This window comes from Eleutherodactylus coqui, chromosome 10 (assembly GCF_035609145.1).
Source record: "Eleutherodactylus coqui strain aEleCoq1 chromosome 10, aEleCoq1.hap1, whole genome shotgun sequence".
NCBI lineage: Eukaryota > Metazoa > Chordata > Amphibia > Anura > Eleutherodactylidae > Eleutherodactylus > Eleutherodactylus coqui.
The window spans coordinates 94,002,016-94,074,104 of record NC_089846.1 but is presented as its reverse complement, the minus strand read 5'-3'; the positions used below and the strand labels follow the sequence as shown (position 1 = coordinate 94,074,104).

The 72,089-nt window shown below is 47.5% G+C and overlaps 3 protein-coding genes across 3 annotated transcripts in view; 1 reads left to right on the top strand and 2 right to left on the bottom strand.

Annotated features, from left to right (window-relative positions):
• LOC136581106 (mucin-2-like) overlaps nt 1-729 on the top strand; it is a 5,763-nt gene extending 5,034 nt beyond the window's left edge. Inside the window, exon 2 of the mRNA XM_066582093.1 lies at nt 1-729. This exon is cut by the window's left edge and continues 2,650 nt beyond it. Coding sequence (XP_066438190.1) covers nt 1-729 — 729 coding nt within the window.
• A 2,317-nt stretch (nt 730-3,046) lies between these two features.
• Nucleotides 3,047-4,881, bottom strand: LOC136579778 (syntaxin-3-like). The gene has a single exon (XM_066579843.1). It carries the CDS (start codon nt 4,801-4,803, stop codon nt 3,913-3,915), a length of 891 nt encoding a protein of 296 aa, XP_066435940.1. The 5' UTR covers nt 4,804-4,881; the 3' UTR covers nt 3,047-3,912.
• Nucleotides 4,882-16,778: 11,897 nt separating this feature from the next.
• BRWD3 (bromodomain and WD repeat domain containing 3) lies at nt 16,779-57,733 on the bottom strand. The gene is made up of 40 exons (XM_066581477.1): nt 57,618-57,733; nt 57,478-57,536; nt 56,921-56,950; nt 56,781-56,840; nt 54,288-54,438; nt 54,052-54,150; nt 52,565-52,725; nt 52,265-52,486; nt 51,439-51,539; nt 47,544-47,614; nt 47,336-47,436; nt 46,905-46,945; nt 45,314-45,418; nt 45,077-45,230; nt 43,369-43,503; nt 42,960-43,088; nt 42,646-42,871; nt 40,741-40,902; nt 39,919-40,099; nt 38,904-38,997; nt 38,679-38,825; nt 34,813-34,889; nt 32,409-32,586; nt 32,011-32,127; nt 31,780-31,887; nt 28,604-28,728; nt 27,893-27,975; nt 27,695-27,806; nt 27,471-27,586; nt 27,183-27,338; nt 26,975-27,095; nt 26,101-26,226; nt 25,938-26,019; nt 25,792-25,863; nt 25,565-25,705; nt 25,179-25,331; nt 20,279-20,451; nt 20,076-20,197; nt 18,255-18,407; nt 16,779-18,056 (listed from the first exon to the last, which is right to left on the bottom strand). Exons 1-40 carry the CDS (start codon nt 57,625-57,627, stop codon nt 17,278-17,280), a joined length of 5,433 nt encoding a protein of 1,810 aa, XP_066437574.1. The 5' UTR covers nt 57,628-57,733; the 3' UTR covers nt 16,779-17,277.
• Between the last annotated feature and the right edge of the window lie 14,356 nt (nt 57,734-72,089).

The window sequence follows — 72,089 nt, the reverse complement described above, 5'->3', positions numbered from 1 at the left end:
ACTACATCTACCACCAGTACCACTGTCCTCACTACTACTACCACGGCTACTAAAATCAGTTCTACTACTACCTCCACCACCAGTGCCAATATCACCATTACCTCCACGACCAGTCTCAACATCGCCATTACCTCCACCATCGGTGCCAACATTATTATCACCCTTAATACCACCACAACTACTATAATCACCTCTACTACTACCTACACCAACAGTGCCAACATCACCACAATTACTACCAGCACAACTACTACATCTACCACCAGTACCACTGTCATCACCACTACTACCACAGCTACTAAAATCAGTTTCTCTACTACCTCCACTACCAGTGCCAACATCACCCTTACTATCACCACAACTACTATAATCACCTCCACTACTACCTACACCAACTGTGCCAACATCACCACAACTACTATCACCACAACTACTACATCTACCACCACTACCACTGTCATCACCACTACTGCCACAGATACTAAAATCAGTTCCTCGGCTACCTCCACCACCAGTGCCAACATCAGCCTTACTACCAAAACAACTACTATAATCACCTCCACTACGTTACTACCTACACCAACATTTCCACCACCACCACCACAACTACTACATCTATCATCAGTTCCACTGTCAAAACCACTACTGCCACAGCTACTAAAATCAGTTCCAGTACTACCTCCACCCCCGATGCCAACATCACCATTACTACCACCACAACTACTATAATCACCTCCACTACTACCTACACCAACATTTCCACCACCACCACAACTGCTACCAGCAGCTCCACTACTACCTCCACAACCAATGCCAACATCACTCTTACTTCCAACACAACTACTATAATCACCTCCACTACTACCTATGCCAACATTTCCACCACCACCACAACTACTACATCTACCACCAGTGCCACTGTCATCACCACTACTATCATAACTAATAAAACCAGTTTCACTACTACCTCAACCCCCAGTGCCAACATAACCCCTAACTACCACCACAACTATTACATCTACCACCAGTACCACTGTTATCACCACTACTACCACAGCTACTAAAACAAGTTCCACTACTACCTTCGCCACCGATGCCAACATCAGCCTTACTACCAGCACAACTACTATAATCACCTCCACTACCTACACCAACATTTCCACCACCACCACAACTACTACATCTACCACCAGTACCACTGTCATCACCACTACCACTACAGCTACTAAAATCAGTTCCACTACTACTTTCACCACCAGTGCCAACATCACCATTACCATCACCACCACTACTACCTCCACCACCAGAGCCAACATCACCCTTACTACCACCACAACAACTATAATCACCTCCACTACTAACTACACCAACAGTGCCAACATCACCACAATTACTACCACCACTACCACTGTCATCACCACTAGTACCACAGCTACTAAAATCAGTTCCACTGCTACCTCCACCACCAGTGCCAACATCAACCTTACTACCACCAAACTACTATAATCACCTCCACTACTACCTACACCAACATTTCCACCACCACCACAACTACTATATCTACCAGCAGTACCACTGTCATCACCACTACTACCACAGCTACTAAAATCAGTTTCTCTACTAACTACACCAACTGTGCCAACATCACCACAACTTCTACCACCACAACTACTACATCTACCACCACTACCACTGTCATCACCACTACTGCCACAGATACTAAAATCAGTTCCACGGCTACCTCCACCACCAGTGCCAACATCAGCCTTACTACCAAAACAACTACTATAATCACCTCCACTACGTTACTACCTACACCAACATTTCCACCACACCACAACTACTACATCTACCATCAGTTCCACTGTCAAAACCACTACTGCCGCAGCTACTAAAATCAGTTCCAGTACTACCTCCACCACCGATGCCAACATCACCCTTACTACCACCACAACTACTATAATCACCTCCACTACTACCTACACCAACATTTCCACCACCACCACAACTATAATCACCTCCACTACTAACTACACCAACAGAGCCAACATCACCACAATTACTACCACCACTACCACTGTCATCACCACTACTACCACAGCTACTAAAAATCAGTTCCACTACTACTTCCACCACCAGTGCCAACATCACCATTACCTCCACCACCAGTGCCAACATCACCCTTACTACCACCACAACTACTATAATCACCTGCACTACTACCTACACCAACAGTCAGTGCCAACATCAGCACAACTGCTACCACCACAACTACTATATCTAGCACCAGTACCACTGTCATCACCACTACTACCACAGCTGCTAAAAATCAGTTCCACTACTACTTCCACCACCAGTGCCAACATCACCCTTACTACCACCACAACTACTATAATCATCTGCACTACTACCTACACCAACAGTGCCAACATCAGCACAACTGCTACCACCACAACTACTATATCTAGCACCAGTACCACTGTCATCACCACTACTACCACAGCTACTAAAACCAGTTCTACTGCTACCTCCACCACCGGTGCCAACATCACCATTATTACATCTGCCACCAGTACCAATGCCACCATAATTACTAAAACAAGTTCCACTGCCACCTCTATCCCTACCACCAGTACCAACTACACTTCAGCTACTAGCTCTGCCATCGCCACCACAACAAGTACAATCTATTCTGCTGCCACCACTATCCGTACCACCTCCACCAACACAGCTACTACAAGCACCATCATTACCACCCCACCACAACTACTACCACCACCTGCAAAGATGGGCCCTAGGACACTCGGGGCCCCCCATTCTGTATGTGACAGAGCAGAGAATGTTTGTAGAGTATGTGGCAGAGCAGACATGGAGGAGAGGAACCACGGCTGCCATCCAGCTCTATACACAGTAAGCAGGTCGGCAGTGAGAGGTCCAATATCTGCAGGTTCACCGCATAGGAGCTGCATACACCGCTGCGCTGCTCCGTATTCAGCCCCCCTAACGTGCGCCAGGCGTTCTGTGTGATGGAGAAACAACGCCATGGATCAGTACAATAAATTACATTTTTACTTTTGCAAAGTAACAGAATAAACTCAGAACATAAATATCACCGAAAAACACAGAGGACTACTTCACCATCATCCATCCACGCATGACAAATCCCGCAGTCTATGCTGTGCAGGCGAATACAGTCTATTGCTCCCTGTAATCAGTCATTTCAGGCTGGGAGGGATGAGGAATAAAAAGTGCAGAAACCTCCTGATGCCGATCCCTACTTTATGGTAGGTGATACAGCAGCGTATATCAGTCGCATTTTTGCATTTGTAATATAGTTATGTATCCTGAGCTGACCGGGGGGCCTTCTGACCCCAACTCCAAGCAACACAGATCCTTATGGATTCCTATGCACTGAGTTCTCGTCAGGAGACCCACTGGCAGGCTGGGATACACGTCCTTTTCATGGACACAAAAACACAACCGATATACTCTGATGTATCACCAGCCTATGTCATATCTGTGCAGTGCTGAGAACCTTCTATATGTGAATGATATCAGCTGCTCCTGTTATAACCTCCAGTGACATCATATATGTGACTGATATCAGCAGATCCTCTTGTAACACTCCAGTACTGATATATCTTCCAGAGACATCATATATGTGACTGATATCAGACGCTCCTCTTATAACACTCCAGTACTGATATATCTTCCAGAGACATCATATATGTGACTGATATCAGTCGCTCCTCTTATAACAATCCAGTACTGATATAACCTCCACAGACATTTATATCCATATGTGACTGCTATTATCACTCCTTATAGAACGCTCCCGGCGCTGTACCGTTCTTGGCCCTTTAAGTGAAAGGTATTATCCTCCTACGCAGGAATGATTTCGGCCCCAGGCTGTTATCGCACGGCCCCGAACATACAGGAGAGACAAGTACAACATGCACAGAGTCCTAGCACTGCAGATATGGCGGCAGCGACCCGCGACTGTCTCTGGTACTTTAGGGCCTTCTTCACTTGTTCGTTGGACTGTGATATATAGTCCATTGTGTTCAGCACGTTGTACTCTATATTATTAATCACATCTTCCTGCTCCGACACCAGCAGATCCAGCTGGATGAAGAGGGAGTGCAGCTCCGTTATCTGGACCTCCAGGTCCAGCAGCTGCTTGTGCCTCTCCTGGGCCATGGCCAAGTGTTGCTTCGCCTTAAGGATCTCCAGGTCATGGCCGACAATCTGGGGAGCCATCGGACTCCCAATGAGCTCGTTGATTTCCTCCTCTTGGAGGTCCAGGCCGGCCAGCTCCGCTTGCCTCATGATCTGCTCCTTCAGCTTCCCCACATATCGGGTCTCGTTGATGTAATGTTGCGTCATGACTTCCCGAAATCTGTTGGTCAATACGGTGAATTGGCTTTGTCTAATTCGGTGTTCTGCCATCCAGTTCTTGTCGTCTTGGGCCAAGCTGTTCTTCATGAGGCTGAGCTTGGCCTGCAGGGTTTTAGCATCGGAGGTGAGCAGGTTCTTCAGGATACTCAAATCCTTCTTCCCCTCGCCGATCTTGGCTTCGGTGGTGCTGCAGAGAACCTCGTCTTGTTTGCTCTCGATATTCTCGGCCAAGTCTTTCAGCTTCTTCAGGGACTGAGACAGGCTGGAGACCTCCTGGAAGAACACATCCATGTCATTGGTCTCAGCATCTTGGAAGACGGGGTTATCGAAGGCCAAGGGTTCATCGTAGTCCAGCAGGTCATCCTGGCTGGTTCTGTTCTTGAGCTCCTCCAGCCTGTCCTTCATGTTGAGGACAGGTGTCTCAGCAGCGGGAGCCGCACACTCAGCCTTTCCATCAGCTCCTCGTCTTCCTAAAAGCTTCCACCTCTGTTACGTCAAACTGAGCTGCAGGGAAGTTTTTCCTCCCAGACCTGACAAATATTGACTGAGAAGTCTTGGCAAGGGGATGATTTGCTCTGCTGGTCACGTGTGGTGCGTTTCAGGCTGGGTAGCGGTGGATGCCAGAAGTGGGTGGTACTCAGGTTGCTCCTCGGGTGAGAGGATGTGTTTTAGAGCAGGTGATTAGGAATAAAGCAGAGAGAATTAACTTGTGGATGTGGGACGCCTTAATCCAGCATATTGTGACAACTTTTCTTCCTTTGTCCCTCAGCAGCATCAAATCTCACCTGCAGCCTGAGCGCAGCTCTAGAGGTGCACAAGTGACAGTCCCACCCGATCCTGACCACCACAAAGCCCTGTCCATATGGATGCTCTAGAGAGCCATTAAAGAGAGACACTTTGCTATAGTGCCTCCTGCTCTAGCCGACCCGTCTATTCATATAAACGGTCATCAAGTGCTGCAACATTTCAGTAGAACTGTCCCTTGAAAGAAGGTCTACAGAAAGGTCCCCGTTCATCCATGTCGCACATAGAGCTCTGTACGGGTGCCTTTCTGCCATTAAGCTGGAGTTGATCCCATAGATCCAGTTCTGAGCCATGTCTGAGGAGGGAAGTGACAGCCAGCAGCACAAGGAACACCGGGCAGCCACCGTCACCCAGCAGTACAGCTTTATGACTCCATTCACCTTGCCACTCTTTGATGGTCAGTATATTGACTTATAAGGATTTTCCTCGTGATAGGTCATCAATATCAAATCAGTGGGGGGCAGCTTCTCAGGACCCCTGCTGATCAGCTGTTTGAAGAGGCCGCAGAACTCGAGTGAGCTCCATGGTCTCATCTCAGCCCTGTGATGTCATGTTCATTGGTCATATGGCCTGAAAACTGCTCAGTTCCACTGAAGTGAATAGGACTGAGCTGTACTACCAGGCATTACCACTATGATATGTATGGCACTGTTCCTCATATGAAATGAAGAGGCTACAGTGTTTACCCCAGCACGGTGGCCTCTTCAAGCAGGTACTGATGAGCGGCCTGGTCAGTGAACTCCCACCAATATGATATCCAAGTCCAGGAATACCCCATTAGAGTACGTTCACATATAGTGTATTTTGATGCGCATCTGCACTAAAATCTGGAGCATATTTTGCGCCGATTTTGGTGCAGATCCGCATCAAAATACACACCATTTGATGTAAATTTTGACATCTGACGCCGATTCGCAGAACATTTCACCCTTCTCCATCTATTGGAAGGCAGCATTCCTGCAAGTCAATATCAGACCTTTGAACAAGCTCTGTAACAAAGACTGGGAATACGAGCCACAGTCTCCTCCAGAAGGAAGAGGTAACGTGTACAGATGGAGAAGACTCTGGTTTTGGCTCGTATTCCCAGTCATTGTTACAAGGCTGGTTAAAAGGTCTGACAGACTTACAGGAATGCTGCCTTCCAATAGGTGGCGCTGTAGAGGCATTCTTCCCTCTTCCCATTTAAAGGGGTTGTCCCGCGGCAGCAAGTGGGTCTATACACTTCTGTATGGCCATATTAATGCACTTTGTAATGTACATTGTGCATTAATTATGAGCCATACAGAAGTTATAAGAAGTTTTTCACTTACCTGCTCCGTTGCTGGCGTCCTCGTTTCCATGGAGCCGACTAATTTTCGGCGTTCAATGGCCAAATTAGCCGCGCTTGCGCAGTCCGGGTCTTCTTCTTTTCTCAATGGGGCTCCGTGTAGCTCCGCCCCATCACGTGCCGATTCTAGCCAATCAGGAGGCTGGAATCGGCAATGGACCGCACAGAAGCCCTGCGGTCCACCGAGGGAGAAGAATCCGGCGGCCATCTTCAACCGGTAAGTAAGAAGTCACCGGAGCGCGGGGATTCAGGTAAGCGCTGTGCGGATTTTTCTTTAGGTCCCTGCATCGGGGTTGTCTCGCGCCGAACGGGGGGGGGGGTTTGAAAAAAAAAAAAAAAACCCGTTTCGGCGCGGGACAACCCCTTTAAGTATACAGGAAACCTGCTTTTTTTCTGCATATTTACACACTAAGGCCACTCTCACACATCTGCTTTTTACCGCGGTAATCGCGGTACAAGGGTCCTATTGATTTCAATGGGGCCCTCGCAGACCTGCTCGATTAGAGAACTTCACGATTTTTGAGCACCGCCTGCTCTATTTTACCACAAATAAAACGCACTTCATCACCCATTAGAATGATGGGGTGCTTTAAAACCAGCTGTCGGAGGCAGTAACCTGTGCCCTAAAATGCACTGCTAGATACAGCAGCTGGGCATACACGATCACACATGAGGACACATGTAGGCAGCACGCTGGCTCAGTGGTTAGCATTACTGCACGGAGGTCCTGGGTTCAAATCTCCCAAGACCAGATCTGCATGGAGTTTGTACGTTTTCTTTGCATTTCTGTGGGTTTTTCCAAGGGACTCCGATTTCTTTCTCCCACTCCGAAAACATACTTAGGACTCAATCACGCCAGCATATGATGCACGTATTTTTTACACGCGTGTTATGCAGTGCTGAAACCCCATTGATTTATATTGGGATATTCAGACTTTTCAACACACGTATTTGAACACGTGGAAAAAAAACCAAAAACACACCATGCCCTCTTTTGGTCCGGATTATGGATCTAAAAAGGCCATTGATGAAAACATGCATGATACATGCATATTCACTGAGAATTCGCGTGTGACATCGACGGGGGCTGCGATATTGCATTGTTTTTGCGCACGTTAATACACACACAATAACAATTGTAAATCAACAGCATGTCTATATACACTGCGGAGTCCAACCCTTGACATACAAGCACCAAGTTCCACGGTTGTTTCGTATGGAGCTGTGGGTTTGGCCACCAGAATGCCCCTAGTGATTTCTTGTGAGAAGGCAGCCCAGTAGGTGTCCCCAGATTGTGAGCCCCACACTACTGATGTACAGCGCTACGGAACCAGTAAGTGCTACATAGATGCACAGTATCTCACGATAGGATTAGATACAGTAGCAAAGTGATAGAACTAGGAAACGGCTGAATTACAGAAGGTCACCGGAAACTGAGGGATCATATTACTGGGGATTTAAGGGGAAACGCGCCCCAATAAACTTTGGAAAGGGCCCACAACTCTAGACTGGAGGATTGAGGGTCGCTGACAAGTGCATCCTCAGCTGCTGACACTGAAGAACCTTCTCTGAAATCATCAGCGTCCAGATTGTGATCTGCGCACCTGTACGAAGCAGATTGTCTTCAAGGTCCCTGGCAGGGCTGAGTGTGAGTCATCGGCCGCCGTGCGTCACTGCTGAGCAAACACCGAGACACGAGAGCCTCAGCCAGGGAAAGGTTGTAGAAGAAATGACTACTTCCTCATCATCCGCTGCAGGAAAATTCCTGGTGTTTAACCTGAATCTGACAACTCAGAGAAATGGCTTGAGCAGGGCAGCAGCCTGCAGGACCACAGAGGGGAGCAGTTTGTCATCCAGCCCGTAATTAGTTTTTAATGGCGAGTAAAAAAAATAATCGCCTGAAAATGGGCTGGGCAGCAACCCATCAAGCGTTCAACTCACTTGCCTCGTTACTCTTATCTGGTGGAGGCCAATGCTGTGATCAGAGTGTGACCCTGACCTCTACCCATCATCTGTGCTCCTGGACGCAGACAGCGGGCAGAGAGGTCAGGGGTCACGCTGTTCGTAGCAGTGGCCGTCACCAGATGAGAACAGGGCAAGCGAGTTGAATGCTTGTGGGTCACTGCCCGGCTGAAGGTAAACTACAGTAGACACCATTAATTCTGGGGCCACTTATACAGAGTTTAGTGGAAGGCATTTTTTCTCATTTTAGGGGAAGATAATTTCTTCCCAACTCCAATCTGGCACTCAGAATAATCCCCGATCACTGACCCTTCTAAGTAATCAGTGATAGAACATGTAATATTGTAACACTCAAGAAAGATATCCAGTCCCTCTTATACTCTTATCAAGTTCTCCATCACCACGTCCTCAGGCAGAGTGTTCCAGTCTCACTGCTCTTACAGTAAAGAACTAGATGATGAAAGAGATTTCTGTATCATCGCCTGATATAGTTATTAGAGCACCCCTTGTTACACTCTTAGGTAAAATAAATGGGAGAGATTTCTGTATTATCCCCTGATATATTATACATAGTTATTAGAGCGCCCCCTTGTTACAGTCCTGGGTATAATAGATGATGGGAGAGATCTCTGTATTATTCCCCGATATATTTATACAAAGTTATTGGGTCACCCCTCATCTGTTTTCTAAACTAAATAACACCAATCTTGATAACTCTCTGGGTATTGTAGTCCGCCCATTCCGTTTATTACTTTAGTTACTGCCTTTGTACCTGCTCAAGCTCCGATATGTCCTTCTTGAGCCCAAAACTGTCCACAATATTCCATGTGTGGTCTGACCAGTGACTTGTAAACAGGAAGTACAATGTCCTTGTCATGCGCCCCTAGACCTCCCCTTTAACAGTTAGTGACTAGCTCTATTTTGGTCATGAGAACAGGATTTTTCTGAGATCTCCACTTTTTTAAAAGCCAGTTTTCTCCATTGACCTGTCTGCATGAGGTTTTTTTTTTTTTGCTGTGTGGCGAGCTGTGGTTTTTAAAATTGGGTCCACATAATGTATAACTTTTATAAAAAATTTTGAAGAGCAGAGAAAAAAAATTAAATAAATCAATTCTACTAGTTTTTAACTTTTTTTTTTTAACAGCATTAATCCTGCTGGTTGGTCCAATTACAATAATAGCAAATTTATACATTTTTAAAAAGTTTTTTTCCACTTATGCACAATAAAAACCCTACTTTTGGGGGGGAAAAATATTTCTGCATCGCTGTGTTCCACAACTTTTTTTCATTTTTCCATTTGACCTCTGTGATGGCTCGTTTTTTTAGTGATTTGTTGTAGTTTAAACAGTAGCCTTTTGGGGTACATATGGGTTTTTTGATCATTTTTATTGCATACTTTTGGGAGACAAAACAAAATTAAATATGCAGGATAAAAAGTGTGTTCAGCCTATTGTGTGGCTTGTTATTCATGAGAAGATTCCAAGTGTGTTTATGGTTTTAAACTTTTTTTTTTTTAAACAGTATATTACATAAACTTAAAGGGGTTGTCCCGTGATAGCAAGTGGGGGTATACACTTCTGTATGGCCATATTAATGCACTTTGTAATGTACATCGTGCATTAAATATGAGCCATACAGAAGTTATTCACTTACCTGCTCCGTTGCTAGCGTCCCCGTCGCCATGGATCTGTCTAATTCTGATGTTTTCTTGCTTTTTTAGACGCGCTTTCGCTGTGCGGTCTTCTTCCTGGTGAATGGGGCCGCTCGTGCCGGAGAGCTGGTCATCGTAGCTCCGCCCCGTCACAAGTGCCGATTCCAGCCAATCAGGAGGCTGGAATCGGCAATGGACCGCACAGAGCCCACGGTGCACCATGGGAGAAGACCTGTGGTGCATCATGGGTGAAAATCCCGGCAGCCATCTTGGTGAAGGAAGAAGACGACGTCACAGAGCGGGGATTCGGGGGCCTATGGAAAAAAAAAAAACCCAGTTTCGGCGCGAGACAACCCCTTTAATTCCCTTAGAGCCCGGCGGTATATGCCATCGGGACCCGGTAATTTGTCTAATCTCTTTATGGAGACTCTGCCGAGAGTTTACTGTATCTCTATGCATTTCATCTGACAGTTCATTTTCCTTTGTAAATACACTGGAGGTAAAGCTAACAGTTTTGCTTCCTCCTCATCCGCTTCTACTATTTTTCCTGGGCCTAAACTTTTAGTATAAATTGTTTTACGATTTATATGGTTGAAGAACAGTTTAAGGTTAGTTTTACTCCCCTTGGCACTAAGTCTTTCTGTGTCCATCTTCGCTGCTACTTACATTATTTTTTCCTTTTAGGCATTTAGTGCTTCTTCGCTGCCTTCTAGTTTTAAAAGTTTATATGCTGTTTTGGTAGTTTACTGCCCTCTTTATATTTTTATTAAGCCACATTAGTTTTCTCCTATTCCTTGTATTCCTGTAATGTATGAACCGCTCACAGTGAGGTTTGATAAATGACCAACAAGCGTTTTATTATTTGATCGCGATTACACAGCATGCCTGACAAAGACCGCAGCAGCGGTTGAAACGTTGCCTGTCCACTGTGGACCCACTAAAGAAGATAGTTTTAGCTATGTGAAGTCCTTACATTTGTCTATATGTACCCCATATGCGGCTCATCATTTTGAAGACCCTATATGTATCACGTCACACTGCGGTATCCGTGCCACATCTATTCCCAGAGCATTCCATTAATCACACATCACTCTGCCTCCCTCACAGTTATCACACATCTTCTTGGCCCCCATTCTCAATTCCCCGGCATTTATCACACGTCACATTCTGATTTTCCCCTCTGTGCCCCCTATCACATTTTGGTTTTCCCTCCCCATGCCCCCCCCCCCCCCCCCCCCATATTTATCACACGTCACATTTTTGCTTTTGTTATTGAAATCTTTAATTTAAAAAACAAAAACAAATAAATAAATCAGAAGCGTAAAAAAACAAGACGAGGAAATAAAACCAAAGTTCACCGATTCAGCCGAAAACCGGCAAATTCATTCTGAGTGACTGCGATCTATTACATCATGAGGAGCGGACATAATACGAGAGACTCACTGATGGGGGAGGGGAGGCCAACAGGTCAGGTCAATTTAAAAAAATAATCATTCTAAATAGTTTGGCAGACTTTCAGACTTTTTCTCCCCCGGGGTTGAGGAGACCCCGCAGTGGATCTACAGACGGTGTGGACCGGCACCACAGCCCCCAACCTGATTACAAAATCGGCGTGGCGGAGTTTTTCCCTCCTTTCCAGTACGTTTCCCAGATGAGAAGGTTTTGGCGCCAGTAACGCCATTTCACGTATTATTCCTCCGCTGTTTCCCATCAGAAGTTGTGAACTGAGAAAAACTGATCTTTAATTTTAGGGGGGAAAAAAGGAGCAAACAAAAAAAAAAATATACAAAAAGCAGAACGTTCTAGAAAACGCAACTTTACAAATGTACAATAGTCTTTACAATACAAAACAACTACAGCTCATTGCATATAAATAGAACATTTGGTGCGGCCGACGCGGCCATAAAAAAAATCCCTGAAGTATTGATAAGAACCTGAGACAGCGAGACGTACGGCAGAGACCCCGCAGAACCGCTCGCCAAGAAGAGACGATGCAAAAGGTCCAACCCGAGCGATGAAGCCGCATGAACTAGACTGGTGTCTAGAGCGTACAGGGAACACAAGTTCACAAATACTGTGGTCAAAGCCCCCCCAAATCTAACCCCCCTCTTATGGCCCCTACATAAAACCCAAGATCCTCGCTCTACGGTAAAGTAATCAGACATAATGAGACGCCGTGTCGTAGCTGGAAGTGGCCCTCGCCGGGAATCTAAACCTGCAGCCACTTCAGAGAGACGGCGACAAAACAATGAAATCAGAAAGAAAACGGAACGCGAAGAAACTCCGACTACAGCGGTAGAGACACGGCGGGAGGTGAAGCAACACCCCCAACTTCTCTTCCCGGACCCTGCTTCCCTTGTTCCACAGCTGCAGCAGAGCAGAAGACATGAGTGCAGCACGAAGAGGCAGTCTGCTGTACAGCACAGGACACACGTCAGTGCAGCACGGGGGGGGCAGTCTGCTGTACAGCACAGGACACACGTCAGTGCAGCACGAAGAGGCAGTCTGCTGTACAGCGCAGGACACACGGCAGTGCTGCACGGAGAGGCAGTCTGCTGTGCAGCGCAGGACACACGGCAGTGCTGCACGGAGAGGCAGTCTGCTGTGCATCGCAGGACACACGGCAGTGCTGCACGGAGAGGCAGTCTGCTGTGCATCGCAGGACACACGGCAGTGCTGCACGGAGAGGCAGTCTGCTGTGCATCGCAGGACACACGGCAGTGCTGCACGGAGAGGCAGTCTGCTGTGCATCGCAGGACACACGGCAGTGCTGCACGGAGAGGCAGTCTGCTGTGCATCGCAGGACACACGGCAGTGCTGCACGGAGAGGCAGTCTGCTGTGCATCGCAGGACACACGGCAGTGCTGCACGGAGAGGCAGTCTGCTGTGCATCGCAGGACACACGGCAGTGCTGCACGGAGAGGCAGTCTGCTGTGCATCGCAGGACACACGGCAGTGCTGCACGGAGAGGCAGTCTGCTGTGCATCGCAGGACACACGGCAGTGCTGCACGGAGAGGCAGTCTGCTGTGCATCGCAGGACACACGGCAGTGCTGCACGGAGAGGCAGTCTGCTGTGCATCGCAGGACACATGTCAGTGCTGCACGGAGTGGTAGTCTGCTGTAGAGCGCAATGACACGTCAGGGCAGTCTGTTGTACTGCGCAGGACACACATCAGTGCAGCATGGGTGAGCAGTCTACTGCACAGTAGGTAATACATGCCAGTGCATGGGCAGTCTATTATACAGTGGAGAATAAATTTCAGTGCAGCATGGATGAGCAGTCTACTGTACAGCAATATGTCTGTAGCATGCTAAAGCAATCTACTGTATATCAGTGCAGTATCGAGGCAGTCTACTGTACAGTAGATAACATCTCTGCAGCATGCAGAAGCAGTTTACTGTACAGCGAGGAATGCATGCTAGTGAAGCATAGATGAGCAGTCTAGTGTACAGTTAATACATATCTGTGCTTTATGGAGAAGTGGTCTACTATACAGCAGAGAATACCTACATGCCTGTGCAGCATGGAGAGTTAGTCTGCATATATAACATATGTGCAGCTTACAGAGGCATTAAACTGTATAGCAAAAGACACACATCAATGCAGCGCGGAAAGGCAGTCTACTGTACAGTAGACAGAACCTCCTGTAACCATTTTAGTAGGTGCCGCAATACGACCTGTCAGGGTCCTTAAACGTCCCAATGATTATCTCCGCATACAGGAGTGATAATCGTTCAGTGAACAGAGCAGCAGATCTCTTCCAGCCGCCCGCCTCCATTCACTGCAAAGCGGCAGTGGTACATAGAGGACTGACTGCTCGTTCACAGACCGATTGTCGTTTGATTTTTATGCCTGACTAAACTGACCGACGAACGACAAGCGGAGGACATCCCGGTCGCCGGCGGCGTTCACACTGGAGCGATCATCGTTCTGTGTAGGAGGTCCCTTACTTGGCGCCCATTAATAATGGGGTCTTCTATAGTGGTGGGTCGCATGTTGCACATCTTGATCTTTGTCCCTTTCCCCGAGCAAAACTAGAACATAAATCTGTCACCACCGACGCAGATGTTACCGCCCGCTGCCCGCACCGCTGGAGAATGCTGCGGCTTCTGCCACTTATTGCTTATTCTTGAGAAACAAGGGAGATAAGGAAGAAGAAATCTGTGAGGATTCTGTGTAGATGATATGTGGTACCAGCACCGGGCTGCGGCTCTAGATGAGACGGGAGAATATGTGCCAGGATTGTGAATGCAGCTCTGGATGCGACTAGAGACACGACGCAGCTCAAGTAAAGCAAAGGATTTCTATACTTACAGGAAGTGCAGAATTACCCTGTAGGGGTGCCTACACATGCGGTGAAAATAGTGCGGATAGTCTGCAGCGGAAATTCCGTGGCAAAATACGCACCGTCGTGGCGGATTTTGACTCCGATTAAGCTGCGAATCCGCTGTCAATTTCAGCCTGCAAATACGGGTGCTTTTATATGTGACAGACTATCCTGCGACGACACCGCGATCTACGCCCTCCTGCAGAATATTCAGTACCAAGACCCCAACAGCTAACATGCAGATTTCGACACAGAATTAAATATGGCAGAATTCCAGAATTCTGACAGAAATTGTGCGTCAAAACCTGCAGTTAGTCGTGGGGATTTTAGGGTGGAATTCCGGGACAACATATTCCGTATCGGTGTTGGGGCATATTGCGCCCCGTGTGAAAGAACCCCAAGCGCTCCTCTCCCCTCCGAATATTGTGTCACTGCGAGCCCCAAGAGCGCCGCGCACCCCATCACCTGACAACCATCAGGTGATGCCACGGCGGCCGGGGCACGAGGTCCGTTGCGCTCTTGGGAGAGGTCAGTGGCGCAGTATTTGGAAGTGAGAGGAGCGCTATGAGCAGGCTGAAATCAGCTGAATACGCAGATGAAGCAGAGGAAGAATGATGCGGAAATGCTTGGATTTTGCTGCAGAATTTTCCACTGTGGAGAATCTGCAGCATTCCCGCCATGTGAACGCACCCTAAAACGATTACAAGTGGAACGGCGCCAAAAATATAAGACGGGGGAAAACGGAGGAGATCAGCAGGACCACTAATATCTGGGAGCAGAATTCATGTGGAATCATAAAAGCGAACAGGAATGATGCCAACTGGAGCGCCGCAATGAGGATTCACGGAAAACGACTAACGAGTCCATCTCCCAATGACGGCGGAAGCCCTTATGTGTCCGACAACGGGAGCAAAGACTCTTATTAAGCACCAAAAGAGTGTCAGCAGATGCCGCACAAAGAACAATCAGGAGTGTAAACCTGTCCAGGGCGCCCCACGGTGGTCGGAGGACGGGAGCAGACTTCAAACGCATCTGATTGTGAATACCATAAACGGAGCTCGAACTGAATGAGGAGGCTTATTGGTTGCTGAAGGGTGGGGGGCTGCAGGCGAGAATTCTCTGTGAGCGATCACATTAGGGGCTGACCACACCGGTTGGAAGTTTACCAAAAGCCTGGTAGTTCCCCAGCACTCGGTGCGCAGAGACAGGAATGTGCGGTAGGTCCGACCTGGTGGACAGCTCTGGTATGATTGACACACAGCTGTCGGGCCGCGGTGGCCTCATGGCTACCCAAACACACAGTCTTTGGGAAAGTGGCGGGCCGGCACCAAAAGGAGAAAAAAAAAAAAACAACAAAAAAACCCCCACAAATTTCTGTGCAAATACACATTTATGCAAAAATGTGCAACTTCATGCCAGAAACTGGTGTAAAACATTTCATAAGATGTGCCCCGCTATCTTTGCGCCGTCCGTTCTGGCCTGACCGTGGATCTGCGGACCTGAACTCGGATCATATGCGAGTCAGAGGTCAAGTCCGGAGACTTCTGGTTCAGGCAAGAGACGCCTCCAATGTCCGTACATAAAACGGACGGTACAAAAGACGATGCAGTCAGTCCCTTACTGGGACGTGTCCGCATGAATCCCTCAGATGCACCAACGGGGCAGCTGCTCAATGCAAAAATGGGGCTGCCTCCCGCACTCTGGTGCGATAATGGCACAGCTTGCCACCCGGCAGACATGAACATGCCATTACCATCTACCAGCACGTTCATTATATTCAGTGCAGCATGTATATAAACATCAGTTCGTATCTCTGGCTGGGATGTGAAGTGATCAATGGGGCAAGGAGCGGGGGCGCCACTGGAGGAGGCAATGAGGAAAATTGGAGGCGACTGGAAGCTGTAAGAGAAGAGCACCGGGCTCAGCCGCCTGACACGATAAATAACCACTTAATACGATAGCAATGAATCTCACGCGACAAGTAACTCCGCAGTGCAAAAACCAGAGACCTCCCGCTCCATAAACAAGTGCCCCACCCCCACCATCCCCATCTACAGCCGCGCTGTACTTCTCCAACCTAAAAATGCCGCTGCGAACCCTCAGTAATGATCAAACAACTCCGCCCCCCCAGACCTGTGATCTTGTGCGTTCACAGTTGCAACTGACGCGTCAGAGGTAGTTTTAAGCTGCCAACGCAAGTAAAAATGGCTACGGAGCTTCCGGTATACCAGGTGCAAGGCTGGGAGGGCGGAAATGATATTTACAAAGGCACGGGTACTACAGAGCACCAATAAAACAACACAAGTGGACAGATCAGTGGGTGCTAATACATTTTGGCATTGGAAGTGTCATGTATCGTGACGCCCCGCCCCCCCTTCGAAAAAAAAAATAATGTAGAAACTGTAAACATTTAGGAGCTGCCATCCGGGTTGGAGTCTTGTGCAAAAAATATGAATTTCTGTACTTTTTAAGCATAAAGTCATAAAACCATATAAAATCTCTATAAAAAGGTGCTGAACGCTATAATACACACAACAGCTGTCGCCATGGAGATAAAAGCCGGCGGAGTGACGTTTGGGGGGTGCAGGATGCCGCACCCCAAATCTGTAGTGTTGAAGTTATGTGGCTGTAAATAGTCTGAAGACCTCATGAATAAGGCTGGCCCATTAAAGGTGATGGGGGGTGAATACTTTGACAACAGCGGTTAAAAAAAAAAAAAAAGCACCAGGTAAAAACAGTCCGACTGAATATCCTACACGGAATAAGTTACTGGTAAAATCCCTGCAGTGGAAAGAGTCGGCCATCGTCAGCCATTCCAGCCCATCAGGTGGCTGACCCTGGCCTTCTCCGTCATCTTCCTCACTCTTCCCGATCTGGAGGTGCCGAGATTTAAAGGGTCGTCGATCTGCAGCAGGCCTTCAGCCTCGTTGTCGGAGTCGTCGTTATAAAGGACAGTTCTCCTGCCCTGGTTCCGGGTGTTGATCCGCGGCTTTTTGCGCTCCTGCTCTAGGAAGTCACTCTCATCTCCATCGTCGTCGTCATCACCGTGGTCCTCGTTCATCTCATCATCTGATAAGTGGGCGTGTCTTAAAGCGAGGCGGTGAGGAGAATCCTTTTTGGTGGTTCCTCGCCCTCTACCCCGACCTCTTCCCTTCTTGCTCTCGACACCTCTTAAGTGGTAACTTTTCGGTCTGCCCCGCCCCCTTCCCCTCCCTCGGCCCCTCCCCTTTCCTTTAGATTTGCTGTCACCGGCAGCACTGGCTCGTTTCCTTTTAAGCTTTGTCCGTGAGACTTTGGTGTAATCGTGGTCCCCATCCACATAGTCCTGGTCAGATTTGGCAGAGGAGTCGGGGTCTGAGCTGCACTCTGACTCAGATCCGCTCTTTGAACTTGGGCTGGATTCGGAGCGGCTGCTTGCTGAAGGTGAGGGGGGAGGTTTATCAGCTTCTTGCTCCTCCTCTTTATCCTGCTCTACTTTCTCATCTTCTCCTATGGTTTCGTCTTCGGAGGAGCTCAGCAGTTTCCTCCTGGGTTTTGGCGCTTTGCCTCCATCTCCGTTCGTCAGGGGTCCGTTGCTCTGTTCAGCTGTAAAGAAATATACAATCGTAAGTACAGCCAAAACGCAGAGCGGGTGAGAAGCAGCCTGTGATGCCCCTCTAACGTTGAGAACACGGGATGCCGGGTGTCCTGTATATAGTGGGGAATGGTGAAGAAGTGTAAAACCCCTTTAAACCAATGGCAGAGCTGGTCGTGTGCAGCGGCACGGCCCCTTCTGATAATTACCTGCTGCCGGGGAGGAGGATTTAGTCTTGGAGCTGCTTGTTGGTTCCTCTTCGGTGTCGCTCTTGTTCTGGGGTTTTGGTCTGGAAGAGGACGGCTGCTCGTCCATCTCCTCATCTGCAGAGACGCGGCCAGGCTCCAGCGGAGAATCCGACACTACAACACAAATCATCAAGATGACTGGAGACGTCACCAACCGAGGAGCAGCTGCCCCACAGTGCTAAACATTTATCGAGGGGGCACTAAGGGGCTGCCGGACAGATCTGAAGAAATCAAACTCATGTGACTCCCTGCTGCTTACCCACGATGCACATTTTTGGCGGATCCTGAAGAAAATGGTGCATGTGTACATATAGGCATGCCCAGAGTGCTCTGTATGTGTAGGATATGACACGCGATATACACGTGTAGATTGTTATTTCTGTGCATGCACAGGGGAATGTATTAGCAGCAGCACTCCAACTGCTGCTCTATATATGACTCCAGCAGAAGCAAGATGTGCCAAGTGTAGGAATAACCGCATGCAGCTTCGTACATTTGGTGCATTGTGGGTCATCCATACGCCTAGAAAGAAGCTGCAGTAGATTTCTAGCCGTTGTCACAAATTCTAAATATATCTGTGAGGACATCCGTACCTGCTCTGACAGGTAAAGTGGCAGGGGCAAAATGTTTAAAAAAAGGTCACAATTATTTGTGCATCTCATCAATGTGATTAGCTTGATAAATCCCCCCAAGGCATGTACTACACACGTATTATGTATCTGTATTACATATATAGGATATGCATATGTGCTTGTGTGCATTATTAGTGTATATACATGTGTTTCTAGAGGGGCATCATGTCTCCTGAGGCCGCCTTCACACTAGCGTGAAAATCATGCAAGATTTGTGAGTTGCAAGACTCACAAATATGAATGGTGTCATACACCTGAGCGATGTTTTCCTGCATGACACCGCAATGCGGGAAACAAGATCGCAGCATGTTCTATCCAGCTGGGAGATCTTGCATTGCAGCCCCATTGTTTTCAATAGGGCTGGTGGCAGCAGCAGCGCCGTTAGCATTGAAAGCAATGGTAGAACTCGGTGACCCTCTGCAGCGGCTGTAAGAACCGCAACAGAGGATTGTTTCATCCCCAAAGTGATGCAAGGCCGTTTTTGATTGAGAATGCCTCGCATCCATGGGGGTTTTCACGTGGATGGCAAGGGAGATATTGGGCCAGTGTGAAGACAGCCTTAGGGAGAGCACCTAGTAAGGGGACTCTCCTCTACAAGGAGAAGCCATACCCTTCCCGAGTCACGTCAGAGGCCTCTCATCCAGCCAAGGCAGCAACCTACTGCACACTGATAAGGGGGTACACTACAAGAAGAGGCCCTATATGTGCATGGTTTATCTTCTACTTCTGGAGAGGACTTTGGCTTGTACTCCGTCATTGTTATAAGGCTTATTAAAAAGGTCTGACTTGCATTTGCAGGAATGCTGCCTTCCAATAGGTGGCGCTGCACAGGCACTGTTCCATCGTCTATTTGCATATTTGTGTGGATTATATATATGTATGTGCGTTAGTATGTGTATTACACGTGTGTTATGTGTAGTGACGCATTGTACAGACACACGGCAGTCCGTGCAGCATGGATGAGACAGTTCTTGGCTTCCTCAATGAGATAAAAGTTTGGTAGAGTGTTTGCCAGTAGTATCGGGAGGGGCATCACCCAATAAAACGCATTTGGCTGCGCCAGTTGTGCATCCATGTGCCACACAGGATTTGGCTATTGTTACACACATGTAGGGGTAATGACGAGTCTTAGTAATCGTGGTGTTCTTACTTTCAGAGGAGGAGGAGGCTGAAGAGGAGGATGAGGAGCAGGATGATGAGCTGCTCCGCAGTAGTGGGAGGGGGGCGCTCTGCAGGACCCTCTGCTGAATCTTCCGAGGTTTTCCTTTCGGACTAGACGAGAAATAAACCCGATCAGAGAACGCACTCGGCGAACATCTCATCTAATTACTACGTGATGGGAGGTGCTCATACCTTGTGGCTCTGCTAGAGGCGGAGGAGGAGCTGCTGCTGCTGCTGCTGCGGATCCTCTTCCTGTAGCGCTGTCTCTTCCGCTGCTGCAGCTGCATGGCGAGCTTGTAGTCCGAGATGATGTCCTTGATGTAGGTTTCACACAGAGCAGATAATCGAAGTGTCATACTGTAAATCTACAGGAGAGAAAAGATGGACGCCAGGAGTTAGGAGAGATTGTTGCTGTGGAAAGTTATGTGGATGCAAAACAGGAGGGCGATAAAGGTGAACTCCACTCTCAGGGTGCACAGACGTGCCTAAGGGTCACCGAGCACTCAGTACTAATCACCGCCCTACAAAAAGCTATACACCACACCGTGGGCACGGATTATATGCCACATGTACAGTGGCCTGGAAGGGATGCCTTCCATCACACCAGTATGTATGGATATACTTTATGTTACGTTGGATATAAGTAATGTTTCATATTATATGTACAAATATCCACCATAACATAATAATAATAATAATAAACTTTATTTGTATAGCGCCAACATATTCTGCAGCGCTTACACAGACGAGGCATACAGAAAGACAAAAGTACAAACATTACAGAACCACGGTTACATAGTAATCAATTGATGGAAACAATAGGGGTGCGGGTCCTGCTCCAACGAGCTTACATACTACAAGTAATGGGGTGATACAGAAGGTAAAGGGGCTGGAGATGTGCGCGGTATGGCGAGGTGGAGAGTGAGAGATGTTATACACACATGGTCAGACATTTAGCCGTGTGACGGCAGAAACAGTATGACTGCAGGAGCGGTTTATGATGGCTAGCAGGGATTGCAGTCAGTAGGTCAGGGAGCATGTTATCAGGCGGAGTACAGAGGGGTTTGTTTAGGGAATGCGGTATGCCTCCCTGAAGAGGTGCGTTTTTAGAGCACGCCTGAAGTTCTGCGAGTCCTGGATTGCTCGGGTAGCCTTTGGTAGTGCGTTCCAGAGGACCGGTGCTGCTCTGGAGAAGTCTTGGAGGCGGGAGTGAGAAGTTCGAATTAAAGGGGCGCTCAGTCTGGTTTCATTAGCAGAGCGGAGAGCCCGGGCTGGTTGATGTATTGAGATGAGGGAGGCGATATAGGGGGGGCGCTGCACTGTGGGGGGCTTTGTGGATGAAGGTAGCGAGTTTAAATTGAATTCTGTATTTAACGGGCAGCCAGTGCAGTGACCGGCACAGGGCAGAGGCGTCCGAGTAGCGGCTGGACAGGAAGATGAGCCTGGCTGCCGCATTCAGGATGGATTGGAGAGGGTAGAGTCTGGTGCAGGGGAGGCCGATCAGCAACGAGTTGCAATAATCGAGCTGAGAGTGGATGAGGGCAACAGTAAGCGTTTTTAACGTGTCTACAGTGAGAAAAGAGCGGATTCTTGCGATGTTCTTGAGGTGCAGCTGACATGTTCGGGCGAGAGATTGGAGGTAGGGGGTAAAAGAGAGATCAGAGTGGAATATCACCCCAAGGCAGCGGGCATGCTGTCTAGGAGTTATGGTGGCGCCACACACTGAGATGGAGATGTCAGGATGCGGTCGGTTAGTGGAGGGTGGAAATACCAGTAAGTCAGTTTTAGAGAGGCTTAGTTTTAGGTAGAGAGAGGACATAGTGTTAGAGACAGCAGACAGACAGTTAGTGATATTTTGGAGTAAAGGTGCAGAGATGTCACGGGAAGAGGTATATAGCTGGGTGTCATCAGCATACAGGTGGTATTGGAGGCCGAATCTCCTGATGGTTTGTCCAATAGGGGCTGTGTAGATAGAGAAAAGGAGGGGGCCGAGGACCGAGCCCTGGGGGACCCCAACAGCAAGGGGAAGAGGAGGGGAGGTAGAGCCAGCAAAGGGAGACGCTGAAAGAGCGGTCAGATAGGTAGGAGGAGAACCAGGAGAGAGCAGTGTCCTTTAGGCCGATGGAGCGAAGCATACTGAGGAGGAGTTTGTGGTCAACAGTGTCAAATGCTGCGGAGAGGTCGAGGAGGATCAGTAGGGAGTAATCGCCCCTCGATTTGGCTGTCAGTAGGTCATTGGATACCCTTGTAAGGGCAGTTTCTGTCGAGTGTTGAGGTCGAAAGCCAGACTCTGTAGGGGGTCTAGGAGAGAGTGCTCTGATAGATAGCTTACAACACGGGAGTAAACCAGCCGTTCTAGTAGTTTGGAGATGAAGGGGAGGTTTGAGATGGGTCGGTAGTTGGCAGCATCAGTCGCGTCCAGAGTCGGCTTCTTTAGCAGTGGGGATATGATGGCGTGCTTGAAAGAAGAGGAAAAGATGCCAGAGGTCAGAGACAGGTTGAATATAGTGGTGAGATGGGAGATGACCACTGGGGAGAAGGAACGGAGGAGGTGTGAGGGGAGGGGGTCGCTAGCGCAGGTGGTGGGGCGAGCAGAGAAGAGCAATTTGGAGACTTCTTCCTCTGTTATTGGTCTGAGTACAGACAGTGAGCAGGAGCTAGATGCAGTACTGACAAGACTAGGGTCAGGGCTAGTCTGGGGTTGGGAAGTTATTTCCTGACGGATGTCATCAATTTTCTTTTTGAAGTAAGCAACCAGCTCTTTGGCACTGAGATCCGTCACCGGGGACTGCGGTTTAGGGCTGAGAAGGGAGTGAAAAGTATCAAAGAGCCGTTTAGGGTTGTGTGATAGTGAGGAGACGAGAGAGGTGAAGTAGACTTGTTTGGTGTGGTGGAGGGCAAGGTTGTAGGTTCTGAGCATGGATTTGTAGTGGAGGAAGTCTGCGGACGTTTGCGATTTCCTCCACAGTCGTTCAGCACTTCTAGAGCACCGCCGGATAAAGCGCGTTTGAGGCGTGAGTCAGGGTTGCCGCGTTCTACATCGGATGGCTCGGGTCCTGGGGGGCCCGCTTCATCCAGGGCATGTTTGAGAGTGGTGTTGTAGTGAGCGGCAGCCAGGTTGGGGCAGGAGAGGAGAGAGATAGGGGACAGAGAGGACTGTAGGGATTCAGCAAAGTTCTGGGTGTGAATGGCCTTTAGGTTCCTGTAGGTACTGTAGGTAGGTGGGTCTGGAGAGATGTTAGGGAGCGTGACAGAGAAAGAGAGGAGGTTATGATCCGAGAGCAGGAGAGGGGAGTTAGTGAAGTTGGAAGCAGAGCAGAGACGGAGGAAGACCAGATCCAGAGTGTTGCCATCCCTATGAGTGGGAGAGGCTGTTAGTTGAGAGAGACCAAGGGAGGAGGTGAGCGAAAGAAGCTTAGAGGCAGATGGGGAGTTGGGGTCATTAGTGGGGATGTTAAAATCACCTAGGATGAGGGTTGGAATTTCACAGGAGAGGAAGTGGGGGAGCCAGGCAGCAAAGTGGTCCAAAAACAGGCGAGGAGCACCTGGGGGGCGGTAGATAACTGCTACTCGCATGGACAGCGGGCGGAAAAGCTGGCGCATATGTACTTCAAATGATGGAAAAGTGAGTGAGGGTACAGGGGGGGGGGGGGGGGGAGAATGACCTGGTAGGTGCATTTTGGGGAGAGAAGAGCACCTACTCCTCCACCACGCCTGTCATCTGGTCTCGGGGTATGGGAGAACTGCAGGCCATTGTAAGACAGTGCAGCAGGGGAGGCCGTGTCAGACTGCTGTATCCACGTTTCTGTGAGAGCGAGCAGATTTAGGGATTTAGCAGTAAAAAAGTCGTGGATGGTGGGGAGTTTGTTACATGCTGACTGGCAGTTCCAGAGCGCACATTTAAAGGAGTCAGGGGAGGGTATGCATGGGCTAGCAGTTGGGCTTGGGGATTTTATTAGTGAGTCAGGTAAGGTGTGATAGCTGGGAGCAGTGGAGGGTGGGCCAGGATTGGGAGAGATATCCCCAGCAGCTAGTAGCAGCAGGAGAGCGAGGGTTAGCAGATGGTTAGGAGATTTATGAGGATGACTTATTTTTGTTAGTGACATGAGGGGGTTTGAGGCTAAGCAAGAAGGTAAAGAGTGCATGCGAGCTGTGCATAGGTGAGGACAGGAGAGAGGGGCTAATATGAATAGTGCCCCCCGGAGGTTGGCACTTGAAAGAAGTTCTAAAACTGAGAGCAAGAATGAGAACAGAGGTGACAGCATTAGCGATAGCTTTTAAGTGTAAAGCATTAAGGATGAGTTTGTGGCCTACCTGTCGCCAACCCTGTCGAACTGCCATGATCAAACTGTATCATACTTTCTCCAGCTCATACTTAATACAGCTCATATTCGCGTGGCCTGCATGCTTACACTGATATTATAGTGAAAGTTTAAGGTACGACTAGGAAACAGTTGGGAGTGGCTAATCAGGTTCCAATTGACTAGGCAGCTGACTTTAGCATTGCAAACCTAATGACCAAATAAGGTTCCTTAGATAAGGAAAGCATCTCAGCAAGGATGGGTGAAAGATGCCATTTGGGGGAGGTGGATGGCAGAAATGACTAAAAGTAAAGTTTCATTTACCGATGCAAACAGATGAAAACATAATATACATTAAATGTGACGTATACATGGATATACTACAAGTCATGCTGTATGTACAGATAGATTATATGTTACATTCTATCTATGGATATATTTTATGACACGCTGGATATACCATAAGTCAGGTTTCATATTATATGTACAGCTATATTATGTCATGGTCGATATATTACATGCAATGTATACACAGATATACTAGAAGTCATGCTGTATGTACTGATATACTACACGTCACGTATATATATTATGTCACATTGTATGCATAAATATATTTTATGGCACCTTAGATATACTAAACGCAATGCTCGATACAGTATACATTACGTATGCACGCATATATTATATCTCACATCGTATGTACAGATATATTTTACAGTACATCATGTTGGATATACCATACGTCACGTAGGTACAGATATATACGTTGGATATATTACGTGTCTTACCCTAGATTTCTTGTTTGGGGTGTAGGCTTTGGAGTTGCTAAAAATGAGTCGAACATCCTGCCCAAATTCGAGAGGATCGCTGTATTCTCCCGCCTCTAGTTTGGCTTTGACAGTGCTAAAATCCATCGGATTATCTATTATATCCTGGTAATCCTGAAACAAAAGACATCAAATTACTGAAACCCGAGCAGAGAAACACCTGTAACATGAAAGTCCAGCAGGCAAACCGCCATCTTACGTAGTATACAGCACAGGAGCTGCGGGCGCCAGCCGCCGTCTCCGGCACAGGAGCTGCGGGCGCCAGCCACCGTCTCCGGCACATGCAGTCCTGCAGACGATTTCTGTGCGACACCCTAACTATCAGTTCTGACACAGTGGGCACTTACAGGATACGAGACGCTATTGACCGGCTGCCTGAAAGGTTCGGAGTCCTCACGCTCGTAGATTAAGTCCAGCAACTCCTTGCATTTGTCTTTCCATGAGTGTGGATTAGATCTCAGCAGATCTCGCTTGGTGCGCCGAGTGATCTAGTGAGATACGTTGTGTTAGTATGGCAGCAGCTGTTGGACTGATGTTGCAGGAATGACTACTAGATGACTTGAGATCTACTGACCAGAGGTTTAGTCACTGCTCGCCCCGTGGAGGTCCCTGGTCCATCTGAATCCATATCGGCTCCTGCACTCTGCTGGAGAAGACATAAGAGTGTGAGCTCACGTGTACCAGGCTCAGACATTGTGAAACTACAGGCCTGCATCTTACCTCGCCATCCTCCTCCACATCACTGACCCCCTCGCACTTCACCTGGTTGTAGATCTCCAAGATGTCTGTGCAGTCCTCGTCTCTAGAAACATAAGTGAAGCGGTGAGGCAGCAAACAACTACAGAGGAGACGCTGCAGCGAGGTGAAAGCGCAGCGCACGCACCTGATGTATCGCAGCAGCACATCTGTCACAATCTTGGCAGCTTTCACGATGGGAGAATTTGGTTCGTTGAATGTCCGGGCGTTGTGTTCAATGTAACGCACTTCCCACATCAGCGCAGAGATTCTCCTTCAAGAAAAAACAGAAGTGAGAAAATCCACCACACTCCAAGACATTCTGACATCTCACAGAAGGCTCCTTAGTATCTTCTGTAGCTGGCCTACGAACATGACCACTGAAGAAGCTGCCACTCGACTTCCAAAACTCCTAAAAGGGCTGTGCACATCCCAATGTTCGATAAGTAAAGCTTCATCATTGTGCACTGAAAGGTTCCACAACTTTGGTGATGAATTGGAGCTTCAAGTTTTTTACATTTTCACGACCCCTGCTTGCTGTCAGTGACTAGTAACATTCTTGTCTAAATAAAGAGAGGGGGTGAGGTGCAGAAACATTTTTTCTGAATCAAGGTCTTACAGCTGAAGACGTGTTACAATGTATCCGTACAGGTAAGAGCAATCAGCCTGGGAATCAGGACACAGCATTCATCCTAACAAACCCTCAGCTGTGAAAACGATTCAGCTACGTTCACACAACGGTATCCAACGCAAAGTTTTCCATGTGGATTCCGCCTGTAAAGCCCCATCAGAAATACATGTCTATTCTGCTATGAATCGGACTGCAGATTTTGTTATTAATGGGCAAAATCCGAGTGCGGAACTTCACCGCCTTTACGTTCAAATTGCCGTGAAGTGACATGTGACTTCTTCATACGAGAGTCGGGAGGGTTTTATCCCTACCCTTTATTCAATGATGGAGCTGTATTAACGGAAGACTTAATTGCCCTTTAAGTGTGTGGGGCCCGGACCCCCTGACTCACCTGTAGAAGTGACTCTCCAGCCTCTTCCTCACTGTGCTCAGGTCGGTCGGGTAGGTTATCACAGTGCAGTATAGGGGATAGGCACGGAGATCCACGGGAGCGCTGAACGGGCTGGCAAATTCTGACAACACAAGTCAGAGTGAATCGTTATTAGCATCGTCACGTGGCAGACTATTTTACATGTGGGACATCATAGGAGGATACACACCGAGGGTGAGCAGCTGGTCAATCCCCAAGATCACCCGCTCACACACTTCATCTCTGGACTTTGTTCCCCACTCTCCGTCCTCCGGCTTGTACTGGAGCGCGGTCAGCTCCTCGGCAGTAACCGGGACTCCAGCGCCAACCTCGTCTGGGAGAGATACTGTGGAGATCATCAGATGTGGTGTTACAAGAAGTGTCCCATAGACCCCCTTTCACGCTACCAACAGGCAAGTCCAGTCACACCAACACTCACTCATACCCCTAATATACTGAGCAGTGAGCGCACACTCACTCTCACACTCGCTCCCACTCGTGCCTATTGTATACTGGGTGAGAGTGAGCGTACTGTCTTCTGGGATTGGCTCCATGTCCCACGGGCTCATGTTCTCCCTTTCATTGTTGTCCCAACTGGAAACAGAAATGGTGACATTGTAATTCATCCCCAAGTCTCAGCAGCTGCAGACTATTCCGCCAGCACTCGCAGCCTATTCTGCCAGAGCCTCTGGCCACACTTACTGGACGCTGTAGCACTGGAACAGGCTGTCTGGGTACTCCATCTGGAAGGGCTGCTGACTCTCCACCATCCCAAACCACCAGGCATCATCAATGATGCTGCGGAAGCGATCACCTGGAAAGTGAGGAACATCAGCAGACCAACCTACACAACCGCCCGAGCCACTGCTAATAATCACACATAGAAACTACATCACCTACCGATCTGCCAGTTTCTCTCCTTCGCTTCCTTATAAAATTGATGGAGGACAAGAAAGTCAATCACATCTGGCATATCGTGATACCTAGAAGGAGACATGGAGCTATATCATCTCCTCGTGGCATCATATACCAATCACAGACCCATTCTGCATGTGCTTCCCACCCCCACCCCCTCCCCTTTTTAAATTTCTTGCCAAGATATAGGACTTTGCATTTCTCCGTTACGACTGTTAGTCACCCCCACTGTTTAAGCCTGCTCAGATCCTTTTGAATCCTCTCTCTCTTTCTTCTCTAGTGTTGGCTATCCCTTCTATTCATATACTCCTTCCCACAGGATTATATACATCCCTTCTATTCATATACTCCTTCCCACAGCATTATATACATATCAGATACAATACTCCCTAGGCATCGTATACTATCCCTCAGCATCACCATCAATCACAGACCATACTCTTGGGGATCATATATGAAGCTTGGTGGTAGAGGGATTGTATATCGTGCCCTACAGGGATGGCTAGGATGTCTTCTGCATGATCGTGAACAACTGCGAACGAATTAGCAGTGACATCAGTCGCTCGTTCAAATGAGAAACATCCTGTATAAAAGGGGCATAATCACCCTTACATGCACAATGTATCACTTCCTGTCATCCCTGACCCCCAAGAGCTCACAATCTAATCTCCCCATCACCCACAATGTATCACTTACTTGAGTGAGATTGACTCTCCACTCATCTGGCCAGTTATGGGGTCCAGGAAGGCGAGCTTTAGACAGCAGAGCGTTGGGGGTCCCACCTCGTATTTAATCCCCACCGTTTTTAAGAGTTCCTGTTCCTGCGGAAGAAGACGAGATACAATTATCAGGAGACTAGCAGGCATTTATCCCATATGGGAGGCACAATTCCCTCCCCACGATGTGTCATACACAAGTGTCCCAGCAGGATAACAGAGAATTGTGTTAGGAGTGATTCTCTGATACGTTCGTGAGGAACTTTTGCTGTGGTAAAACTACAGAGTGTGCGGAGTTTACTGCGACGTTCACACGCTGGCTGCCTGCAGCCTCAGTGTATGATGGGATCTATACGCTATATTCACGCTGACATATCACAGCTCCGTGTGGCAGCTGCATGTTTGATGCCAAAAGAGGATCAGATTCTGTCAGGAAGATACAAAAAATGTAACCCACATCTGAAGCAACAGCGCCACCTGCTGGTCCTAAAACATGGGGTGAGGCTACATTGTTTAGGCTAGACTTGAACAAAGTGTTTTTTAGTGGCTTTTTCGCACAAAACCCTTCAGTGAAACGTCACTTAAAAAGGGGTTTTCCGGGACTTTTACTAGTGAAGACCTCTCCTTAGAGCAGGTCATAAGTAGATGATCAGTGGGGTCCGACACTCCACTGGCACTGTGGACAGAGCCAGAAGCAGATAGCTCTGTACACACTGCAGCAGCAGAGGCTGGTATTGCAGGGCCCGCATCCATTGACTTCAATCAATACCAAGCTTGCCCGCTACGGTGCAGCCAGTGCTATCTACTTCCGGACTTACTTTCTCAGGATTAGCCTGTCATTGCAAACAGAACCGGTGTTTTTTTCCAATTTTAACATGACTGTTGGGGGAGTTTCTGGGACTTCAATACTGATGATGTAATCCTCAGGATAGGTCATCAATATTAGATCAATGGAGGTCCGTGACCCAGGACCCTCCTGATCAGCTGTCTGAAGTTGCCGCAGCACTCGGGTGATGAAAGTAACATCACAGACCTGAGAAGACGCAGCGCCCACCCAAGCAGCTTCTTCAATCAGCTGATCAGTGAGGGTCCTGAGTGGCAGACACCCACTGATTTGTTATTCATTATCCATCCTGAAGATACGCCATCATTATCTTCGTCCCGGAAGACCCTTTTAAGAGGGGATTTCACCCTCTGCACCAACAATTTGGTGAGCAGTTTGATGCTATAGATTCTTCCTAAAAGCCATGTCCCATACATAGCGAAAAATCCAACATGGATTTTGGTGCAGATCAGCAAGTGTTGCAGATACTGATGTGGATCTGCAGTATAAACTGACATTTCAATACAGATTTTTCTCGCAGCATGTAGATGAGATTTCAAGAAAGTATGAGGCGATATTGACATGGGGTACATTTGCTGCAGAATTTCCACAACATTTATGTTGGGTTCCCACAGGTAGAAAATCCTGCAGAAATCTTGCGGAACGGCTGCTGCGAGACCGCATGGAAATACAGCGAGATTTTCATGGCAGAAATGCAGGTTTTGGAGCAGCTTCGCTGCCTGCATTCCACTACGGCCATCTCTCCCCATTGAGGGGAGAGATGGCCGCAGCAGAGACGGCGCTAAAATTGACATGCCACAGCTTTGATTTCCACGGGGCATGTCACTTTTAGCGCAGCTTGTGCACAGTGTGTGGACAAAATTTTTACAAATCCCGACCACTTTGCTGGTTTATCCTGGGATTAAAATTGACGGTGGAATTTCCGTGCAGAAAGTCCACACAGAAATTCCGCCCTGTGGGAACCCAGCCTTACAGTAGCAGCAAAGTGGATGACATTTTCAGAATCTCATCTGCATGCCACAGAAAAATAATCAGTGCATAAATTGACCTGTGATGCAGATTGTAATCCTTTCACAGTTACATCCTGGGTGTGTGGGGCTTGTATGGCACAGGATTGGGAGCCGACAATTCTGACAGTGGCATTTAAATATCCCGATCGGTGTTCGCAGGTCCCCAACATCCTGCTTTACCCACCCCCTCCATGATCAGATTGCAAGTTGCCATTCAGTTGCCATGGCAGCTTGGGGCATTCTAAAGGCCCGCAGCGCTGAGATGACCGCAGCGCTGAGATGACCGCAGCGCTGAGATGACCGCAGCGCTGAGATGACCGATTGCTTATCAAGACATGCTTGTGGAGATAAAAAATAAAAAAGTAAAAAAAAAAATCAGAAATAAAAAAAAAATGTTTTATTAGAAAAAATGAGGCGGCAGAGGTTTAGTAAAATTCCCTTTTTCACAAATCGCTGCATCTATAAAAGTCCAATCTATTAAAGTAACGAATTACTATTTTTTTGGGCACTGCAGCTCCAAGTGTAAAAGTGTACAAAAACGTAACCGACAAACTACAAAAAAAAACCGAGCCCTCGCACAACTATGCCAACGATATATATACACACACACAACGTTATGGCTGTCTGAAGATGGCAGAATTCCTTTTTTTTTTTTTTTCTTAAGAAAAAAATCTATAGATATTTGTTATCGTCGTGACTGTCCCGGCCCACTCAATCGAGTTATCATGTCATTTTTGCCTCAGTATGTACACTGGAAAACACGAATTTCCGCCAAAGATGGCGGCACTGTGTTCTTTATCCATTGCATTCCTCTAAAAATTTTAAAGTGTTTTTCAGTACATTATGTGGTACATTACATAGTACAACTGAAAAATACAACAAGCCCTCGGACAGTTACGTCGATGGGTAAATAAAACAGAGGAAAAACTGAAAATAAATTTTAAAAAGGGCTGCATCATTAAGGGGTTAAAAGTGCAGCATGTAAATTTATGCTGAGAATTTTCAGTGTGGATTTCACCTTTTACAATACAAGAGGTGAAATCTGCAGGATTGGCATACACAACTAAACTGCTGGCCTTTCCACTGTGGTCACTTCCTGCTGGACATACAGAGGTTCCATGGACCCTGGACAAACAAAGGGAGGCATAGCATGTTCTAGGAGGTGCAGCAGAAGACCTGGTGTATGAAAACCGCCAGTAACCAGAGTGCGCTGCACACTCATCCAATAAAATGAATGCCGAACTCTGATTGGCTGCTGAGATGGTTTTAATGCAAGGTCCACTCCACGGACAAAGAACTTACCCTGAGCTCCATCTTATTCCATGGCTGTTTCTGCATGTTCACGCTGTAGGTTTTCGACTTCTTAACGGCGCGCACGTACGCTTCATGCCCTTGCTTGAAATAGATGACCTACACAAGAGAAAAGAGGCAGCTGAGCAAGGGTTAAACATTCACAGCACAGAGAAATAATGATGAAGGGGACCATAGCAGGACCCTGCCATAGAAACTCATGTTACAAGATGTCGCCAATACCTCATCTCCCATCTGAGGGACAAAGGGAGAACGCCGCGGAATCGTATCCAGAATCCATTGGGGCGGGATCCACTCCTCACTAGGCTCCCCCTCCATAGACAAGAGTTCATTCTGCTTCTAGAGAGAACCAGAAGAGAAAAGTCACCGGGGATCAAGAGACATGCGGGTGGTACTAACCCCTCAGCAGGACAAACCTTAATTAGATAGATCAGCCTCTCAGGATCCTGGGAAAGATGGATGATGAACCCTGTGACAGCTCCACCAATGGCTGTACCATCACCCAGCTTTCCCAGGAGGCCTGTGAGCTCTAGCGATGGTATACCATCACCCAGCTTTCCCAGAAGCAGAGAACAGACTTAATGTCTCTTCAATATTTCTTAGTTCAGCGAATACCCAACTGTGAGAACCTTTCTCCGGGTCTGCTTGCGTTTCCGCTGCCGCTCCTCTTCCTTGGCGGGGTTCTCTTCTTCAGAACTGCTGCACATCTTCCGTGTTGTCTGCCGCGTTTGTCTTTTCGGAGGCTGGAGATTAATTCCGGCATCTGCCGTCCAGTCCGAATAATCACTGGAGGAGCTGCTAAAACAGAGGAGGGCAAGAAGGACAAGTCAGCAGGCAACGTCTTCTGCTCCCCACTACCCATATTGGGTCAGATAAATCAGAGTCCTCTCCCTCTCACTACCCACCCCAAATCAGATACATCACAGTAGGTGAAGAGCTCACCTGCCCTCTACCCACTCCAACCAGACACATAGATGCATTACAGTGGGTGAGGTCCTGTCCCTCCCAAAAACACCATCCACGGGCTACATATATCACAGTGGGCGACACGGTCTACCACCACCAGCCATATACATCACATTGGGCTAGGTCCTCATGTCCCATCCATCTGCTCTGGGCCAGATACATTATAGCAGGCAACACCCTCCTCTCAGCTGCTACCCACTCCGGGGCAGATGCATCCCAGTGGATGACATCCTTTTTTACCCGCTACCAGCCCTGGGTCAGGTACATCACAGTGGACAACATCCTTACATCCCTGCTACCCAACCCGGGTCAGATACAGGAAATCACAGTGAGAGACATCCTCCCCAACCCACTACCTGCCCCAGATAAAATCACAGTGGGTAACGTCCATAGGGCCCCACTACCCACCTCAGGTCAGATACATGGCAGGAGGCAGTGTTCTCCCCTCCCCCTGCTACCTGTGCCAGATAATGCTACAATAAGAGAGATGTCCCGGTGACAAATCCAACATGGGGTGTAATGGAGCAATGCCAAACATCTGAGGAGGACATCGGGATGGATAATTACTGTGGGTGTACAGGTCGTTGCCCGACATTGAAGAGTCCCAGGAAAACTGAAGGGTTTACGATTTTATTCCTGCTGCTCACGGAGTTAATTGCTCCTCAGCACAATCATTACATGAAGCTGAATTAATAATTTGGAAAGTGCCTCACAAGGGTGGATCAAGACAAGGAAAAGGGTACAGTGTGGTAGTATAAAAGGACTCATGGGGTGTGACCCCCTGGGCCTGAAGGACCAGGCGGCACACCTGTAGTCCTAGTGAGCAGAAAGGTTTCCCCCTATGCCAGGATAGCATCCAAATGAAGTGGAGAACTGCAAAGTGACCAAAACTCCCAATGGAGTTTTGTAACAAAAGAGAGAATATACGTATAAAAAGTCTTGGGCTCATAGGAGAACAAAGTCATGGTGGCAGAGGAATCAAATATCGATCAACTAGTCCTTCACTGAGTAAACTCCTAGAACTTTACTTTTACTAATACAATTCTAAAATATATATATAGGACTTAAAAATGAAGTGTAAATATAAAGAACGCCGATGGTGTCTGGATTCTAGAGAAACAAACCCCAATGTGACGAACAGATCTTAGACTGGTTTAGATGCATTCATCCAGACATCAGGCGTACTCTCCATGTGTCCTGCCTGCATACACTATCCCCCAAATTGTAGGATAGATCGAACGGGGAGGTTGTAGTCCAATGTAATAACATAAGACTCCACATTCACCAGCTAGGGGTCCTTACATAACATACTGAGGTTCTCAAATACTGAAGGTGATCACATCACCCATGGAAAGATTCAGTATACAGCCCTCGAAAATGCTTATTGTCTGCCATAAGGGTGTAGCACCAGTCTAAAGGCCCATTTAGACACAATGATTATCACTCAAAAGCGATCTTTTGAGCGATAATCATTGTGTCTAACTGCACTGACATCCTGCAGTTTTCGTTAAGCAGTCACTGACCGTTGTCTTTCAGCATGCTGAAAGAGAGCAATCAGCCTTATCAGGAGTTCACAGCGGGATACAGCTGATACTATTGTTTCAGCTGCATCCCACTCCCTGAACACAGGCAGGATATGAAGAACACAGCGGTCCAGCTGTGTTCTGCATATGCTGCTCGGAGCACTCGGCTGTATAACAGCTGGGCGCTCCGAGCAGAGAACAGCTGGATGCAGAACACAAGTGACCCCACTAGTCTTCTGCATCCCCCGCTTGGAGCGCAAGGTGATCGCTCAACATTTGAGCGATCAGCTTGCGCTTAAAGACACACAACGATTATCGCTAAAAAGACATCTTTGAGCGATAATCGTTGTGTCTAAATGAGCCTTAAGAGGCTCTTATTTCCTGATGCTACAGTAGGTCTTCATTGTTTAAAAGATCGATCCAACAGAAAGTCCCACATAAAAGCACCCTTAGAGATAAGAGAACCAACTACATGCATCTGCCCTCCCTCTCGTCACCAGCATCATCCCATATAGAGAATCCCCGATGGTAGTACCTGGAGGAGCTCTCCGTTTGCCATGGAGCAGCCACTTCCCCATCAGATGCTTCACTGGACTGACGCGATTCTTCATCCTACAAGAAGAGAGAAAGCAAAAAGTTAGCTTACCAGATCCTTAAAGGGCTTCTCTGTAACTGAAGTATTAATGACCTATCGACAAGATAATACAAACAGCTGACGGGGGGGGGTCCATGGCTCAGGATTCCTCTATTAGCTGTTCTCCAGTCGGCTGTCAGGGTGGATGGAGCAGAACGTGGACAGCTTTGTACACACTGCAGCAGCCCGTGGTGGTAATGCAGGTGCTATTCTCATTTAATCCAATCCAATACTAACTATGGCTACTGCAATATGTAACCATCACTTCCGGCTCCATACACACCGACAGTGGAGCAGCAAATTGCCATGGGTCCTGATCCTGTTCAAATATTGAGCACCTTCCCTGAGGGTAAGACATTAGTAGTTCAGACGATCCTGGACAATCCCTTTAACCGCTGATTGACACGGCCTATTTTGGCCAGAAGTACGCAACAATTCTTGGGGGATTTTCATTTCCACTTTTCAAAAGCCATAACGTTTTCATTATTCCATCGACATGGACATACATTAGCTGAAAGCGCTGCAGAGTAAGTTGGCGTTACACAAATAACAAGATTTTTTTTTTTCTTTTTTACAAGAGCTTGCTTTTTGCATGGTGAGCTGTAGTTTTTAGTGGTACCATTTTCGGGGTAAATATAATGTATTGTAGAACTTTTATACATTTTTTTTTGGAGGGGAGGGAGAAAAAAACCCCATCAATTCTGCCCTTTTTTAAAAAAAATTTTTTTTAACAGCATTAAGGTGCTTTTACCAAGGCCAATAATTGTGCGGATGACTGCAATCCAGCGAGAGTCTTAACGATTATCGTTCAGTGCAACGCCCAATATCCATGGGTGGATCAGATTTGAGGAATCCTTGCGGGTTGGATACGCAAATCAAGCCGCCCATAGGGATATATGGGCGCCCATAAGGGAAATAAAGCATGCGGATTCGATTTGCGGACCTTTTGGTCCGGAAAAAAAAAAAAAGTTATTGCAGCATGCTCCATTTCAGTGCGGATTGCGCACAGATGCCTTCCATTGAAGTTAATGGAAGCCGTCCGATATGCAGCCCATCTGCAATTAAATTGCAGAGAGATTGCGGATTATAATAATCCACGGGAAAGCAGGAGTTTAAGAAAAAAAATCTCCACTGTACGTGTGCGGCAGGGCGCCGGCCAGCGCTTCCGCACATATCCGCGGTGAAGAAAAGATAAGCCCCGCAGAAGGCCCGGACGGTACGTAGAATCTTATAGTGTACTCGGCCGCTGGCAGTTTCTGCATGCAGAAAACCTAATGAGGGTTTGTTTCGTGTAATAGGCCGCATCACTTATGAACAGCTGCCTGCTTACTGTGAATGGAGGCGGCGGGCCGGAAGGTTCCTCGGCCCACTCCACCGTCATTCACTAGCAATAATTGTTCCTGTATAAAAGCACAGGGGTGATCACCGCTGGGATGAGCTGTCGGGCATCTGCACCCAACATGTCGCCCCCGTGTAAAAGCACATTGAATCATGCAGCATAAACGACATAAATCTTTTTCTGTGAATTAGTACGGTTATGACGCCGCCAACATTTTTTAGTTTTATCCACTTTTGCACACCGCTTTTGTTTAGACAATATTATTTTCTTTTGTACCGCTGCGTTCAAAGTCCCAGAACTTTATTTTTCCCATGCATGGAGCTTTGTGAGGGCTTGTTTTTTTGTGCAACGAGCTGTAGTTGTTTTTATTCTTACCATTTTTGGAGAACAGGAGGTTTTTTTTGATCACTTCTGTTTGTCTTTTTGGGGGGCGCAATGAACAAAAAAAAGCATTTTGGCGCAGTTGTTTTTGCTTCTTTGATAGCATTTCCTGTACAGGATATAAAGTGTGTTCAACTTATACTAAGAGTTGCTAGGGATGCAGCGATACTAAATGTGATTTTTTTTTTAATTAAACAAAGAGGGGGAAACGTGTGAAAGGTCTTACTTTTTTTTTTGAACCATACATTTTTTGTTCCTGTAGAGGACTTGAACTTACGATTACTATGATAATATATTGCAGCACTTCTATACCGCAAAGAATGATCGCTAATAATAGTGATCATAAGCCATGGCAGACCCGGACGTCATTGTCTCCACTGTTAACCCCTTACATAACGTCAGAGTGCATTTAATATCACAGCATCCGTAATGACCTGTACATAAATTGAACACAGTATTTATTCTGCATGGCACAAACCGCTAAAAAGCAAAAAACAAGCCTGTACCAAGCTCCACCACTGGAAAAATAAAAAGGTTATAGGACTTTGTAAGTAATATTATATTATATATATTTATTACACACACACCGCATATACTCGACTATTAGCCAACCCCAGTATAAGCGGAGTCAATAAGTTTTACCACAAAAAACTGGTAAAACATATTGACTCTAGTATAAGCCTAGCTATAATCAAGAATATACTAGGTAAAAAAAAAAAAAAGCGATACTCAACTCTCAGCCAGCATCTGTGTCCCCGGCCCAATGTTTTTCCCGGCGGTGCGGCAAGCTGCTTCAGACTTCTCCCCACTGTCATCCCCCTGGCTTGGTTTTAAACTCCCCCGCCGTCAGCACTGTGTAACTAAGCCAATCACAGCCATTCAGTGATGTCATTCACTGAATGGCTGTGAATGATCGAGCACCAGCTGTGATTGGCTGGTGCTCCATTCAATCATAGCGCTAAGTTACACAGCACTGATGGCGGGGGAATTCAAAACCAAGCCAGGGAGATCACAGCGGGGAGAAAACTGAAGCAGCTTACCACACCGCCGGGAAGAGCATCGCGCCGGGGACACAGATGCTGGCTGAGAGGTGAATATTGCGTTTTTTGACCTCACTCGAGTATAAGCCATGGGGGGCTTTTTCAGCACATTTTTTTGTGCTGATAACCTCAGCTTATACTCGATTATATACACACACACACATTATATATATATATATATATATATATATATATATATATATACACACATACACACACATACATACATACATACACACACACACAGACATACACACACACACACACATACACAGTCATAATCGGAAGACGCAGAGAAATTTATCTTATCACTTATGCTGCATGATTAATGCAGTAGAAAAACCTGCAAATGTTTTTTTTTCTTCTTCTCTCCCCATCAAAAAGATTCAGTAAGCTCCACAACACATTATATGTACCAAAAAAATTGTACCAATTAAAAATACTGCGCTACACCAGCCCTCCTCAACGGGGGAAAAAAATAATAATGTTATGGCTTTTGATAAATGGAGATGAAAATCTCCCAAAATCGTTGTATCCTTAAATAGGCCAAAGAGTCCTTAAAGTTTTGAATAGAAAGCCCCTTATAGGAGGCGACTTCGCCATCTGTACGTGAAACTCGCATCATAAGAAGTACTGCAGCTTTGTAACAGATTATGATGCAATCCCTAACTTTTTTCAAGATCTCTGCTTGCAGACTCTGAATGTGAATGATTTATGCTTGCATTTAGAGCCTGAACCAGAGCTTGGACGCTGGACCCTTATCTATACAGAAACATTGTGACAAATCTGTCACCGCAGGGTAAACAGGTTGAATTTTAGAGTAATTAGTTCAATTCATTGACAACAAACATGAATCTGGTGAGGAATGGCACCACAAAGTCTATAAGAAAGTTGCAGAACTTTTCAGTCTACAATGATGACTCCAGCTACAGGAGACTGGATGCCCCGCACACACAGCGCCCTCTAGCAGTACGGTCTTATCTCACAGTCCCTGGTAGAGCAGATACCTCTGGAGAGCTCTGCGTATCCTCCCCATTGGTGGTAGCGGCGCTGCTCTGAGAATCGTGTTCTATGTTGGATCGGGTCTGGTACGCGTGCGGACGTTTCTTCTGGACCCTCCGCAGGGAACGCCCGCTACACACCTGATATTCACTCTGGAAGGAAGAGCACAGTAGACAAGGTGAGTGGCCTGCAGAAACCAACAGATCTCACCCCCCTCCCATAATACCTACCCGCTGCGCCGGGTGAGATGGCTTCCTCCTCTTCTCTGTGGTGTACAGATGGACCTCCATTTCACCTTTAGCAGATCGGCACTCCTCCTGTACCCTGTAATAGAAGACGCCTCCTATTAATCAACGAAAGAGCCTAAAAGTCCAGTCCCCACACTGAAGATAAGTAATAATAATCATCTTTATTTATATATAGCGCCAACATATTCCGCAGTGCTTACAAAGCAGGGGGAAACTAACAAGACCACGGTTACATGTAGTAATCAGTTTATGGAAACAATAGGGGTGAGGGTCCTGCTCCAACAAGCTTACAAGCTACAGATAATGGGGGATACAGAAGGGAAAGAAGCTGGAGATGTGCACAGTATGGCGAGGTGGAGAGTGAAGGATGCTATATATAATATATATATATATATATATATATATATATATATATATATATATATATATAGACAATGGTCAAATTGTGACTTCAGCAGGGAAGGGGGGGTTGAGTGCAGCTAGCAGGGATTGCAGTCGGCAGGACAGGGAGCATGTTATCAGGTGGAGTACAGAGGGGTTGGGTTTAGGACTGGTGCTGCTCTGGAGAAGTTTTGGAGGTGGGAGTGAGTGGTTTGAATTAAAGGGGTGCTTAGTCTTATTTAGTTAGCAGAGTGGAGGGCACGGACTAGGCAGTGGATTGAGATGAGGGAAGCAATGTAGAACCACATGCTGGGATTTGCAAATTTATATGCAAATGAAGCTGATAAAGTGCTAATTCGTATTCGTTTCCATTAGTACTTTATGCAAAATGATCGCTAGAAATGTCAATCTTTCAAAAGATTGTCTTTGCATGTAAATGGGCCTTAATACAAGATGGAAATCAGGATCAGTACGAGGTAACTATTGTATGTACACAAGTGATAAACTAAAATAGAAGTGGAGCGTCACCACAACCAACAATCAGGTTTGCTCTGCACCATTCATTCTTCTTGGCTGTTGTAACCCAACAATGGTAGTACCGCACACACTGCTTCACCTGCTGACACCAGGATGCAGCTCATTCACCACCACCCTCCTCCTCCATGCCATCAGATCTCGCTCTGTCGCCATCTGGCTTCTTGGGGCATTTTCATGCATTTGGCGGACTCCTTCAATCTGTCCACTACGAAGTAGGCCGACATTAGGTGATGACAAATCCAGACTTTGACTCCTCAAAACTGAAATATACAAAAGGTGAATGTATGTGACTGACGTTTGCAGATTAATTGTTGGTAAACCTGTGACATCGAGAGTCTGGTGACCTGTCTGTAACGAGGCACGTACATTATTGCGTTATTTAAGATTAGACAGAAGACATGCGACTGCTTCATGTACTCCCTTTTCATGGTACCATTTGATGTTGCATTGATCACCTCTATTACTGCACCAAGTATAACGGACAGATGCAGAATCTGTTCAGATCTACACAGCAGTCACCCATCCTGTAGAGCCGCAGACATCAGCGTCAGGGTGAAGTGATGCGATTGTCCAACTACCTACAGCAGCTGAAGTTGCAGTACGGCCCTTCTTGGTCCTTGTGGGATGCATGATATGGAACAGTTATGTCACATGTGCGGAGTCCTTGGTGATGTGCAATAGATGTCAATCAATCTTGGCACTATGGTTTGTACTTGGCCACATTAGTTTTGGGCACTCATCTGCCCCTTCTTCAGTAGACTAGCTTGAGCAAGTAGCCTGCACACTTATCAAACCTCAGGTTTTAATGCCACTTACTGCTACTGCTAAGCATATATAGCCCTGCAGTCCTCTCGTGTATCATGGGGGTCAATGAGCTTGTGCAGGAATACTCGACACTCACATCCACTGCTGATTGAGGGGAGATTGTCTTCGGGCACATCGTCCTCCGTCAGTCTCTGGTCTTGTTCTCTCTGTAGTTCTCGGATGAGACCATCTAGGACACTTTCCTCATGAGCAGTTGTCTGCTGCTGCCCAATGACCTGCTCCACCACATCCCCATTACCTGATCAGGGAGATGAATAGACACATTAATACGTGTATATTAGTCCGATGGGATGACGACAAAGGGCAATTACCCTGGATTCAGAACCACACATAGGGGACTTAAGAGTCATGACAAAGCGCGCTTGAAAACTCCTGTTGCCATTTCTAGCATTTCTTCACAAAACATTAAAGGGGTTTCCGGGACATGAAAAAAAAAAAAAAAATTACACAGGCTTAAAATGTGGAAAATTGAATACTCACCTCTCCCAGCGGCTCCCCGGCCTGCGCTGCAACCCCGATGCCCAATACTGATCCTCCTCGGGCTAGAGACGCAGCCCCCCTTCTGTGTGTTGCAGCACTGTTTTTACAGTTTTTGTTCTTTCATGGTTTTAAGGCTATGTACACATGGAGGACTTCACTGTGGAGTTGGAGCTAAACCCATGGCAATTAAGAATCAAATCCAGAACAAAATCTGCATCCAAAAGTGTCCTGTTGCTTCTTATGGGAATCTATTTTTACCGGGTAGTTTTTAAATCCTCCGTGGGAAAGACGAAAAAAACAACAAAACTATGGGACGTTACTTCTTGACATACAATCTTTGTCAGAAAACGTGCATTCCTGAAATCCCATTTAACTGCGCTAAAGCTGCAACTGTACCCAGAACGCGGGGACTCCCTGGGAAAGTGGATGCTAGAGTCAGAGTTCCAGGAATTATTGGAATAAGCAAGCAAATGTTGATACAAACTTGGGGGCGAGCGGGCGCCCTCTCTCTCTCTCTCGGGAGTTTCCTTCTTCCCCTCATACCCCATCCCTTACCTTCCCCCCACCCCCCCAACCTCTTTCTTTCTATTGCTAGGTTTCATTCTCTTCTATATCTTTACTTTTACAGAGACAGACCATTGCTGAAAATATGAGAGTGTTTGATATCAATAAGTGCCATACTGATTTGACAATGGACAGCGAGACTACTTTGATGCTGGTACCGGAGTCGCAGGGGGCTCTCCAGAGGTCTCCTTCTAGGGTTCCAGCTCAGAGAAGCTCACAATTAGGGGTCATCTCTTAACTACTCTGATTTATATATGATATCCCGACACAGGAATCGCATCAAGAAATGACCTGTTGCTTCTTTTTTCTGCACATGAAAAACTCCGAGCTGAAGAAGCTAGCGCTTGGATTTTCCATAGAATTAGTAACGCACTTCATTATGCAGATTTTGCAGTCGATTTGGCACAGAATCGCTATGGTTTCAGTATTAACCTCAACAACTGCGTGCAACCTTTGGCTACATTCGCAGGCAGCTAATTTTCCACTTCAGATTTTGATTCAGATCCGCATTAAAATCTGCCCAAAAACATGTAAATTTTGTGCTGCGGATTCAGTTCAGAATCTACATGTAACATGTAGACTTTTAGCAGATTTTGAAATGGATTAATGCTGTAGATTGTCAGTGGAGATTTCACCTCTTCACACGAGGGGATGCAATCCATGTTACATGTGTCATCGCAAACGCGGCTTGCCTTTTATATAAAAAGCATAAATAATCTTATTACAGCGGTTACAAGTAGTATCAGTACATGACGGCTTCTCCATGCAGCTCATATATACTTACATGGTGTAAGAAGCCGCCATGATCAGGATAAAGTCACAATGAAGACCTGCCGCACATGACACTACTAATATATGAACCCCGATATGTGTATCACAAAATGCACACCAGGACTCTATGAAGGAATCAGACAACCACAAACAAAGAAGTCGTTACCGTTGGATACGTATCCAAGCTGCGGGATCAGCTGCTCGTCTTTGCAGTTCTCCCTCCCTGGTACGAGGCGTTGGAGGCGGGTAGGGTGCGGATTTCCATCTACGTCCACCAGAAACGGGGGAGGCATGAGGTGCGGGGCCTGCTGCGTTTGTTCATCTAGGACGTAGTTATTGGTATCTCGAATCAGCGGCCGGAAGTCAGTGTGGAAGAACATCTGTTCGGGAATCTGCGCCAAACAGACATGGCCATCACTATGGGGTAACGGACACTGGAGGCCTCTCTGACGTCCTGCTAGGGGGCCACGCGTCACTCACCTTCTCATACGCTTTGCTGCATCCAAAGCCGAACAACAAAAGGTGCCCGTGGGAGTCGGTGCAGGCGAAGTGCTGCCCATCAGGTGAGAACTTGCAGTCAAATACGGCACCGTGTCCCTGGCCTTCAATCTGAAATACAGACGTGGAGATCCTTAGGACTAGACAGGAATTTAGTGGCCCCATTCATTGACAGCAAGCTGAGATGTTGAAAACAGTGAATAAAAGAAGCAAAGAGCCTGTTAGAAAGTGGCAGAGCCTTTCACTGTGCAGCGATTTGGCTTTATTTACAGAGTCCTCTAGAAACTGCTACTCGACCCTTTACTTGCAGGAATCATTACTCACGCCGGGCGCCGATGCAACCTGTAACTCAACATTGGACACAAACGCCACTTAAACAGCAGATTCTCACCATGTTGAAATAATTCCGGATCTTCGTCCCTTTCTCCAGATCCCAGACAAAGATATTCCCATCGTGGCCGGCGGAGAGGAGGATCCTGGAGTCGAAGGGGTGAGCTTCCAGGACGAACACCTCGTCATCGTGACCCTGCAGAGACATCAGAGATAAGGATATTTATCATCTCAACTCCTCCCTATCTGGAGGGCTGCTAACCCCTGCTGACCCTAGCTAAGGGCTTGTTGCAATGTATTGCTTGTTGCAAGTCTAGATCAGTTTGAAAGTCTAGGATGAAGGACAGTCGACCGGAATACACTAATCGGCGCTGTGAGCAGAACAGTCAGTTCTCAGATACTAAATGGAAATACAAAAGCCAATATTCACTGACAGAAAGTAAAAATCTTACTGAAAGTGAAGTGACACATTAAGCGCTCGTTCACAGGCCTGTCAGTTTTTTAGATATGCATTTTGCAACAAAATCGGTGTCCTCTTAATATACTACTGAATTCAATGGGAATCAGTGCGGATTTGGAAAGTCACATCTGGGGGGGAAAAAATCTAACATATCAATTATTGACACAGTTTTTGGCTCAGAAACCACATCAGCTAGCCACAAGTGGATCTAGTCCATTGAACAGGGTCTGTAAGTGGATCTGCAGCATTTAATCTGAGGCTGGGCTTTGTATTTTTACCATGGATTATGGAGCAAAACCATGTTGAATTTTTCCGACACACATTTTGCCCGCATGACAGAGTCCAAAGGACAAACATATGCAAAGACCTGCGCTGTGTCCGTGGAAGTAAAAAGTCGCTAATTTTGGTGCATTTTTACTCAAAAACTTTGCAATTTTTGCATTTTACACATCTCTCAACATTTCAAAAGTGAAGAGAAAAGTGAATGGAGTTTAACAGACGGGCGGTGAACCCGTAAATGGACAGAGTTACTATAACTTGCATAAACACTTGTGCAAAACCATGCCCGCGCACAGCAAAGATTTCAGCTTCTGCCGCATGGACAGGCGAAGATGTGGCAAACTTATTAAGGAGGCCTGCACCTCGATGATGCCTTATTTTATTCCAATGAACTGTGGCGCATGGAGCCCCAGTCTTAGTTACTGTGCCATAAAGTTTGTTTAAAAGTTGCAGAACCTTTTACTGTATAATTAAGGGCCAGTTGCACCAAAGTTTGGATCTGAGATCAGCAAGAGCGGATTTAAGATCAAGTAGAAAAACGCTGCACCAAACACTAGTTAGCCCGTGATCTTGGTTCAATTTGATCCTCAGATTTTGGCAGATAAAACTAGTTGAACTTAGTTAACCAGTTGAAATCCAAGATGGTGGACTAAGCCGATAGTGTGAAGGGCTTTTCCTGGTTGGTGAAATTATTCCAAGATTTGCTGCTGTCAGGAAGATAGCTATGAATGCTGGAAAGATCACCTAACCATAATACCTATGACTATGCACAATACACGTCGTCTTCTGGGTTGACCCTTTGATTATAGGCGCAACATGTCTTCCTTAAAACAAGTAAAAGTGGATCGCATTTGAACGAAACCTGGATGAACACCGTAGTTGCTGCAACCAGCCCTAAATGGGTTATTTCGATCTCATTGCTCCGACATGCCATCACTGTGATCAGGGAGATCCCTACTGACCGCACGTATGAAACACCCTGATTAACTTGACATGCAATAAGTCGCCAATTTCGACATCCATCACTTACAGATAAGGCGTGGAGGAGCTGCCCGCTGTGGGAATTCCACACTTTTAACAGGAAGTTGTTGACGGCAGTGATGACTGTGGTATCGCAGCGGTCCCAGGCCACCATGGTCACCTTCAGCTTGGTCCCTTTGTCCTCAGTGCTGCACATGTTGTTCCTGTGAATTTAACATACGGACTGATGATTCAAGGTCTCTACATTGTCCACAGTAACCGGCTGGTGAGCAGCGGCACCTCTTACCCGCTCATCCTGGTGCTCATGTCCAGCACAATCATCCTCCATTCCTGCTGCTGATACTGCCAGATCCGCGCTGTCCCATCTCTGCTGGCGCTGACGAAGCTCAAGCTACGGGAGAAGGGAGACAGTCATCAAAAGATCATCAATTCCACCATTTCTTTAAGGCCTGCACCATGTGGTATGAATGACGTGACAACTTTTCACTTCTGTTCAGTACGATTAAAACAAATACCAAAATTATGCATTTTATTAGCATTATCCCACTTTTTTTAGAAAATAATTTGCTTTTCACATCATTGCGTTTAAAAACAAAGAACTTTTTTAACTTTATTTTCCATCAGCAGCGCTGTTTGAGGGCTTGTTTTCAATTGCTGGTTTTTATTTTGTGAAATAAAAAAAGAAGTGCTTTCATCATCGCATACTGGACCCTAATCTTCTAGTAGCTTAGAGTGTTGCGCCTTCACAACAGTATTTTTCCACATTCTTTTCGCTTGTTTTTTGTGTGACAGGTAGAGATGAGCGAATATACTCGTTTCGAGTAATTACTCGATCGAGCATCGCTATTTTCGAGTACTTCCGTACTCGGGTGAAAAGATTCGGGGGGCAGGGGGAGGCGTGGCGGAGCGGGGGTAGCAGCGGGGAACTCTCTCTCCCCCTCACTCCCCGCTGCAACCCCCCACTCACCCACGGCGCCCCCCGAATCTTTTCACCCAAGTACGGAAGTACTCGAAAATCGCGGTGCTCGAGTGAAAAAGGGGCGTGGTCGAGTACGCTCGCTCATCTCTAGTGACAGGCTTGATTTTTCATTGGTACCATTTTGGAGTACATGCAACTTGTTTGATCACTTTTATTGCATCTTTTGGAAGGCAAAATGAACAAAAATAGCCTTTTTTCCTAGTGTTTGCTGTGCAAGATAAGATAAGTGCTTTCAATTTATTTGTCGGGTTGTTATAAATGCAGCGATACCAAACGGTTTTATTTATTTATTTATTTAATTTAAAAAAACTACATAGAAAAGTTTGCAAAAAGGGGCCTTTTTTACTTTAGACTTTTCACATTTTTCTAGGTCCCTGTTGGGAACTTAAACCTGTGATCCTATGAGCGCTCCAATAATACACTACAGTACTTGTCTTTTCATTTAAATACCATCCACAGCAACTCACTGGTCCTGCACAACTCATCACAGACGGAGCTCCTTCCCTCTGTTAACTACATACAAGCCCGATCAATGTGGACTGCGGCATGTAAGAGCTGGGATTGAAGTGGTCTCCAGTTCTATCCATTGCAGCGGGACCCCAGCTGTCAGTAAAAACTGCCTCCTGCTATGGATGGCGCAGGCTGAGATCCCGAGCCATCTATTTGCAGTACATACACATCATATCACGTGAATTGTACTTCGTGGTGCGGGAAGGTGTTAAAAGCTAAACTGCAGCTCAGAAACTGACACATGCACATAAGTCACAGATTTTTATTTTTTCACATGCTACTTTTTTCTAACATTTTATGTTGCCCCAGCCTCATACATCACTTGTGAGTGCAGCTGTGGAGTATATAATTCAGAACAGTACAGGAGGGAGGTGGGCACATCACTCACCGGTCTCCGTTATTACAGAACTGAACAGCCACCACCTTGTCCTAAGAATAAAGCAGGGGAACAGTTAGGAAGCGAACAATTCAGGATTCCCGATGTTTGTAAATTCTAACAGTCAAACAAAAAATATTTAAAGAAATAAGACAAAACGATCACAGCGCCAAAGTTACAACTGGAACATAATGGTGGATGTACAGCCGTGCTGCAACAGAAATGGACAATAGCTACGACCATCAGGTGTCTCTATGGGGGGGCAGCACAACACTTTAAAGGCCCATTTAGACAACGATTATCGCTCAAAGCGATAATCGTTGTGTGTAACTGCACTTACATTGTGCAGTTTTTATTAAACCATCGCTAATCGTTGTCTAAGGGGGAGGGGCCTCGTAGTGGGAGGAGCCAGGAAAGCAGATTTAAATAAACGCAGATCTTACCAAATGTGCTTCCAGCTCTGCGATCTTCTCTGGCTCTTCAGAGCCCAGGTAATGCACTCTTATAACGTGATCTGTGCTACCTGTAGCAATGAACATCCCACCTAGAGGAAAAGAAGAGACACTTAGTGAGCGGCACAGCCAGAAGCAGGTCACAAATGATCAGTGGGCATTCATATGTACGCCAGAGGAATTGGAGGATGGCGAATACCTGAACTGAAGGAGGAGCAGGAGATCTGAACGCCCGGCCTGGAGCGCTCTGCAAACTTCAGGGGCCGATCACTGCAAAGACAGAATGCTGGGTTATTCTCCTATTGCGAGAGGGAGATGGTAGAGATGCAGAGCGGGTAATGCCCAGGAGGAGTTCCATCTGCGGCGCTAGCTCCAGCCCCATCGCTGAAGGACCGCCATGTCAATGTGGCCTTAGGCTATGCTTACATGCAGCACATTTTCCACAGTGGAAAACATGCTGCCAATTGTTGGTGCAAAATCCACATGTAAGATTTTGATGCGGATTTCACACCCTCATTTGAAGAGGCAAAATCCACAGCAAATCTGCCTTTAAGGTGTTGTACCAGAATTGCAAAATATTCCCTATCCACAGGATGGGGATAACTTGCTGACCAGGTGGGATCTCACTATTGAGACCCCCAACCTTTATTGTTCCATATTAAAAAAAGAGGATCCAGCACCTTTTCAACCTTAGAGGTCTTTGTCAAGCCCTCTAAGGTCAAAACGTTGTCGGATCCTCTTTTTAATATGGAACAATAAAGGTTGGACGTAATTTTAACTACCATTAATGCTGCCGGACTTTTTGGTTTACTGCTTCTATGTTGGGGTTTTTTGGTTCATTAACCCCAGTACGGCTGTGCATTCTCTTTTCCTCCCCACCTTGCTTGGACTTTGTTTTTTTCAGAGACTGCTGCTGGATCCTATACATACTACTGAGACCCCCATCAATCTTAAGAGGGGTCTTGTGTCCTCAGTCCTCCTCACTGTGGGGTTACTGCACCTCCTGCAGTGAGGTGCAGACTGAATGGGAGCGCTGGTTGTGAAATGCATTAACACTTTTTCCCCTTTCAATGGGACTGCAGCCATAGCTGAGCAACAGCCGCTTGGCTAATTCCATCGGCCCTATTGAAATGAATGGGGTGCTGACTACGCATGCTCGTCCAATGCTCCATTTACAGTGACGTTCCTGTGGAGGGAGAAGTTTCCCCTGTAGTGACAGGCAGACTGGGACATGGGAGTCACGTTTCGGAGACAGGCAGGAGTCTCAACGGTGAGACTCCCAACAATCAGCAAGTTATCCCCGATCCTGTGGATAACTTGCAATTGTGGTGCTACCCTTTTAAGGGCTGATCCTATTACATACATTTATTCCCTACCTGCAGGTATAAAAGTCTGATCTCTGGAGTTCTGTATGCAAGGACCACCAGCTATCTTGGCACACCCTTAATGCACGATCAACCTCCACTTCTATAGTACAGAGGAAGTAAGTCAGGTGCATCAATGTCATCCTTTCCCACAAAAGTCAATGGATTGGTGGTCCTGCATGTGTACTGCAGCTCCACTGACATAGGGCACTTAGGGTGTGCTGGTCTTAGGGGGACACGGGAACGGTAATGTGATCGGACCTCCAGCAAAGTATTTGTTGCAACACATCAGTGTAAACAACCCTCTTTGAAGATCTTTAATAAGAAAGCCCCTTTAAAGAGGACTGCCTGCACCGATGTGCTGCAACAAACCCTCTGCTGTTAGCAGGACGAGGGCAAGGAGGGGTTTTCAGCCTTTACATCCAAACAAAATATTCCCCACTAATTTATAGCAAGCAGAACTCCTAAAACGGGGAAGGATTGAAAGCTTTTAGGGAAGATGTATCAAAGTGAAAGCGTAAAGCTGAAGGTTGCTTTCTTCACTGGTCACCCAGCTGATCGATTCCTTCCTCACCCCGCCCTCTTACACAACAGAAGACGGGGCGCCGGCCCTTTAACCCCCTAATAGTCACGTTAAAATTGGAAAAATCCTTTATTTTAGACTTAAAATTTATGTCTCATGTAAGTAAAGAGATTTGATGCTGAACTCAGCTGCCTTAAGTGCAGTTTTAACCCCTTAAAGACATAACTAATTTTAGCCTTAAGAGCCAATAATTGGTATTCCTTCGTGTTCCAGCGGTCATAACGTTTTACATTTTTCCGTCAGTGCAGCTGTATGACAACACCAAGTTTATAACGAGATATTTGTACTTAAAGTAAAATCTCTTTGTTCTTGTTCATTGGAGAACAGCTGAAGACGGTGGGACGTTCCCGAGAAGACTCCCTCAGGGGTGGGGAAACTGACAAGGACACATGCGGTCAGTTATATTGCTAATTGCAAAACTCTTTGACCTAATGAGGAGTCAGCAAATGCAACAATGTGCACCAAGTAGAACTTTGAGGTAGTGTGTAGAGGCCCATGTAGTGGCCTTACACAATTTGAGAGCAGAAGTGCCGTTGCGTACCGCCCAGGAGGCGCCCACTGCTCGAGTAAAGTGCACCCTGAAGCCAAAAGGGAGGCACCTTGCCCTTGGGCACAGTAAGCCTCCGTCACTGCTAACCTGATCCAACGTAACAGGACGGTTTTGGAAGCCGTAAGGCCAGATCTCGGGTCATCTGAAATAACAAGAGTCGCTGCGCCGGAAAGATGCTGTCCAGTAGAGGTATATCCACAAGGTTTGCACCAAGTCCAATCTGTGGAGAAGCTATTCCCGAGGGCGAGTGGCGGAGGAGCAGGACAAAGGCAAAACAATATCCTCATTGATGTAGAAGGCAGACACCACCTTAGGTAGGAAGGAGGGCATAGGGTGCGACTGGCAGCAAGCTCAGAAACCCTGTGAAGGGAAGTGATTGCTACCAAAAAGGCTACCTTCCAGCAGAAATTAAGAGATGGAATGTTGCACAATGGCTTAAAGGGAAAATACTGTCCAGTACGTGGGTAGGACAGCAGAATGGTATGGAGGGATGACCTGAGCAACCCCCTATAGGAAGGGTACAGGGAGTTGACTTAGAGGTTTGGAAAATAATGGACAAGCCAATATCTGACCTTTCAGGGAACTAAGGCCCAAGTCCAGCCCTTCTCAAGGGAAGGACAGGAGGCGGGACAGCGAAAAACGCATAGGATGGAATGGTCCGAATGACAGGTTCCAAAATTCCATATCCATGGGCCCTTATGACCGCAGCTTCAACATAAGCCACATTTCAGGACCACAGTATTTTTATTTTTCAGCCAACAGAGCTGTATGTGGGCCTGGTTTTTGCATGACAACTTGTAGTTTTTATTGGTACCATTTTGAGGTATGTACGGCTTATTAATCATTTTTATTCCACTTCTGAGGAAGTGAGATAATCAGAAAACTGCCATTTTTATTACAAAATGCCATGCTGGATAAATAATGTAATTTTATAGTATGTGTTGTTATGGATATGGCGATACCAATTCCATATAGATTTTTTTGGGGTTCTTTTTATTTTTTTAATATTTAAAGCCCTGTGTAAGGGGGAAAAGCTTTATTTTATTTGTGAAAACGTTTAGATGCCACGCTCATCAATGAGTGCAGCATCTGCAGGGTTAAACAACATTAAATGAGCAAGTCCTCAGCATTTCGCTCCTTTTCTGGGGAAACCCCATATGTGACAATGAGACAGCAAATATGCTCTCTGATTGATGGGAGGCGGCGATAACTTGAACAAAAATTAATGTCCCCTATGGCAGAGAAAGACAGGAGGATCACAGATCTTCTCTGCTTCGGCTCGTCTCCCCTGCCTCTCCGGACAGCTGCAAATTCAGTATTCCCATAACAGCTTTGGTTCTGAAAGGCCTACAGAAGCTTTGAAATGACACCATTTACAGCCGTTTGACGTAAAACCAGCTCTGTTCGCCCAAAACTGTGAGGTCCATTTCGAACAGAGCTCGTTTTATACTGCTGAGGGGGTTAATACATTTCAATAATCTGTGCCCTGCACCACACAGACTGCCGCAGAGCATTGCACCAGAGCAATCACTGTGTAACGCCGGCCGCAGTGTCCCCAGACCTTATAATAGATGGTATGAAAGAGCCACCATCTTACTTAAACGTCATGGTGTCCACGTTCCATTGCCAGAAGCAGATTGCGCCGTCAGCACCAGTGGATGTGAGGTAGCGGGTTTTACTTTTAGTTGACGGACAGAACTGGAAAAAGAAAAAAAAAAAAAAACTGAATTAAAGGGATATTCACAGAACAATAGCCTATCCTCTACTGTAGCATTAGTGCAAGTCCAACCACGGATCCGGAAAAATCAGGGTCCAGTCTGCCCCGAGCAAGTATGCTGCCCCTCCATTCACTGTGATCCTGAGATCAGTCGATGCCGACCCTTGTGGATGCTGAAATGGTGGCCGTGCCACCCGGCCTTCCTAGGATCGGATACATCGAGAAAAAGCTAAACAATCAGAGCCCTCTCCCCTCCCATCTGGGCACTCATCGTCCTCTACTAGTACTGCAGCTATAAACTGCAGAGTCTGCTGCCGAGTCTTCAGGACGGACACCCACATGTGGCCTGGCATCATCCCACTACCCGCACAGGAATGTACAGACTCTTGTGCAATGTATTCTAGCATATGGCTCCCCCTGTAGTCACCTAATAGATACTACAAGTGCAGATCCAAAGCAGCAATTCTGCAGCACACAGAATATACCACAGTGTATACCAGCGCAGCCATATTACTGGGGCTTTTCTTCAGTTAGGACCACAGTCCAGAGCGTTATAAGCAGAGCAGCTGATATCAGTCACATATATAATGAGTTTTCAGCATAATATATGATCGGTGGCAGGGAGGTTTTCCCTTGCTGCATCCGTTTATCTGATAAGAGTTGGACACCAGACTAAAGGAATCTCATCTGAAGTGAGACGTCTTACCTGTATGGAGGTAATGGACGCCGTGTGACCCTGCAGCACCGCTACCGGGGCGCAGGTCCGCAGACACCAGACCCGCACCACTTTGTCACAACTTCCGGCTGCAATCAGGGTGTTTTCATAGTTGACCGCCATGTCTGAGATCTCAGCGGAATGCCCGCGCAGGGTGGAGAGGAGTCGCCCGTCATCAGTGGCCCAGATCTTCACTAAACAGTCATCAGAACCCTGGAAAATAGAAAACCAATGCAGAGGCGGCGGCAGAGACACGCTTACAGGGCGCCTCCAAGGTCACCCAAAACTCACTGTGAAGATCCGCCTCCCACTGCGATCGAACGCCACGCAGTACACCGACGACAGGTGACCCAGGATCCTCTTGTGCATTTTGATGTGCTGATAAGAAGAGCAGGGGAAGATGTACTGGAAGCGGGTGCAGCCGGTCAGCGCCCGCGAGGAGGCAACTCTTACTGCAAAGTAAAGAGGAAATGTGAAAAACACTGGATACGCATCAGCCAATCAGGAGGCTGCTTTTATTTTCTTTAATCCGACTGGTTGCTACAAGTACTGGAGCGGTACTTATGCAGGCGGCGGAGCAGATGATCTCTCCCGAAGGGGAAGGAGCTGGAACGCGCCGACGTTAGGATACGAAACCCTCATCAGGTAATGAATGCTATTTCATTTCAGAAAATGTAGCAAGAAGAGAAAAGTTCTGCAACATCCTAGCAAATTTGTGTGTCAATTTCTCACCACTGTTAAGACCTCTGATTGCTGTCAGCGAATGGGAACATTCGCCTGTTATTTGTAGAAGCCAAAACCCTGTCCTAGTCCTTCCCGTTCATATAGCTGAGGGGTTTATTATAATATATCATTGAAGACAATCCTCTATGTGCTAAAACAGAGCGGCAGGTATCTGAACTGCTCCATTCACTGACAGCAAGCACGCACCTAGAAAATGAAAAAGAATTGAGACACCATAACAATGTCAGAATTTTTTTCCAATGCAGGGATTAAAGGGGTTTTGCCATCAAAGAGCTTTATCCTCTTGCCATTATATAGGGGATGTCAGATTACTGGGGGTCCAAGCAATCCTAAGAACACATGACTATCACTCCATACACTTCTGTAGGATGAAGGGATCTCTGCCCGTCCTATAGAACTGAATACAGCGGAAGTCAAGCATGTGTACCACCGGTATATACTCACAAGAGCCATTCGAAGGCGCCATTCTTGGGATTACTAAGGGTCCAAAAGGTCGAACCCCAGCAATCAGACATCTATCCGCCATCTGCGGTAAAACCCTTTAAAAAATCTAACTAAACTGCATAAAACTTTTGAAGTGTCACAGTGACATGTCTGTAGTGTTGATCAGTGGGGGGTCCGGGTGCCGAGACCCTCACATATTGCTAAAACGAGTGGGAAGAAGCATTCATCCGAACAATATGCCGTTTGGCTGTCATTTCAAGGTGTACGGGCTCTATAGACTTTCTGTGGAGCCCATGCACCTGCTCCAGGCATGACAGAAACAGCCAAACAGACATGGTGCTCAGATGAACATCTTGGCGATTGTGGGGGTCTCAGCACTCGGACTCCAGACAATCAAAACTTCTGAAATGTCGCTATGACATATCAGAAGTTTGTAAAAAGTTTAGTTCCCCTTTAAGCTTCATTTGCATAGATCCCCTCTAATCAACAACAGCACAGGGATGTTCATATGGGTGGAGCTTCGTGTCCTTTTGTCTGAGAATCCCTCATTTTCTGGACTTTTGCCGTTACGGATGATCCGTGTAACTTACCCACACTGAGTGGCCTCCCGTAGTTGGAGGGCAGTTCTGGCGGGCGCCCGCGGTGCAGAGCCGCGTATCCTGATGGTTTCCATGAGGAATTTTTAAATTCTGCAGAAACATAAAGGAACGACCTCAGTGACAATCAGCCCTGCCCCCACTGCTGCCAGATATTGCCCCACCCCCACTGCTGCCAGATATTGCCCCACCCCCACTGCTGCCAGATATTGCCCCACCCCCAACATTACCTTTCGCTCTTCGTAATAGAGATTGCTTCCCCACTCCCAGGAGGCTGGACACCCCAGGGACGCTCTGGGGGAGCTCTTGGTCTAGGACGGGTCCGATGCGCTCACAAATACTCAGCAGGTAGTTCGGAGGAATATGAGAATTGGAGGTGACCTGGAGGTGACGAGAGCGGTCAGAAGAAGAAGGAATCACTTACTGGGGGCAGCAATATCTCTCCACTTTCCCCATGTAGTTAGGCAATTTTCACATGCGTTCACAAACCGCCGTGTCACCGCAATTTGACGCAGCGTTTTGGACACGTTACAGCATTTAACGCACCCCGTCACGATGATGGGTGAGGAGGGGCGTTAAAAAGAGCTAAGGTGCCCAAAAGTAGAGCAGACAGCGCTTGAAAAATTAAGGCGTTCCGAGCGCTGGTCTGTGAAGACCCATTAAAGATCAGTGGAAGCTTTGCCCCGTGGATAGCGCGGCGTTTCAAACGGTAAAAAGCGGCCTGTGAGATAGCGGCATTATTGTCAGATGTGGTGCATCCAAAAATACAGTCATGTGACCACTGAGTAACCAACGGGGGAAATTGGCCAGAAGTTGCAATCGTCCAGGTATACCAGTCAGAGCCGCACGCAGAACTCTACCCCCCCAATCCCCCTTCAACAGTCGCAAAACTCCCCTTCCTCACTATAACCCATCTACAGCAGACTGAATTATAAGTAATTCTCCCTAGACACCGGCGCCAGTCACCTGACCTCCGCAGATTATTACACGGTGTCGCTGACAGGGCGGACACTGCGCCGCCCTCCTCGTACACAGCGCTGCGCCTCACTTATAAGATCAGCTGCCAACAATGGGACGTCAGCTTCTCCGCATAAGCAGGGAGTCCGCCAGTCACCAGGATCCTCCAGAGGCGGCGGCGGCGACCCCAGCACCGGATCCCGACCGGTCGTTCCTTAAGGCATCATTAAAAGACATCTGTCACCAGATGGTGGGCGCCGGCTGCCACCGCAGGTGGGCGCAGCGGCGAGAGGAAACGGAGCCTTATCCTACAGTGTGACTCCATCCGCCGACCTTTGGGCCGTGAGCTATATGCAAATGAGGGCAGCAGCACCCAACGGGCGGCCACGCCGTACCCCATCCATCACAAGTGAAAGACTTTGTGCGTTCAGCGTCACTGCGACCCTTTCCTGGCCGGACAGATGGCGGCATCACTGGGCATATACCCATGTATTCAGCCGGTTGCCCAAAACCTGGTGACGGACGATCTCTTTTAAGGCCGGGTTCCAATTGTGGATCCCGCCATCGTCGCCCGCACGGACGATCCGTGGTATTCCGCACTTATTGAAAAAAATAGAACATTCGCATCAGATGAGAAATTAAAATCGCAGCACGTTCTATTTTTCTGCAGCTTCCATTGCAGTCGATAGAAGCCTTCCGACCCGCGACCCATCTGCAATTGGCGCAGGTACCCGCAACATATCTGCAGCGTCTTCGCCTAGCGACGGCACAGGAAAAACAAACATTTAAAAAAAAATCTGTACTGCGCATGGCTGACGGCGAGCGTCCGCGGTCATCCGCAGTACAGAGAGAGAAGATGTGCGCGGTCGCCGGGCGCGGTAAGAGCCGGATTTCGCTGTGGCTCCGCATCACCGATGTGAGACCGGCCTCATAGAACTGATGCAGTAGCGAAAGTAGTCACCCCCGACCTCTGATGCAGCGGGACACACGCTGAACAGCTATTATTTCCTGTTATCAGCCATTATGCCCCTTTTACACGGGATGAGAATCTCATGATCCTCGTGTGGCCGGCCGATTGCATCACCATGAACGATCACCGTGTAAACGGACGCCATTGGGTTTTATGCCGGCTGAGGCTGAACGAGACGCAGAACTCTCGCTGGTCGCCGGCGGTGCGCAAAACGCAACGATTATTTGGTTTCACTCATTTGAACGATAATGGCTCGGTGTGAAGGCGGCATTAGCGTCTGGTGGGAGGAGCCGCTGCCGGCACACGGCACTGCGTGGAGAGTCACCCTCTGACCGTACACACTAAAGGACGCTGGTCGCCACCCAGTTCTCCCAGACTCCTGACAGGCAGGCGAGCACATTTGCCATACTGGTTGTCACTGGCCTCCTGTATCACCCATACTCGTCACTCAGGGCAGGTTGTCTCCCCGCTGTCACCACACTCCCAGCACATCACTGAGAGCCGCCTAGTATTACACCCGTTATCTCCCTCTTCCGGTGCCTGCCCCCCCCCCCCCCCCCCCCGCGCCAGTATCGGCGGCCGGAGCCCGCTACGGGGGTATTATGAGGCGCCGACCAATCAGAAGCCTCGTCTTACTGCACACAGATGTAAGCGGCTCCACTATTGGCCGCGGCGGCAGTGACGTATCCTGCCCTCACATGACCCCCGGTTCTCACAATGGACAATATTACGAGTGACCCCAAACCCCCCTCCCCCCCCCCCCCCCCCGACACCCGCGGGCGGCGGCGGCGCTCACCAGGTCCGGGTACGTCCTGCGGTGCCGGCTGCCCTCCCAGTCCAGGCGCTCCGGGATCAGCTGCGGAGAGAAGGAGCGAGACGGTGAGACCGGCGGGACCCCCAACCGGCAGCCCCTCCCCCCTCCCGGTGTCCCGTTACCTGGTGCTCCTCCAGCTCCTCCGCGAGCACCTGAAACACAAACAGACGCGTTAAGGCGGCGGCGGATCACCGGTTGTACCGGGCGGGTGTGCGGTGACCCGGCGCCGGGTGTCATGTACGGAGCGGGTGACCCGGGATGGGGTGTGATGGGGCAGAGGGGGGGACAGGGGGAGAAGGTGGTGACCCGAGGGGATCCGACGGAGTAGCTGGGTGGGCGGTGCGGTGACCCGGATCGGTATCCACGGAAAATCCGGGCGTAGGAGGCGGTGACCCGGATCGGGCGATGCAGGATGTGATAAGCGGGTTAGCTGCAGAGATCGAGCGAGGGAGCGGACATTGCGGGGGGAATGGTGACCCGAATCGGGTGTTCAGTGCGGATCTGATGTGACCCGTTTCGGGTGATCAGGCGGTTTGACCCGGTCGGGTGTTAGTTGGATGCCGGGGGGGTCGGAGGAGGTGACCCGGTCGGGTGTTCTACGGGCGGGGTGAGGTGACCCGGTTCGGGTGTTGCGTGGTTTCGGGTGAGGTGACCCGGTTCGGGCGTCATCCGGTCTCACCTGAGCGGATCTCCGGCAGGGTCCGGACTGCAGGAATCGGGCGATCAGGAAGTAGAGCTCTGCGGGAGACACCGGAGGTTACTGACACCGGGCGGCCGCGGAGCCCGTCCCCCGCCCCTCCCTCCTCCGCCGGTACTTACCGGCCTCCATGGCGTCTGCTTCTCCGGGCTGTGCGCGGATTACGGTGCCGGGGAGCCCATAGAGGCCGCGGGGACCCAGCGCAGCGCTCTCCCCGGGTACACGGAGCCCCCTCCGGCCTGACACTGAGCAGGGGACAGGGGGCGCTGCAGACACCAGGAGCGACGCTCTGCACACTCCCCGCCCGCTGCTCTATGGTGGCAGGTCTGCGCTCCGGCTGGAGAAGTGCAGACAGCGGGCGATGCGCTCCGCCACGGACAGGGGGCGCTGGGAGGACGCCACCATAGAGGACAGCACTGCGTTCCAAGCTCTATGGTAGAGGGAGCGGACGTTGTGTGGAACGCACAGATGTCACCCACAACAGACTGGCAGCTGCGGGCGGACGACAAGTCCCAGGAGGCCTTCACAATGAGCCATAAACTTCTCTCCCGACATGCAGCGCGCTGGTCAGCGCCTCACACATTATAGAGGGCAGAGAGCGAGAAAATGCCCACAAATATAGTAGTGCCATCCACAGGGATAAATGTGGGATTGGAGAGGGGGTCATCTTGTACCCCAGGGCTGGCTTCACACGGGTGAGCGCCATATCCGTCCGAGAAGCCCTGCATATGTCCCATCGCGCAGCGGCGCTGACAGAGAGGTCGCGCCTGTAAATAGACATAGTGAAAGCAAAGGCTTCCTTTTCTGTGCGAGTTTAGTGTGTTTTGCCTGCTTTTCTTGGGGCGCCTCGTACGGGCGATCCGGGTTCCCCATGCCGGCAGTGAGCTCCCCCATGTACCTAAACGCTCTGTACTGCGGATGAGCGCAGCGGCTCGCCGTTGATTGTGCAGGACAGGTTTTCTTCCAATATTTGTATTTCCCGCGCTGTTGCTAGGCGATGCCGCGCGTACCCACAGTGTTAATTGTGGATCGTCCGGTTCCCAACGACTGCAGTGGAGGTCGTCCGCAGTAGCGCAGAGCAGCTGCGATTTTTCTTGCGCTTGTGGAATGCGCTGTTCGCATCCGCGGGTCTGAGGGAATAACGTGCGTGCTGCACAATGCCTGCGCGCCGTGGATGCTGCAATAGGAGTTCAGCCGTGAGTTGTGTGCGTTGGGTGAGCAGTTATTTCTAGCGTTCTCTCATTGCATGAGACAGTAAAAAGGGCATTCGCACGTTCGCGTGTTTTTTGTGTGCGTTTCCTATCGCTGTGGACAGGAGATGGATGTTTGTGGGTCTTTGCAGTCCCCTCCCCCGCCCGCTCTGCTGTTTTTGTGGATCAGCGCGGCAGAATATGGGGGGAACTAATCGGACCTCAAACATTCCCAACCCCCTTCCCCCATTGCCTACTGGTACTCTGATCCACTCTGTTCTGACTGTCCAGTCCTGCTCTGCTGCCTCCATCCTGTGCCAGTGACTACACTGATAACTTCACCCTGTGCCAGTGACTGCACCACTGCGCATACCTTGTGCCAGTTACTGCACTGCTACCTCCATTCTGTACCAGTGACTACTGCCCACATACTGTGCCAGTCACTGCACCACTGCCCACATACTGTGCCACTCACTGCACCACTGCTCATACCCTGTGCCAGTCACTGCATTTCTACCTCCATCCTGTGCCAGTGACTACACCGATATGTTCACCCTATGCCAGTCACTGCACCACTGCCCACATACTGTGGCAGTCACTTCACCACTGCCCACACCCTGTGCAAGTCACTGCACTGCTACCTCCACCTGGCGCCAGGCACTACACCACTGCGTGCAGCAGGTGCCAGTCACTGAACTGCCACCTCCACCTTGGGCCAGGCATTGCACCAATGCCTGTATTCTGTGCCAGACACTACTATGTTGCTCCATCCTGTGCCAGTCACTGCACCATTGCCTATGCCCTCTATCAGTCACTGCACAACTGCCTGCACCCAGTGCCAGTCACTGCACCGCTGTCTCCGCCCGATGCCAGTCACTGCCTCACTTCCTGCACCCTGAGCATCTTGATAACGGCGGTTATTCTACATACCTTCGAAGTGCTTTGCATCTTCTACTTGTTCACATCCTGCTTGTATGACTGTTTCATCATCCTTGAATAAAAGGCGTATTAATTGAAGTTCCATAAGAGTCCCTCGGGTCACTGAGGACCTACTTGGATTTAGAGGAGTCCTACACCCCTGCAGAGTAAGGGCACATGTATGACTGACATTGCTAATATCCGTTCACTAGGAGCGCCGGCTGTTATTCTATTTTGTGTACGCGACTGAGGTATTCTTCATCCTGTTGCCCCCACCCTTACCCGTGCCGCACTCCTTGTGCCTCTTGTAGGCTCCTCCAGGGGTCTGTGCATTGGATACCTTACAAGGCCCCCTTGGACTGGCGGTGTGGATGCCTGTTACCTGCCGGGCGTTCCACACCAGAAAAGTCTGGGGACTACTATCGATTTAATATCCATTGATTGGAGTTCTCATCCGTAAACTTATTTGTTGTTTCTGCCATGTGCCAGTCACTGCGCTGATGGCCACACCCTGTGCCAGTCACTGCGCTGATGGCCACACCCTGTGCCAGTCACTGCGCTGATGGCCACACCCTGTGCCAGTCACTGCGCTGATGGCCACACCCTGTGCCAGTCACTGCGCTGATGGCCACACCCTGTGCCAGTCACTGCGCTGGTGGCCACACCCTTGCCTGTCACTGCACCTATACTCAGGGTCGTGAAGTCAGTAAAAATGTACCGACTCTGGCTTCTAAAAAGATATAAATATGGTAGAAATAATTCAGTCTATTGTTTGTTGTATATGTCCTTTCATAGGGATGTAGTAAATGTTGTGAAATGTCCTATAAATCTTCTATTCATCTAAACTATTTACAAATACACTGAGAACTGTGATGTGGAAGGGGGTAGGCCACCAGTTGGTAGTTAGGGTGATTGTCCCGAGCGGTCTCCCCTACAACCCCACCGAAGAGCGCCTCCCTTATTGATAGGACAGGAAAACCACTAGTTTAAAGCGGCCCCTTCCCACCGTCCCCGGTGTTCTCCCGTCCTGTCAGTATCCGGAGAGGTGCTGCGAGCTCTTGGGGTTCCTGGCCAAAACAATTCCTTTTTTTTCTTTACCTCCAATCAGAGGCAGCAGGGGATGTTCTCCCTTCCAAACATGCTGTTCCTCTGGACGTTGCTGGGGCAGTTCTCCCCGGATTGGATTCCCTTCACTGCGGCAGGGGGTGCCCTAAACTGGGACTACAACAGGAACCTCGCTGCTGTTCTCCGGTTACTCTCCCAACCTCCTCCTGGCGGCTCGGTTGAGGCCGGCCCCGCTGTAGGGCGGATGTGATCTTGGGAATGGGTATCACGTTCTGACGCTGAGCATCACTCTGGAAGGAATGGAGGGGGGTGGACCGCTCCTGTTACGCAGAATACTGTGTGTTTGGCGGGCAGTACAAAGACCGGAGGTAGATGGCGATAAGCCTCCCTCGGAGTTCCCGTTTGAGCTGCGTACAGTTTTGCCTGCAGTGGTATCAAGCTCCGAGCACTCCAGCATCTGACAACCCAGAACCGTCTGCAAGTCCTGGTCTTGTAGGTAGCCCGTCGGGTGTATCATAAGAATTGTGCACTTAAAGGGGTTGTCCCGCGCCGAAACGTTTTTTTTTTTAATTCAATAGGCCCCCCGTTCGGCGCGAGACAAACCCAATGCATGTGTTAAAAAAAAAAACGTTTAGTACTTACCCGAATCCCCGCGCTGCGGCGACTTCTTCCTTACCTTACTAAGATGGCCGCCGGGATCTTCACCCATGATGCACCGCGGGTCTTCTCCCATGGTGCACCGTGGGCTCTGTGCGGTCCATTGCCGATTCCAGCCTCCTGATTGGCTGGAATCGGCACACGTGACGGGGCGGAGCTACGAGAACCAGCTCTCTGGCACGAGCGGCCCCATTCACCAGGGAGAAGACCGGACTGCGCAAGTGCGTCTAATCGGGCGATTAGACGCTGAAATTAGACGGCACCATGGAGACGAGGACGCTAGCAACGGAGCAGGTAAGTGAATAACTTCTGTATGGCCAATATTTAATGCACGATGTATATTACAAAGTGCATTAATATGGCCATACAGAAGTGTATAACCCCACTTGCTTTCGCGGGACAACCCCTTTAAGTATTTCTACCAATCCTTTCCCCTGCTGTTCTTCTTAATTGGGGGATAAGGACTTGCTTAGTTCTGCTAAAACCGGACCGAAAAAATGTGCTTCATGTATGAAAAAAGTTATCTCCAGGATACGGTATATCTTTACACAATGTGTTGCGCGAAAGTAATCAAGGGGGAAGCTGGGAATCTCATGACTGATAGAAAAACAATTCAAATAATGAAGCCACATGCTTCTTGAAATACACGGGTAATGTATTAAAAATGTGGTGTAATTCAACTCACCTGATGCGAGGTGGAGAGACCCTGGACAGGGAATAAAAGATTACTACTTCAAAGGACTATACATATTAATCAGATTTTCTCCAAGGCCTCCTGTCCACGGGCGTAGCGATATCCCGCGGCAGATCTCCGCCGTGGGAGCCGCTGGGGAGCAGGGGAGAGCTGACAGCCCCTCGCACTGAGCCTATCTGACAGATAGGCTCACCTCGGAGAATCGCGGCACATTGCAGCATGCTGCGATTTAAATCCCGTGAGCAGAGAATCGCTATGATTCTCCGCTCATGGACAGGGGGCTGCGCTTTCCATAGTAAGTCTATAGAAAGCATTCACTGCGTTTCCCACGGCCGGATTATCGCCGCGGGAAACGCTGTGAAAAATCGCCCGTGGACAGGAGGCCTAACTGTTTATTTAATCCTTGTGGGATATGTGTGTTAAGACGAAAAATCCAATACATCTCGTTCCGTCTATGCTCTATAGATCTAGACGTTATTTGCTCTATAGGTGTAATTCTTAACCCTTCCATGTCACCTTTGTGTGATTCGAAGAAATGACGCAGAACACTGTGGTTGGTTTTCCCTTTTTTGATGTTAAATCTGTGTTGCGCAAGACGTGTTTTTTATTTGTTGTTGGTTCTACCTCCATATTTCTTGTTGCAGGGACATTCTGATCAATAAATGATGTTTTTGCTATCGCAGTATATTGTTTGTGTTAATGGGATGGCTTCATGTTCCAGATGAATAGTTCTTCTTTTGTGGGTGATGTGTGGGCAACATTTACATCTTGCTTTACCACATTTACTTTTTTCTTTCTACTCATATAAAAATGCTCTGAGTCGGCTTCTAAAAATCCAATACTGTCTACTTCTACTGTTCCAATATCAGCTAAAAGAACAAGAGTTTTGGTAATTACTCTCATTCGGAAAAGAGTGTAATTTTCTCTGAAGTTGGAGGAGAACATCTTGATGATTTCTCAGATGATGATGATGATGATGACTACAAAAAATTCCTCTGCAATCTGGATGATGTTGATGAATTAATTAAGGCAATTTGGAGTTACTCTTAATATAGATGAGCCAAAAAACTCCTAGAAGCATTCAAGATGAAATGTTTGGTGGTCTGGGAGAAAGACATAAACACACTTTTCCAGTCTATGAAAATGTACATAAACTAATTAAGAAGGAATGGAAGAAGCTAGAAATGGGTGCTTTCATTCCAAGAGATATTAAAAGAGGATGTACCAGTAGCTGAGGCTTCTAAGTGTACCTTCTTTCCCTTTGATGATGCCACACCGTTAAGAGATCCCATCAATCTCACTAATACTTCAGATTTGCAATACTTATGGGAAGGCAAATACGTCATCTTCGGTTCAGATTCTACCTTTCAGGATATCTTCAGCTCTCTATATATATATACAAAGATAATGGCCGACCTGGTTGTCATCCTAAGGAAAAAGACAATTATAATTCCATATTTGGACGACATCCTGATTATAGCCGAAGCTGGGGAGCTCTTATATTCCCAATTACTTATAACTACCCAGCTTCTTCATTCTCTGGGCTGGATAATCAATTGGGAAAAAGCAGAAATGACTCAGAAAAAGGCTTTTCACAGAATAATTCTGGACTTGGAGAAACAATGCTCTTGTCATGACCTGGGGCAGGTTCAGAACCTCGTGTTGTAATCCAAGTGGACAGATAGCATGGTCAAGAAGGACCAGGGGTCGGTAAGGGGTATCTGATGCAGTACAAGGAGGCAGACAGGTAGTGTAGTCAGGATGTAGCCAAAATGTTAGGACTCGAACCCGGACCCTCTTGCACTTTAGTCAGCAGCTCTCTCCCGGGTGGGACATTCCAGCTATGATGTCCAGTAGGCTGGACGACTAAACTTACCTATATGTGTGCAAGGATTCCGATATAAACTAAAGAAATTAAGACATGGAGATCTGTGACCTCTTTTTATTACTGCATTGGGGACTTAGATGTCTCTAGGTACAACACCTACCCCTGTATGTCATCTTCTTCATAGTTAGGACGTTTCCGCTATCAAGGATGGGTCCAAGCATTAGAAAAAGGACTAAGTCCATGTATAAACCCCAGGCGCATGCGCTAACTTGTTTGAGACCAAGTCTTTAATTTGAGGCTTTGCGCTTGCGTCCCCGGCATCAGGGATATGTCCATGTACTGGACAAACGACTAAGTCCTTGCCGAGACCCCAGACGCATGCGCTAACCTACCAGGGACTAAGTCCGTAGTTGGAGGGTCTGCGCATGCGCAAAGATACGGGATTAGGGGAGGGGCGTACCGGCCCCCATCTACTATGCTGATTGATGACTCTTACGCCGCGACGGATGTCGTCGCAGTATCTTCGCGCCATATGTATGCGCCAAGATACGAATAGGAAAAGGGAGCGAATATTTACTCCTATTGGCTATGGATGCCGATGACGCTGACGCTGCGACGGAGATCGTCGCCGGATGTTCGCATCACCACGCGACGTCCCCCCATTGGGACTGGGCGCTGGCGTTATGACGCGGCACGGCCGTACGTGATGACGCGGTCACGTTGCATGAGGAGAGGAGACGAATGGGAAGCACTGGCAATGAGCGTCTCATCATGCAGCGACGGAACGACGTCACAGGGGAGGGTGTGTTGATATCCTAAGGACCTGATTGGGGCCAAAGACAGCCCCACATGACCAATATGGGCGGAGTTATAGGTATTTAAGTTGGAGCCTTAGTTTCACTTACCATTGCTGCCTCTATCCATGTAGCTACCTGTGCTACAAGTTGTGCCCTAAACATATGGGCGTTTGCACTCAATTTCATCTGACCCTTACTCTCCACTGTTGCATCTAGTGGAGTATTGGGCTTAGGCAATCAAAATCTATATGTTAGGTTAAAATACCTGCTCAAGACTGAGGGACTCTGTCATCTTAGTCCCGGTCTTTGAATATTATCTTCTGTCCTGATGAAACAACAGGTGCCTATACCTGTTGCGGAAACGCGTCGACTAAAAAGAGACTAATTAAAAGATCAGAAAGAGATTAACTAGAAAGATAATAGATAGAGATTATCACTAACATAGTTGGTGCAGTAAGAATAAAAAGTGTACCGAATGCAGCAGCATCAGTTTGCATAAAGGGACACTTAGTGCAGTAATACAAACATACGTGCTGAATAAATGTACTGCTTGCAGTAATTTTATCCTGCATGCTGCTACACAAGCATCGTCACTGAGGGCTAGCGGAATAAAAATATACCCCCCTGAATATCTACTACCTAGGAAGTTCACCCTAGGGTTAATTGATTGTGAACCTCAGGGGTAATAATTCAGCTTTGTCCTGCCTTTTAGGTGAACCCTGATATATCCCACCGAGGACAAGGGGAGATGAAAGAGACATGACCAATAGATGCACTATATAACCCATAGATGCATCGTTCTTCTACAAACTTTGAATATTATCTGTCATATATATATTATAACTAGAGGGCTGCAGCCACAAGTGCAAGTACTATGTTTATGTATGACAAATAGACAGGTGGAGAGGTATGTCCTAAGATCTTGCGCCTGAGCTTAACTACAGGTTCTGAATACAAGATTATATTCATCACCCTTGAGTGTCGGATTTATTTTCTTTTAAATACTCTATGTATGTAATCGTCCATGAATTTTATTTGATTATTGAATAAACGTTACGTTTTAGTATTAGTCAGACAGTCCTTCTCGGAGATAAAATTCGAAATTTGTTTGGAAGTACACTGTTGCCACGGTGATAAAGTTTCAAAGATTTAATAATGGCAAGTTTTTTGTCAAGCTGCATTGACACCGCACCTTGGCTTACCGAGGCCAGATCAGTCTTTTCAAACAAGGAATTAGATACTAGTTCACACACCATTTCCATCAACCAAGCGTTTAAAAACCTAACTAAACTATATAAAGATTTCGTACGCGCCTGGTGGGAGGTCCAGGGCCTCTCCAAATATTTGGAGAATAAAATAGTGCCCCGAGGACTTAGAGTTCATATACTACCCCCTCCTAAGTTGAGAAATAGCACCTTTATGTCCAAATGGGAACAAGAGGCTACGGCCAGCTCTTTAAGATTGATGACCTTACTCTTAGAGGAGGAAAAAATTAACCTGGAGAGGAATAGCAAAGCCCTAGATGAGCTCATTAAAGAGATACAGAAGTTCTCAAGTGAGGCTGATTTCGAGAGAAGAGAAAATTCTCTCAAATTAACTATTGAAAAGTATACTTACCACTTGAAAGAACGAAAGCACTACCAATACAATAGAGATATGAACGACTTTAAAGAGAATAGGGCATATGAGAATAGATCTCAAACGGAGTCAGAGCTAAGTTCCTCGGAAGGGGAGGCGCCCGTAAATGACATCTCAAGGAGAGGTCGTTTCCCAGGTAACCCCAGAAATAGGGGACCCAGTAAACAAAGGCCTCGTAATAAGACAAGAACTAATTCCAGAGATAGACATTTTTTAGGGCAGCCAATCTCTCATTATATGCTACGGGACAGAGGGGACCCAGGACCATCCCACCAGTAAGTGATACTCTAATCACTGAGGACTGTGAAGCCAACGAGACTCCGCAAAACGAGAAGATTAATGAACTCCAAATTATGAATTTATCTAAAAGGACTCTATCAAATGAGGAGACATCTGTATTGAAAAAAGGCCTTTCATTTATTCCGACTAATAAATATAATGATTTCAATTGGGTTAAAGATGTATCACTATTCCTACGCAAACTCCGATGGAGGAAACATTTCCTGATACAGGAAAGAAAAAAATGCTCAGAACTGGGTCTGAATATGAATGATAGAGAAGCATTGTCAATACTAGAATCTCTTGAATTGGAGAATGAAAGGGACCCATCGCAGGGACCATTCACTAATCTCCAACTCAAAAGCACGAGTACCCCGACGGGAGATTTCCCATTTATTGACCTATTTGAATCTATGGTCAGCCGAGAACTGAAGCAATTATCAGTCAATAAGGCGTATGGGAGACAGAATTTAACACCTAATGAAATGAAAGCTTTAACAACCATCGAGAAAGATACAAGTATTGTTATCAAGTCTTCTGATAAAGGAGGAAATATTGTTATACTCGATCGGAAGCAGTATCTCGAAATGTGCTTTGCCCTGCTGAATGATAATGCTACCTACAAAATTCTTCAAAAAGATCCAACAGACGAGTTCTTGAGCGAATTGAAAGAAATCCTGATACGAGCTAGGGATAAATCACTTATTAGTGACAAGGAATTTGCGTATATGTACAATACGAGTCCTCAGATTGCCACCTTTTATGGGCTCCCCAAAGTGCACAAAGGGTTATCCCCACTGAAGGGGAGACCCATCGTTTCAGGTATCGACTGTCTCACACAGGGCGTTAGTAAGTACCTCGACCAGGTACTTAGGCCCTTCGTCGAGGCACTTCCGGCCTATACGAGAGACACGATGGATGTCCTCAAACGTATTGAGGGCATCCATCTATCCCAGGAAACAAAATTCGCGTGTCTCGATGTGGAATCCTTGTACAGTTCCATCCCCCATACACAAGGCCTTAAGGCAGTGGAATTTTTTCTGAGACAGAGAGGGTTACATCTTAAAGAACACAACATCTTACTGCTTGAACTCCTGTCATATGTACTGAAACACAACTACTTCCTGTTTAACAGGAAGTTCTTCCACCAGTCCAGGGGTACGGCTATGGGGAGCCCTTGTGCCCCCAGTTATGCCAATCTATACCTGGGCTGGTGGGAGGAAGTGAAGGTGTTCAGCGAAGAAAATGAAAAATGGACGGTATTTGTAGAACTGTGGATAAGGTTCATCGATGACATCCTTATACTGTGGACGGGCCCTGAAAAGGATTTTTTTGAGTTTGTGGAATATTTAAATAGAAATGATCACAATCTCTTTCTGACAGCAGAGATCAACCACGATAAGATAACATTCCTGGACTTGGCGATCTCACGTACAGAGAATAACTACATTGAGACCACCATCTTTCGGAAACAGACGGCTACAAACACTCTGCTCCATTGGTCTAGTCATCATCCGATTCAGTTAAAGTGCGGAATACCTAAAGGCCAATTTATCAGAGCCAGGCGTAACTGTTCCAATGAGAGCGACTATAACCTGAAGGCTGTTGAGATGCATAGACGATTCCGTGATAGAGGATACCCGGAAGGAGTCATCACAAAATCAGAGAGGATGGTTACCGAATTGAGGAGAGAAGATCTACTAGAACCCAAGCAAAAACCCACATCTGAGTCAACGCGAATTATTGGGTGCTTTGACGACAAATCACAAGAGGTTCGAAATATACTTACAAGACATTGGGATATCCTGATGAAGGACAGCGATCTGAGAGAATTTTTGCCCAATAGGCCTCTTGTAACCTACAGACGTGGTAGAAATCTGCGGGACAGACTCGTACACAGTCACCTGTCCCATATACCAACCAATCCAACATGGCTTCCAGTGGAAGCCCCAAAAGGCTCCTTTCCATGTGGTAGTTGCAAAGCATGCAAGTACATGCAAAAAAGTACCATCTTCACAAGCCCTTCCATACAAAAAACGTACACTATCAGAGAGTTCATTAATTGTCGCACGAGCGGAGTAATATACCTGGCTTCATGTCCATGCCCTCTGGTATACATTGGGAAGACTAGACAGCAGCTACGGCGTCGGGTGCTAGCTCACATTGGGAACATCAATAGAAAGGAGCAAACAAGCTTAGCAGTACACATGAAGGAGGTACATGACAGTAACCCAGATCTGGTGACATTTCGGGGCATTGAATGTGTAAAGGACAATGGAAGAAGAGGAAATTTGGACAAAAGGCTATTACAGAAAGAATGCACATGGATATACAGACTCGATACATGTGCACCTAAGGGCCTGAATGAGACCCTTTCGTTCACCTCATTCATTTGAATAAATTATAACATCTAATCATTTCATCACTCACATTGTTCCCCACATATGACAGGACTTTTGAAGGTCTTATATATATAAAAAAAAGTCCCCGGAATTATAATATAGGAATGGGATTAATTTTTTCTGTTTCTTAATATGTACTCTCGTCTATGGAAGTCTGCTGAGACCATGAGGCCATGACCAACTATGTATACATACAGTTATCTGTATCCATAAAATAGGACTCTCTCGAAGAGCCCACTTCCATCTATATACGCTAGGCTAGCTCTTCAAAGTAAGGGCACTATAGTTTAGGTCACCTTTTTAGTGGACCAAATTACGTTCGGGTGGGACATTCCAGCTATGATGTCCAGTAGGCTGGACGACTAAACTTACCTATATGTGTGCAAGGATTCCGATATAAACTAAAGAAATTAAGACATGGAGATCTGTGACCTCTTTTTATTACTGCATTGGGGACTTAGATGTCTCTAGGTACAACACCTACCCCTGTATGTCATCTTCTTCATAGTTAGGACGTTTCCGCTATCAAGGATGGGTCCAAGCATTAGAAAAAGGACTAAGTCCATGTATAAACCCCAGGCGCATGCGCTAACTTGTTTGAGACCAAGTCTTTAATTTGAGGCTTTGCGCTTGCGTCCCCGGCATCAGGGATATGTCCATGTACTGGACAAACGACTAAGTCCTTGCCGAGACCCCAGACGCATGCGCTAACCTACCAGGGACTAAGTCCGTAGTTGGAGGGTCTGCGCATGCGCAAAGATACGGGATTAGGGGAGGGGCGTACCGGCCCCCATCTACTATGCTGATTGATGACTCTTACGCCGCGACGGATGTCGTCGCAGTATCTTCGCGCCATATGTATGCGCCAAGATACGAATAGGAAAAGGGAGCGAATATTTACTCCTATTGGCTATGGATGCCGATGACGCTGACGCTGCGACGGAGATCGTCACCGGATGTTCGCATCACCACGCGACGTCCCCCCATTGGGACTGGGCGCTGGCGTTATGACGCGGCACGGCCGTACGTGATGACGCGGTCACGTTGCATGAGGAGAGGAGACGAATGGGAAGCACTGGCAATGAGCGTCTCATCATGCAGCGACGGAACGACGTCACAGGGGAGGGTGTGTTGATATCCTAAGGACCTGATTGGGGCCAAAGACAGCCCCACATGACCAATATGGGCGGAGTTATAGGTATTTAAGTTGGAGCCTTAGTTTCACTTACCATTGCTGCCTCTATCCATGTAGCTACCTGTGCTACAAGTTGTGCCCTAAACATATGGGCGTTTGCACTCAATTTCATCTGACCCTTACTCTCCACTGTTGCATCTAGTGGAGTATTGGGCTTAGGCAATCAAAATCTATATGTTAGGTTAAAATACCTGCTCAAGACTGAGGGACTCTGTCATCTTAGTCCCGGTCTTTGAATATTATCTTCTGTCCTGATGAAACAACAGGTGCCTATACCTGTTGCGGAAACGCGTCGACTAAAAAGAGACTAATTAAAAGATCAGAAAGAGATTAACTAGAAAGATAATAGATAGAGATTATCACTAACATAGTTGGTGCAGTAAGAATAAAAAGTGTACCGAATGCAGCAGCATCAGTTTGCATAAAGGGACACTTAGTGCAGTAATACAAACATACGTGCTGAATAAATGTACTGCTTGCAGTAATTTTATCCTGCATGCTGCTACACAAGCATCGTCACTGAGGGCTAGCGGAATAAAAATATACCCCCCTGAATATCTACTACCTAGGAAGTTCACCCTAGGGTTAATTGATTGTGAACCTCAGGGGTAATAATTCAGCTTTGTCCTGCCTTTTAGGTGAACCCTGATATATCCCACCGAGGACAAGGGGAGATGAAAGAGACATGACCAATAGATGCACTATATAACCCATAGATGCATCGTTCTTCTACAAACTTTGAATATTATCTGTCATATATATATTATAACTAGAGGGCTGCAGCCACAAGTGCAAGTACTATGTTTATGTATGACAAATAGACAGGTGGAGAGGTATGTCCTAAGATCTTGCGCCTGAGCTTAACTACAGGTTCTGAATACAAGATTATATTCATCACCCTTGAGTGTCGGATTTATTTTCTTTTAAATACTCTATGTATGTAATCGTCCATGAATTTTATTTGATTATTGAATAAACGTTACGTTTTAGTATTAGTCAGACAGTCCTTCTCGGAGATAAAAGCAGCTCTCTCCCCTGGGGTATCCAGGACTTGGACAGTTCCTTGCTGAAACTCAGCCTTGTCCTATGTTTCCTTGCGCCTGTTAAGTCCACTTCCTGTCTCCCTCTACTGGCTCCGCCCTGCTACTAGTAGGTACTTCCTATAAAAGCCTGACCGTGCCTCAGATCCAGCGCATGATTATTATGCTCCACCACCTGCTGCGGCAGACCTCAGGCTTCCATTTGACTACTCTTCCATCTCATCCCATTGTATTGTATACTGTGAATTCCCGATAACGACCCCTGCTATCTTGACTATTCTTCAGTGACCAGCAAGGCTACTACACCTGTGGCGGAAATCCAACGCCAGTAAGAAATAACACCAGAGGTCGGTAACGTGTAACAGCAATTGTATCGAGAGGAGCAGAGATAGACTAAAGACAGAGCGCACAATAATCAAAGAGAAAGTGGAAGGACCAGGCTTTTATAGCATGTCCAGTCAGAAACAGGGCGGAGCTAAGACAGGGACTGGATTGCAGGAAATGGGAACAAGGCTAAGGTCATGCAGGGGAGCTGTCCTAAGTGCTGATGGCACAGTAGGTAGAGCTGCTGCCTGGAGTACAGGAGCGCCTGGGTTTGAGTCCTGACATTAGCCCGCTCCTTCTAGGATGGCCTCTATCATCCCAGGGGATGGGTTTCCTGGGTATCTTTGCATAAACATTGTGGTCAGGCTCCCAGGATTTTTCCTCAGGCCCGTATCCTCTCCATTGCACCAAGTAATTCTAGAGTTGATTTCTAGAATTAGTGTCCAAAATCCTGTTCACAGTGTACTCCCTCTCACCCTGAGAAGGAGAGGTGGGTTTCTTCCTGGAAAAGTGTTCTTTTTGACTGATTTAAGTAGGATAAATTTTCAGTCTGTTAGGGAGCTTTAA

Bases quoted from the DNA above. Each gene is read 5' to 3' on its own strand.
- LOC136579778 (XM_066579843.1), bottom strand. From the start codon at position 4,803: ATGAAGGACAGGCTGGAGGAGCTCAAGAACAGAACCAGCCAGGATGAC.
- BRWD3 (XM_066581477.1), bottom strand. The intron at 32,587-34,812 runs GTACTACCATCG...CCTCTGTTTTAG, and splicing joins CAAACGGAGAGCTCCTCCAG to CAGCTCCTCCAGTGATTATT. The intron at 26,020-26,100 runs GTGCGTGCGCTG...TTATGTTTCTAG, and splicing joins GTGCTGCTGCGATACATCAG to AGACGAGGACTGCACAGACA.